At 45.1% G+C, this 60,777-nt stretch overlaps 1 protein-coding gene across 1 annotated transcript; it reads left to right on the forward strand.

The window, feature by feature from the left end:
* The first annotated feature begins 5,187 nt into the window (after window positions 1-5,187).
* On the forward strand, window positions 5,188-33,094 carry LOC115457522 (C-type lectin domain family 2 member B-like). Its single transcript, XM_030186984.1, has 6 exons — window positions 5,188-5,466; window positions 6,204-6,287; window positions 12,445-12,471; window positions 17,464-17,612; window positions 22,753-22,847; window positions 32,541-33,094. Exons 1-6 carry the CDS (start codon window positions 5,316-5,318, stop codon window positions 32,677-32,679), a joined length of 645 nt encoding a protein of 214 aa, XP_030042844.1. The 5' UTR covers window positions 5,188-5,315; the 3' UTR covers window positions 32,680-33,094.
* The last annotated feature ends 27,683 nt before the right edge of the window (window positions 33,095-60,777 follow it).

The following is a 60,777-nucleotide window of genomic DNA, read 5'->3' on the forward strand; positions in this document are numbered from 1 at the left end:
ACAACACATATACAAGTAGGACTCTTCGTTTTGCATTCATTACTTGGGTAAGCATGAGGTTTTGTTTTTAGTATATTGTCATTGCATGATACTAATATATAAAAGTGCACATGCATTTAATATTAATTACCCTATTTCATTTTTTCTAACAACCATTTATACATCATATTTTAGCTGCCATATAAGTCCAAAATTATATATATACCTGGAATACACATAATATTTATATTTTCATACGTGATCAGCAGCCAGACAACCACAAGTGTGTGTCCTTTATTTTTATCATTGGTGGCCCGAGAATGGATAAATATTATACAAATAAGTAAATATACACCCAAAGGGCCAGATTCGATATATGGGGCACAAAAATGAGTGTGGAAAGAAATTCCACCTTTTATAGAATCTTGCTCAGGATTGATTCACACACCTTAAGTTTGGGAATCAGATGCCTGCTGTAACCTGGTATAAATGCTGGCATCCACATTAGGTGCATTGACCCAGTATTCTACATACAGTGGGGGAAATAAGTATTTGATCCCTTGCTGATTTTGTAAGTTTGCCCACTGACAAAGACATGAGCAGCCCATAATTGAAGGGTAGGTTATTGGTAACAGTGAGAGATAGCACATCACAAATTAAATCCGGAAAATCACATTGTGGAAAGTATATGAATTTATTTGCATTCTGCAGGGGGAAATAAGTATTTGATCCCCCACCAACCAGTAAGAGATCTGGCCCCTACAGACCAGGTAGATGCTCCAAATCAACTCGTTACCTGCATGACAGACAGCTGTCGGCAATGGTCACCTGTATGAAAGACACCTGTCCACAGACTCAGTGAATCAGTCAGACTCTAACCTCTACAAAATGGCCAAGAGCAAGGAGCTGTCTAAGGATGTCAGGGACAAGATCATACACCTGCACAAGGCTGGAATGGGCTACAAAACCATCAGTAAGACGCTGGGCGAGAAGGAGACAACTGTTGGTGCCATAGTAAGAAAATGGAAGAAGTACAAAATGACTGTCAATCGACAAAGATCTGGGGCTCCACGCAAAATCTCACCTCGTGGGGTATCCTTGATCATGAGGAAGGTTAGAAATCAGCCTACAACTACAAGGGGGGAACTTGTCAATGATCTCAAGGCAGCTGGGACCACTGTCACCACGAAAACCATTGGTAACACATTACGACATAACGGATTGCAATCCTGCAGTGCCCGCAAGGTCCCCCTGCTCCGGAAGGCACATGTGACGGCCCGTCTGAAGTTTGCCAGTGAACACCTGGATGATGCCGAGAGTGATTGGGAGAAGGTGCTGTGGTCAGATGAGACAAAAATTGAGCTCTTTGGCATGAACTCAACTCGCCGTGTTTGGAGGAAGAGAAATGCTGCCTATGACCCAAAGAACACCGTCCCCACTGTCAAGCATGGAGGTGGAAATGTTATGTTTTGGGGGTGTTTCTCTGCTAAGGGCACAGGACTACTTCACCGCATCAATGGGAGAATGGATGGGGCCATGTACCGTACAATTCTGAGTGACAACCTCCTTCCCTCCGCCAGGGCCTTAAAAATGGGTCGTGGCTGGGTCTTCCAGCACGACAATGACCCAAAACATACAGCCAAGGCAACAAAGGAGTGGCTCAGGAAGAAGCACATTAGGGTCATGGAGTGGCCTAGCCAGTCACCAGACCTTAATCCCATTGAAAACTTATGGAGGGAGCTGAAGCTGCGAGTTGCCAAGCGACAGCCCAGAACTCTTAATGATTTAGAGATGATCTGCAAAGAGGAGTGGACCAAAATTCCTCCTGACATGTGTGCAAACCTCATCATCAACTACAGAAGACGTCTGACCGCTGTGCTTGCCAACAAGGGTTTTGCCACCAAGTATTAGGTCTTGTTTGCCAGAGGGATTAAATACTTATTTCCCTCTGCAGAATGCAAATAAATTCATATACTTTCCACAATGTGATTTTCCGGATTTAATTTGTGATGTGCTATCTCTCACTGTTACCAATAACCTACCCTTCAATTATGGGCTGCTCATGTCTTTGTCAGTGGGCAAACTTACAAAATCAGCAAGGGATCAAATACTTATTTCCCCCACTGTAAGTACATAAGTAATGCCATACTGGGAAAAGACCAAGGGTCCATCGAGCCCAGCATCCTGTCCATGACAGCGGCCAATCCAGGCCAAGGGCACCTGGCAAGCTTCCCAAACGTACAAACATTCTATACATGTTATTCCTGGAATTGTGGATTTTTCCCAAGTCCATTTAGTAGTGGTTTATGGACTTGTCCTTTAGGAAACCGTCTAACCACTTTTTAAACTCTGTCAAGCTAACCGCCTTCACCACATTCTCCGGCAACGAATTCCAGAGTTTAATTATGCGTTGGATGAAGAAAACGTTTCTCTGGTTTGTTTTAAATTTACTACACTGTAGTTTCATCGCATGCCCCCTAGTCCTAGTATTTTTGGAAAGCGTGAACAGACGCTTCACATCCACCTGTTCCACTCCACTTATTATTTTATATACCTCTATCATGTCTCCCCTCAGCCGTCTCTTCTCCAAGCTGAAAAGCCCTAGCCTCCTTAGTCTTTCTTCATAAGGAAGTCGTCCCATCCCCGCTATCATTTTAGTCGCCCTTCGCTGCACCTTTTCCCAATTCTGCTATATCTTTCTTGAGATGCGACGAACAGAATTGAATAACAAGATGTACAACTTTTCAGAACACCCCTGACACGCCTATGCTCCTCCTATGGTCACACCCCCTTTGGGGTTGTGCACTATGGGATGTAGGCACCCAACATTATAGAATATTGAGCATCCAGATGCACATGCAAATTCTAATGGGAGCCAATTAACATCTATAATTGGTTGATAGTGCCCAATTATAGATAGTTCTGAACTTGTCATTCAATTCATTTGGCAAATCAAAAGAAAAAAAGCAGATCAAAAAAGACAAAAAAATAGAACAGGAGAGTAACAGAAGAAGTGGTTTATTACAAGTTACCCGACGTGGCCACGTTTCGCCCTCAGGCTGTCAGGGGTAAAAAAAACTACAAAATAAAAATACATAATGAGTAAAACATAAACTTCACCATTGTATATTTGATAATAGACCATATCTAAAAACACTATCACATCATATAAAATAAAAACAGATCAAATCTAAAAACATAATACAATAAAATATAATATCAAATCAATATCAGTTAAAAACATTCAGATTAAATATGCATGCAATAAAATAATAATTTTAATACAAGACATGATATCAACACAGATTCTACGTAAGGCACCCTAATTTGGACATACTGCCGAGATGCACACATAAATTAATTGGTTAACAAGATGTTAAAATCAATAATTGAATACTAACGACCAATTATTGATATTAATTGACACCCATTAAAATGTGCATGCACATCTGACTGCACACTATTTTGTAAGGCAGAGCAGCTAACTCCCAAAAGGGGGCTCAGCCATAGGAGGGGTATGGGTGTGTCAAGAACATTCTGAAAAGTTCTGCACAAATTTATGAAATACTGGGTCAGCACACCCAACTTGGGCACCAGTATGTAAACCAGGTTTCAGGGGGAATCGTCTGTAAGCATGATTCTAAAAGAGAGTGAACCCTTTATAGAATTGCACTCGATTTTTTTTCTGGCACAGAATTTTGAGCACCATTTATATAGAATTCCCCTCTAACAGGTTGGTTCTGGGGTGTTTAGGGGGCAGAGCTAGCACTTAACAGATTTATGGTAGTATTCAAAACACTAATCAGTTATGTAAGTGGATAAAGTTAGGACAGTAAAAAGGTTGTGCACCAAGCTAACTAGGCACCAGTTTAAGTACATGGTTCACTTCCAGGTTGCCACTCTAACCCGGATATTCAATTGTGGAGGTTGGACATGTTTGGTTATTGCACATCCCAGCTTAGCTCAGCCTGCGGTTGTGAATGACTTACAAGCTTTTTACGGCTTTAGGCTGAATATCAACCCCTTTATGGAACATTTATCTATTCATGTTTAGAACCATGTGTTCAGTAATTCAACTTATATGAGTTTGCTGGCCAAAAATCTACATAAAGATATCCAGACAATTTATCTGAATTTCTTTATGTGGAAGTTATCCCAGTGAATATTGTTCCCAAAGGAACCTAAGTGGTTAAGGGAAGGGAAGACCACTGTAACAACTCAGACGGAAGGAACAAATGGACAGGTGTGGAAGAGTTACTTGATGCACCTTATGTATCAAAATCCAGGACCGGTGAAAATACATTAGTAGCCCTAGGAGGAACCTTCAGCCTATGCCACCTCCCCTCCCCCCCCCCAAATTAACTTTAAGGCCCTAGGCACCCCCTCTGAGATTTTGATAAACTCAATAATAATGATAATGTCAATTCCACACCTTCTGAAACAGTCCTGCAAATATGCATCGTTGGATATCATACATTCAAATATTAAACCTAATGAGAGCAATTTCCAAAAGCTGTTTACCTGGGCATTTGGAAATTCTCACACTCCTTGTGCATGAAAGGATAGGCTGATCTTTGAAGGTTGAGTGGTTGTCAGAACTGTTACATTACTTTGATCACAGCTGCTCTTTACTGTCCTCTCAAAGCTTCTGCTGCTGGTTGAGCCGGCTCTGCTAACATCAATTGTTTAGTGCTGACTAAAGCTGTTTTGAGGGCTTTGCAAGAAATTAAAGGAAGAAGTAAGGTAAGCAGTTGGAAACTAGGGTTTGTCCTTTTCTTTCCTCTACACATGTAGGCAGAGGTTACATAAGAACATAAGAGTAGTCGTATTTGTTCATACAATGGTCCATCTAGCCTAGTATCCTGTTTCCAACAGTGGCCAAGTAAGGTCAAAAATACCTGGCAGAAACCCAGGTTATGAAGAAAGATGTTTATGACCAAAGAAACAAATGCAATCACACATACACACACACATGCTACTTTTTCCTTTCAGTCTGTTTTAGTTTTCCTTTCTACTGCATTGATTAAAGTCCATGGGAGAAAGGGAAGGGTAAAGTGCAAAGTTGATGTTTAAAGATTAGTTTTCCTAAGCTCACAAAGAAATTAGAGGTGAATAAACAAAGACGCAGCACAGAGAAACTGGAAGTAGTCCGGTGTGAGGCAGATAGAGATCGGCAGCTGACATTTCCTCCATTCAGGTGACATCCAAACTAAAGGCGGTGAGCTTAGCCTGGAATAAAGTTTTTACTGCACACAAGAACCAGGATCTGGAGTCAGAACTGAAACAGGGATTTGATACAATACAGGAAAGGCTGTAAATAAAAACAGGGGCAGAGGATGAGGAGAAGTGCACCATATACAGAAGTGAGGAAAAGGGACACACTCCAGCAGCTGTCCCTACATTTGTCAGATACTTCAGGAGGAGCCAGGGAGGAAGGAAGCAGGACCAGAACTGGGACCAGACAGAAGTATGTCTTATGTGAAGAAGGTAAGAGCTGTTTATCCCCTAGGAATCCTCTATACAACTATGACACTTGACAGGTTGGAATCCTAGGTGCCAGCTCTGTGAGTGCTTATGACCCCCAATATAAAAAAAAGTATCTTCATTTTGTCCAGGGAAGGGTAATTTGTGTTCTGTTTAGTATAAGGAAAAGAGGATGGGACTTGATATTCTGCCTTTCTGAGCTTACAATCAAGTGGTTTACATTTTGTACCTGGGATAATGGAGGGTTAAGTAACTTGCCCAGAGTCACAGGGAAATGCAGTGGCAATCAAACCCAGTTCCCCTGGTTCTCAGGCTGCTGCATTAACCATTAGGCTAAGCCTACACTTCATACCCTGGTATCAATGTGCCAAATATGGGTGCAAGCATACTTCAGCTCTGTGGCGTGCGTGAATGTTAGTGCCTAAATACGGCATTTACACTTCTAACTTACAGTATTCTGTAAGTTGCCCATGTAAACATCAACCCTGTCCACACTTCTACCCTGTGAACACCCCACTAACAATTACACACTATTAATGGCGTAATTAGAGAAGAATTCTTAGGCTTGCCACTTACCCACATGGTTGACAGATTTCTATAAATTGTTGAAGTGTGAAGGACTGTGCATATTGTTCTAGCTTTCAGTGATATTATTAACTGGTACCAAAGCCTGATATACCTACATATTATCAGTGAGTTCACTTAACATATTCTCTGTTTTTTCATTGCAATTTTCACAGGAAGGGTGGAATTGCCCCAGTGGGTAGTGGCTCTTAGCCTGCTGCTCTTCTGGACCTTTACAGCAGTTGTGGCAGCCAGTTTAGGTGAGATAATTTTTCTCCTTTGTTAATATTAATTTGTTTGAATGTAAAGTCAAATGTCTACAGTTCTTTAGCAGGTGATAAATTCCTGGAGGGTGAATGAGCGTTGATTGCCCTATGGGAGAAGTGCCCTCCTGAACCTGTGCATTTTTAACTTTGTTCTGAGCAAGCACTTTGGGCGATGATTTTAGACTGGGGGGGGGGGGGGAATAATAGCATCTATCAGACATTTTTTCAAAAGTAATTAAGTACATCAGCATTGTGACAGGGAATGGGACTTGATATACTGCCTTTTTGTAACTACATTCAAATCGGTTTATGTGGAGGGGCATAATCGAACGGGGCGCTCAAGTTTTCCTGAGGGCGTCCTCGCGAAGGGGTGGGGACACCCGTATTATTGAAACAAGATGGGTGCCCATCATTTGTTTCGATAACATTTAGGTCGTCCTTAGAGATGGTCATCCCCGGTTTTCGGCTATAATGGAAACCGAGGACGCCCATCTCAAAAATGACCAAATCCAACTCATTTGGTTATGGGAGGAGCCAGCATTCGTAGTGCACTGGTCCCCCTGACATGTCAGGACACCAACCGGGCACCCTAGGGGGCCCTGGAGTGGACTAACTGATGCACTAACTGAACGGCAAAAGCCCTTCCCTTACCGATCCCTTAGTGATTTGGAAAGGAACAGGCATGCATGAAGGAAATCGCATGCAAATGAGCTGCTCACTGTTAGCTCATTTGCACATGATTTCCTTCCTAAGGAGGGGAAGCCAGTGCAGAGCAGCCAAGCATTATGAGTGGTTGCTCTGCACATGCCAAAGATGGCTTCATACATGCAGACAAGCTGCGTGTATAATAGCCGTCTACAACCTTAAATAAATTGCCATCTACAACCTCAGAAAAATAGAAGTCCAGGTGAAAATGTCCAAGTGCTCATCAGGTTTGGGTGAAGGACGTCCTTCGCTATGCCTCTGTCCCTAGTTGAGGATGTCCAAAATGTGGATATTTCTGTGAGAAGGATGTCCATGCCTGGATGATTCTGTAAGAAGGACATCCATGCCTTTGCTATGCCTCTGACACCCCCTTTATTTATTTGGATTTTGGATCACAAGTAGCAGTGGTGGGATTTGAACTGGCCACATCTGAATTGCAAGACCAGTGCTCTGACCACTAGGCCACTCCTCCTTGAAATTTGGCCGTCCCTGTGGGGGGGGGGGGGCAGTTCAGGACATCCAAAATGTTTGAAAGAAAGACATCCATGCCTTTGCTATGCCTCCGCTGACACACTGCGATGAACCTGAGTATGACATTTCAGGCTGGAAAAAACGTTTTTAAAGTTGTTTTTTTCAGGGTGGGAGGGGGTTAGTGACTACTGAGGGAGTCAGGGGAGGTCATCCCCGATTCCCTCCGGTGGTCATCTGGTCAGTTTGGGCACCTTTTTGAGGCTTGGACGTAAGAAAAAATGGACCAAGTAAAGTCACCCAAGTACTCGTCAGGGACGCCCTTCTTTTTTTCATTATCACTCGAGGACACCAATTTGTTAGGCACACCCCAGTCCCGCCTTCGCTATGCATCCGGGAACTTTGGTCGTCCCTGCGACGGGAGGTAGTTGGGGACGCCCAAAATCGGCTTTTGATTTTGCAGACTCTGAGAGAAGGACACCCATTTACCGATTTGTTTCAAAAGATGGGCACCTTTCTCTTTTGAAAATATGCCTGATAGTATATAGGGTAAGGGGACTTGATAAACTGCCTTTCTGTGGTTTTTGCAACTACATTCAAAGTGGTTTACATAATATATTCAGGTACTTATTTGTACCAGGGGCAATGGAGGGTTAAGTGACTTACCCAGAGTCAGAAGGAGCTGCAATGGGAATTGAACTCAGTTCCCCAGGATCAAAGTCTACTGCACTAACCACTAGGCTACTCCTCCACTCCACCAACATCCATCAAGCCCAGTATCCTGTTTCCAACAATGGCCAATCCAGGTCTCAAGTACCTGGCAAGATCCCAAAAGAATAAAACAGATTTTATTCTTATTATCCTAGAAATAAGCAGTGAATTTTTACAAGTCCATCTTAATAATAACTTGTGGACTTTTCTTTTAGGAAATTATCCAAAACATTTTTAAAACCCTGCTAAGCTAACTGCTTTTACCATATTCTCTGGCAGCAAATTCCAGAGTTTAATTGCACATGTTATTGAGTGAAGAAATATTTTCTCCATTTTGCTTTAAATTTACTACTTAGTAGCTTCATTGCATGCCCCATAGTCATAGTTTTGAAAGAGTAAACAAGCAATTCACATCTACCCATTCCAGTACACTCAGAATTTTATAGACCTCTATCATATCTTCTCTCAGACATTACTTCTCCAAGCTGAAGAGCTCTAGCTGCTTTAGCCTTTCCTTATAGGAAAGTTGTTCCATGCCCATTATCATTTCCATCACCCTGGAGGAAAGGAGAAACAGGGGTGATATGATACAGACGTTCAAATATTTGAAAGGTATTAATCCGCAAACGAACCTTTTCCGGAGATACGAAGGCGGTAGAACGAGAGCACATGAAATGAGATTGAAGGGGGGCAGAGTCAAGAAAAATGTCAGGAAGTATTTCTTCACGGAGAGAGTGGTGGATGCTTGGAATGCCCTCCCGCGGGAGGTGGTGGAGAGGAAAACGGTAACGGAATTCAAACATGCGTGGGATAAACATAAAGGAATCCTGTTCAGAAGGAAAGGATCCTCAGGAGCTTAACCGAGATTGGATAGCAGAGCCGGTAGTGGGAGGCGGGGCTGGAGGTTGAGAGGCGGGGATAGTGCGGGGCAGACTTATACGGTCTGTGCCAGAGCCAGTGGTGGGAGGCGGGACTGGAGGTTGGGAGGCAGGGATAGCGCTGGGCAGACTTATACGGTCTGTGCCAGAGCCGGTGGTTGGGAGGCGGGGCTGGTGGTTGGGAGGCGGGGCTAGTGCTGGGCAGACTTATACGGTCTGTGCCCTGAAGAGCACAGGTACAAATCAAAGTAGGGTATACACAAAAGTAGCACACATGAGTTGTCTTGTTGGGCAGACTGGATGGACCGTGCAGGTCTTTTTCTGCCGTCATCTACTATGTTACCCTTCTCTGTACCTTTTCTAATTCCACTATATCTTTTTTTTGAGATGTGGTGACCAGAATTCCACAAAGTATTTGAGGTGCGGTCACCAGGGGCGTAGCCAGACAACAGATTTTGGGTGGGCCTAGGCAAGAAATGGGTGGGCACCAAGTGTTCTTCCCAACCCCCAGCAGAAAAATATCTGAGCTTGCGGGGAAAACGCTTCTTTCCACCTTGGCAGCCTGCAGTAGGCATGCGCTGAAAATTGAGCATGCACAGGTGCCAGTATTGTGGAGAGCAGCATTTTAATTACTATCAAGGGGATGTCTTCAGCTGGCGGAGCTTGGGATCCCCACCAGCTACCACTAAACTTGTGCTACTGTTGGGTGGGCCTGAGCCCTAAGTGGGTGGGCCCTGGCCCACCCAGGCTCACCTGTGGCTACACCACTGGCAGTCACACCATGAAGCGATACAAAGGCATAATATTCTCAGTTCTGTTTTCCATTCCTATCCTAATAATTTCTAACATTCTATTTGCTTTCTTAGCTGGTGCTGTACACAGAGCAGAGGATTTCAAAGTATCATGTTTTCCTACTTGCTACATGACTAGACTATTGTAATATCAACTGTCTTGGTTGCAGTCGCTCTCTTTTAAAAAAAGTAACAGTCCATCCAAAACACTGCCTTGAGACTCCTCTGCCAAGCTCGCCATTTTGATCACATCTCCCCATTATTCAGATCTAATCACTAGCTTCTGATTGAACAATGCATTCGCTTTAAATTGCTCACGCTCACTTTTAAGGCACACAGTACAGATTTCCCACTCTACCTCACAGTTCCCTATTCACCCTGCCATGTCCTCTGTTCCATGAATGATCACAGACTTATCCTACCTGGTCTCTTGAATCTACTAGATATCAACCTTTTTTTTTTTTTCGCCTCTCCAGTCCTATGGAATTCCTTGCCTCTCACTATTCATTCTGAACTCTTTCAAAAACGTCAATTCTATGATGATAAACTGGCTTTTACAACAAGCATTCCCAACTTCATTAAATCAAGTACAGTTCTGTCTCTCGCTGTTGAGTGGCCCCTGTCCTCCCCTTAACCCTCTGCCCTCTCTCTACTCCCCTTCTTTCTCCTTCCCTTTGTTGTTGTGATAATGTCTTGCTACCTTGTAGCCTGTACGCATAGTTTCATCTACTATTTCGTATCCATTATTGTAGTTCCTTTCTTTATTCTGTTTTGGTTTTTTTTTTGTTATTGTTTTCATACTTCAGTTTACACTGCTTTGAACTGCTTGTTAGCAGAGGTAGTATATTGAGCCTAAATAAATAAATCATCAATGATGACACCTAGATCTTTTTTCTGGGCAGTGATTCCTAAAGTGGAACCTTGCAGCATGTAGCTAACATTAAGGGCTGAATTCAGTAAACAAAGCCCAAATTTGGAGGCCGTGAAAAAAAATCAGTGCCCACGCGTTTCCATAAAGAGCGTTCTGGAATCAGTGCTCTTTGTGGAATAGCATTGGGCGTCAACTTTACAAATGAGGACTTACACCATCTGAAACCCGGTGTAAATCCTATGGTTCAAGTTGCATGCATAGTATTATAGAAACCTGGGTGCAATTTTCTGGAAAGCCCCTGACCCTCCTGTATCTCTCCAATGGCCATGGTCCTTTTGCAGTTACCCACAAAAATCTTACTTCCCAATGTTCAAAACCATTTAACCATCCAGGAACAACACCTGGCCGGTTAAATGGCACTTAACCGACTATCCAGTGTTATTCAGTAGGGGTCAGCTGGTTATCCCCTGCTTAATATTCCCAGTTTGCACCTAGTAGATAACTGGCTATATCACATGATTTAACCGGCTATCCTGAAATATTCAATTTATATCCGGCTATTGTAAGTGCCCACATCGGGCCACTTAAATAGCTGGTATATCTGTAACCGGTTTAAAGTTACTCGTCTATCTTTGGATATCGACTTAACCAGTCAACTTTAAACTGGCTTAAAAATAAACTGGATATTCACTGGTGGAAGCTGGAAATGGACTGGCATTGAATATCCAGGCTGACTGCCAAATGTGGGAGTTAGCTGGGTTTCCTCCTTCCATCTGAACATCGGCCCCTATAACTAGGAGCACAAGTGTATTTCTGCAGCAATCTGTCGTTTCAGTCCCGTTTCGGGGCATTGCATTTGTTACAATGTGTTTCTGTGCCGAAAGATGGGCATCTAATTAGTGCCTAACTTTAAGCACCATTTGTAGAATTCCCTAGCAAATGTCTGCCATTTGGATACATGGTCTCCCGATCTCTTAAGGTCCTCTTGCAATTTTTCACAGTTTGATCACCTTATTCGTTATTCCAGTATCTATTTGCTCCCTTTGCCCTTCTCGGCCACCTGCAGAAATGAGCACACTTAAAACACTTAAATTAACCCTGGATTGATCAAATGCAAAAGGTTCACCATAAAAATGCAGCAAACCATACTCCATATGATGGACAATTCTTCATTCCTAATATCAATGTCCAGAATGTCCAAGAGAAACTCCCTAGCTAAAGTATACACACCAAAAGCAGCTCCGTGATTTGGTGAATTTGAAAATTGCTCACAGTGTAAATAACTGGCTTGATATTCAGTGGCACTTTTCTGGGTAACCTGTGTTTGTACCCAAATGAATGCTACTGACAAGGACCAGTAAAAAAAAGTTGATCTAAGCTAACTGGGTACCACTGTTGAATATCGGCAGTGCTCAGATAACTCTTGACTGTGCTCAGACTCTGCCTGGATAGTGCTGCAGAGGTAGTGCGTAAGTGGGTAAGTGGCACTGAAAATCTGGATTAGATCAGGTGATTGGGAGTTATCCAGGTAGTAGCTGCTCCTACCCAGATAACGCTTACTGAATATTGAACGGTATGCTTTTAATTCCAATTAACTATGATAATCCTGCTTAAGTGCATGAAACTGTAAAACACTAATGAGCTGGGGATAGCAGTTTTCCCCCAGATGAAACCTGGTTCATATTTTCAACTCTTGTTATTTCTTTCCTTTTTCTATTTCACTGCAGGTTCCCAGCAGTGTATAGACATCACTGGTAAGCAGAACGGGTAACTAGCATAAAAATCTAATGTTAAAACAAGAAAGGCAATGTGCACATCTCATAGTAATCTAGAATATGTATGCGTAGTTGCAAGACTTGCTCAGGTTGTGCCCAAGTGAACACCCGCCCTGCAAGTGTGCACTAAATAAAATATAGCGTAAGGGCCATATATATGTCAGCTATTGGTCGCATATATATAAAACCCTTATTCATAACTGCGTGTATCTCATGACTAAGCGTTGACACACACTATCCTGCTTATTTTCGAAGGAGAAGGCCGGCCATCTTCCGACACAAATCGGGAGATGGCCGGCCATCTCCTAAAGCCGGCCAAATCGGTATAATCGAAAGCCGATTTTGGCCGGCTTCAACTGCTTTCCGTCGCAGGGCTGGCCAAAGTTAAAGGGGGCATGTCAGCAGGCTACCGAAGGCAGGACGGGGGCGTGGTTAAGAGATGGCCGGCTTCGGCCGATAATGGAAAAAAGAAGGCCGGCTGTGACGAGCATTTGGCCGGCTTTACTTGGTCCATTTATTTTTAGGACCAAGCCTCAAAAAAGTGCCCCAACTGACTACTGGAGGGAATCAGGGATCACCTCCCCTTACTCCCCCAGTGGTCACCAACCCCCTCCCATCTCCCCCAAAATTTTTTAACATTTTTGTGCCAGCCTCTATGCCAGCCTGAAATTTTTTTTTTTTTGTTACATTTGTACCCCGCGCTTTCCCACTCATGGCAGGCTCAATGTGGCTTACATGGGGCAATGGAGGGTTAAGTGACTTGCCCAGAGTCACAAGGAGCTGCCTGTGCCTGAAGTGGGAATCGAACTCAGTTCCTCAGTTCCCCAGGACCAAAGTCCACCACCCTAACCACTAGGCCACTCCTCCACTCCAGCTCCATCACAGCACTATGCAGGTCCCTGGAGCAGTTTTTAGTGGGTACTGCAGTGCACTTCAGACAGGCGGACCCAGGCCCATCCCCCCTACCTGTTACACTTGTGGTGGTAAATGGGAGCCCTCCAAAACCCACCCGAAACCCACTGTACCCACATGTAGGTGCCCCCCTTCACCCATAAGGGCTATGGTAGTGTTGTACAGTTGTGGGTAGTGGGTTTTGGGGGGCTCAGCACCTAAGGTAAGGGAGCTAGGCACCTGGGAGCAATTTGTGAAGTCCACTGCATTGCCCCCTAGGGTGCCCAGTTGGTGTCCTGGCATGTGAGGGGGACCACTGCACTATAAATGCTGGCTCCTCCCACGACCAAAGGGCTTGGATATGGCCGGGTTTGAGATGGCCGCCATTAGTTTCCATTATTGGCGGAAACCAATGGCGGCAATCTCTAATGCCGGCCAAAATGTTGAGATTTAGCCAGCCCTGACCATATTATCAAAACAAAAAATGGCCCGCCATCTTGTTTTGATAATACGGTCGGGTATGCCACTTTACAGGGCCGGCCTTAGAGATGGCCGCCCATATAGATGGCCGGCCCTGTTCGATTATGCCACTCCACGTAGAATTGTCTTTTAAGCGACCAAGAGCTGACATACCTGCCGATATTTAGTGCTATTTAAACAGCGATGAACGGCTCCTGGCTGGCTGCATAGCACTTAGCCGACTAAACACTAATAGTCAGCGTGAGATAGCCGGTTATCTCTGCTGAATATTAATGCATAGCAGATAACTGGCTATATGTCATGCTATAGCCAGCTATCCGCAAATATTCAAGCGCTGGTCGGCTAAGTTTAGCAACCAAATCAGACCACCTAAATATTAACTTAGTTGGTTAAGTTTGAGCCTGCCCACCCCCGCAAAAAACCCCAGATATTCAATGTCAGTCACTGGAAATAGCCCAGTGCTGATAACAACACTTATGTGGGTGCCTCCCATGGTCTCAATATCGAACCCATAGTCATGTGGAAGCCTATTTTGAAAACCCTTATTCTCCTATTTACAAAGCCATGCTAGCAGCTGCTACACCGCAGTGCTGACACAGCCCGTTCACTTTGAATGGGCTGTGTTAGCATTATCGCACCAGCAGCCGCTATTACGGCATTGTAAACAGGAGGGTTAGAATTACAGTTTCTGTATCTCGAAGAATATTGCCTCCTCCCTCAAGACAACCAGGGAAAATCTGCTATAGTACAAGGAAAAGAAAGCCACGGACAGAATCCTCCTTGTAGTGACATACAACCCAGAGCTGGAAAAACTGAGGAAAATCATCAGAGATCTGCAGCCACTACTCCAGGAGGATGAATTACTGAAAGAGATATTCCTACCCCTACCAGTGCTGGCCTTCCGACAGCCGCCCAATTTAAAACACAAGCTAGTGAGAAGCAAGCTCTGAACAGAGACCCAAAAGAAGAGAATGGCACACATCCTTGTAATATATCCAGCTACAGTTCACCTTTAACTTACCTAACACTTCCCGTCTATCCTCCCTTACCCATTCTTTAAACAATAATAATTATACTTGTTATCATGAAATGACTATGCTTATCTTCTCTTACCAACATTCAAACTATAAGAATTGTACCTGTTATTACGAAATGATCATGTCATAACCACACTCTGCAAGCCACTTCGAGCCTACAAATAGGTGGGGAAAAGTGGGATACAAATGCAATAAATAAATAAAATAAACTTTGGAATGCTCTACCAAGACCTATCCGAGCAATTAATAACTATTTACCATTCAGAAAAATGCTAAAGTCCCACTTTTTCAAGCAAGCTTACCCTAACGGACCAACTTAATTCTACCAGCCCATCTACATTACTCCTGCTCTGACGATGACATTGACTCTGACCCCAATTATACCTCTGACCTTATTTTCAAATCCCCTTATACTCAATCTCCAATCTTTTCTTCTCCATCCTTTTTACCATATCCCTCCCAATTGTCTTCCCTTTTAACCACCCTATCCTATCCTTGTCTACCTTCCCTATTCAAATCCATATTCTTGTGTTTTTCACAGTTTATAATAATCTTCTTACATGCTCTCTGTAATGCTTTTTTTTTACTATGTAAGCCGCACTGAGCCTGCTGTATGAGGGAAAGCGCGGGGTACAAATGTAGTAAATAAATAAATAATATCAGAGTGGCCAGTTAAAATCGGACCAGCCAAAGTTAAACCGGTCACAGGAAACGGACAGGCATTGAATATCCGGGTTTAGCACCGACCGCAGGTGACAGCCAGGCTATCTCCCACAGTCTAAATATCGGGGCCTATGTGCTGTGAAAATGAGCCCCCAAATCTTTTTTATTTTATATTTTATTTTATTTTTATTGAGATTTCAAACTTAATCCATGCAAAATATACTTGTAACAGGAAATTGATCATCAATAATAATACAATGTTCAATGAAACAATATATTAAGGAAAAATAACCGATCCAGTCCACTACTAAAAGGAGACAAGAGAAAATTGATAAGAAGAAATTTAAATACACTAATTAAAAAGAATATTCCCTAGGGAGAAGAGAATACTTTCATTTTACGAGAGTAGCTCAACAATAACAGTTAAGGTTTCTCTATCCCAGTAGAAACACTTTGGCTGATGGCCACAATCTTATCACTCAGGAATAATGTTAATTGTGAGGAATCAAACAATATATATAATGAGAGTGATATTTCACTACACATTTACAAGGAAACTTGAGGAAAACAACCCCCTCAGGGCCAAAACCATGGGGTGCATCAAAAGAAACTGTTGTCTTTGCTTTTACATAATTTTAGCAACATCAGGGAAGATTTGGGCTTTCAAAGTGCAAAAAACAGACAAACGATATTTAAAGTATAACTAACAATCAATGCCTGTCATAGTCCAAAGTCAATGTGACCAACAGTGTAGAGGGTATTGCTACCCCTTCTTTAGAGGATTCAAGAAAAGCTGTTAAATCCAAACTATCCTGTGATATTGGAGAAAAAAAAAACACCTTCTCCAGCCTCCCTTTTCTTTAAAGAAGGCAAATAAAAGAAATTGGAGGTAATGATTGTAATGACACTTCCAATATTTCTAACATATATCTCTTAAGCATTTCTTCAGCAGAAATCCCAAAAATCTTAGGACAATTGATCAAACATAAGTTTCTCCTTGAAACTGTATTCTCTAAATTTTCTAGTTGTAAATCCACTGACATCATGCCTTTAACCAAGAAGGCTGTGAGAGCAGAAGTAGATTTTGTTTCAGTAACCATAGTTTGAATAGTATTCTGTAGCATTGATAGTTCTGTTTCCTGTGAATCCACCCTCTATTCCAAAGTTATTATTTTAGCATGGTCAGAAGACTGTTGAGCTTGTAGTGTTTTAACTAATGCCTCAATAGTATTCCAAATCTCCTCTAGCATAAACACAACAGGTCTTACCAGTGAGAACGACACTCCTGGACTAATTTTATCTCCAGGTGAATGGGGAGAAGATTCAACCTCCTCTGTGTTTGAAACAGCTTGTAGTTGTAATTCAAGGTCGATGGATAAGCTTCCTGATTTCCTCAAACCAACACGCTCCTGTGAGGTGGCATCCATAGGAGCCTCAGCTGCTGGTTGGCTAATCGATGAAGAGATTACTTCTGCGTTCATTGAGGATTCCTCGATGGCCCTCTCCCTCAGACCAGCTGGATACATCGGTGGCTGTCTATCATTGGGGGACAGCAATATGCTGCTATCCAGGAGTGGGGAAGCAGATGCTCCCCCAACCTGGCTGCAGATCCCCAGTAGTTGTTACTGCTGCAAAGCTCTCAAGAGTAGTTTGAACAAGTCTGGGTAAGGAAGATGAAGCCATGGAAGCCGCAGGGTAAGCTCTCTTGTGACGCTTCTTAGGCATTGTAGAGGCAAAACAAGGAAAATGGTTAAGCGTACTTCTCTCTAGGGCGCCTTATTTTATATTTTTTAATTGTTTATCAAACTCACCCGACTTTTATATTCTTGTGAAATTTAGCAAATATCAAGAGCCCTGAATAGCTTAAAGTTTAAAACCGACTTTCTTTGTTTTCCAATAGAAAAGTGTGATCCTTGTCCAGAGGGATGGGTGTGGTATGCAGAAAAATGTTATTACTTCTCTGACATACAAGGATATTGGAATTCCAGTCAGGAGTACTGTTCCAGATACAATGGGACATTGGCCATCCTAAAGAGTAAGCAGGAGATGGTAAGGAATGTGTCATGCTCTATTATTTAGTTTCTGCTTTTGTTAAGGGGTGACTTGCAAGCTCAAAAAAAAAAAAGCAAGCAGTATTATGGCTCCAGGATCAGAGGCGTAGCCAGATTTTGATCTCAGAGGGAGCAGACTTTTATAAAATAGGCGTCGGTTGGTGTAAGCTAGACACTGTTGTTGCTCAGGGGCTGTGGTGGGCAATAATTAATACAGGCTGTCTCTGTTGCATCCTGCCAACAAGGAAACAGTAAGTTATATCAGGAGGCAGGACGCAGAAGAGGTCCCTGGACTGGCCAGAGCAGGCAATCTGTCTTCTTAACTTCAAATAAAATTATTCAAATCGTGACCATCACCTCAGGAATAGCACACCCAGTCCTTCCACTGCTAGACACCTTGTTTAAATCAGATGGGCTTTTGTTTGTGTGGTGACTCTACAGGATATGAAGAACACTAGTCTTGAGCATTTTTATTTTGTGTGACAAGGGCCACCAAAGGTGGACTTACCACACCAAAACAGCCCTAATGAAAAGACAGTGCTATAAATATTAAATTGGGACCTAGAGAAGTGTTTCCCTAGGTGGTCCTGTAGTACCCCCTTGCCATTCAGGTTTTCAGACTATCCACAATGAATCTGCATGAAAAAGATTTGCATGTAATGGAGGCAGTATATGCAAATCAGTCATGCATATTTATTGTGGAAACCCTGAAAACCTGACTATGGTTAGGGCTGTGAACTCACATCCCTAATTCGTGTGGGATTTGCAGTCCCTGATTCTAACCATTAAATTCTGTGCTGCAGTACAACCAAAATGACTTAAGAAAATGCACTTGGACCCCTCTACTGTTGTTTGAACAATTTATTTTCTCATTTGCTTTGGCCCCACTCTCTCTTTTCTGATTTTCTCTGTTTCTTCTGCCTTTACAGAGTCTCTTGTCCATATGACATTTCTTCTGTCTCCAAGTGCACCATCTTTTTTTCCTCTGCACTATTTGTCCTGTCCAGCATCTGCCTTCTGTGTCCCTTGTCCCTATCCTACCCCCAAGTTCAGCATCTGCTCTGTCTCCTCATCTCCCCCTTTCTAGCATCTGTCGTCCTGGTGTCCCCACCTCTCCCTTTTTCTAACGTCCTGTGTCCCCATCTTCCCTCTTTTCCAGCATTACCTCTTTGTCCTCATCCCACCCCCTTTTCACCATTGTCCCCATATCCCCATTCCCCCTTCCAGTGGTGCCCCTCTGTGTCCCTATATTTTCAAACATGTTGATTTGTGCAGTATACAGATGTACACAGAAGAAGTATAAAAGCAGAATAACTTTTCTTAGGAAGAGTACTAATTTGTTATAAATCGTAATCAGTGTGTCATTTGGAGGGGCTGGTTATAGGGACAATCTAGCATGTGTTATATTCGTGCAGAGATTATTTTTTTCTCCTGGAAAAGGCCACTAAAACAGATGTCATGTTATGAGAATCAGGTGCTCAAAATTCAGTTTTTCTATCTATTTATTTATTTATTACATTTATACCCCACATTAATCAAGGTTGAAACCTGGTAGCATTTTAAATCTTTTTTTTTTTCCTGTGCGTACATCAAAGGAAAAAGATGGCATGTGGGAACTTGCTCCTTTTGTGGATTGCAGAGGTATATTAGAAAAATGCACTTGATATTTTTATTACTATTATTTAAAAAACAGATATTGAATAATGAAGGCAGAGCTATCTTCATGCAGAAGTCCAGAGTCAGTTTAAATGTGCCAACATTGTCCAGTTCAGCACACTATTAGCCACCAAGTTCATACAAAGTTAATTATGTTCAGTGGAAAATAAATCTGTTGGCTCAGTCTGACTGCTATGTGAATATTCCATCATTGTTTCATTATTACTACCACGTATTACATATGGGCATTTGCTTTAAACTTTGATTGTTTTGTTTATCTAGACCTTACATACAAATGGCTTGCTTTTTAAACCCAAAGGTGAATCCTAAGGGTGGTTGAACAACTAGGTATAAACTGTGTTGTTTCTGACATTACTTGTTTTGGACTGCTTTGGGTCCTGCTGATCTGTGCATCTGCTGTCTGGAATTTTGGAAGATGGAAATAAGGAAATAAAAATTAAATTTTGGATGTACTCTGTAGAAGTTGTTGTTTACTTTTGCAATGTGATGGATGCCTGTTCTGGTGTGTGCATGTGATAATCTTTGAATAACTGTCTATACTTATGGTTATGATTTCTGAACATGTGGTTATCAATAGAGGACAAACTTTTAAATGCCCAGTTGGGTATATATGCTAATCTCAATTTTGTTAAATGTTTCAGACATATCCATCTATTTATTCCCATGATATAACTAAATTCTATTATTCTGTCTCACTGTATTTTCAAATGTAAGCCGCACTGAATCCGACTTTGCTTGGGATAATGACATGTGTGATATAAATGTTTAAAAAAAAAAATCCTTTATCCTCCACCTTTCAAGACACTGCCTATCTTGCTGGATAGTGATGGCACAAGGAAAGCAAGTTTGGTCCAGTGAAGCCTAACTCAGAATAACTTGTTCCTTAACTGGGCCCTAGTATTACCATATTCTACCAGCTACAATAATTTTTGACTCTGTTTTAATGATATTCAACTGTTATTTCTTTACTCCTCCAGCTTTTAAGGCACTGCCTACCCAACTGAAACAGCTTTAGCATTGTCACAGATGGACCAACAATAATGAAAGACAACGTGTATGCAGCAGATCATAAGTTTGCTTGCTTTGAACTGAATGGCAATGACAGCTGCACCGGAGGGGGGGGGGGGGGGTTGGAAACAGATTACCCAAATTGGTTTTCTTGTTAAAGTGGACTAGATTGGCTCACTTCCACTCTGGTCAATTAAACCTCCATGGGCAGCGCTTTCTCCCTTCTCCAGCCCCCACCCCCGAGTTTTGCATCCTTCACCCTCTCTTCTGCCCGTCTCTCCCGTCCGCACGGTCACTTTTTACTTCCCTGAAGCTTTCTCCCTCCTGCACTGGTGATTCACAATCAGCCTTCTGCCAGCATCGGGGCCTCTCCTCAGGCGCATCCCACCTACTCTAATGCAACTTCCTGTTTTCCACAGAGGTGGGACGCGCCTGAGGAGAGGCCCCCAACGCTGGCAGAAGGCTGACTGTGAATTGCCGGTGCCGGAGGGAGAACGCTTCAGGGAAGTAAAAGTGACCACGCGGACGGGAGAGACGAGCAGAGGAGACAGGAAAAGATTAAAGACTTGGGAGGGAGCAGAAAAAAATATTTATTGGCACAAGGCGCATAGGTGCCATTTTTTCTAAACATCTGTTTGGGGGAGCGACCGCTCCCCTGCACCCCACCTAGCTTCACCACTGTCCAGGATACAAGATATAGGGTGAGAAATGAGAGGAACCAGGGTAATGGGTATGACTGCTGGTGTGGAAGATGTGAAATGAGGAGTGATTCAAAGGGATATTGTGGTTGGTGATTATGTTATTCTAAATAACATGTTTATCGCCAAAGTATGCAAACAAGACAATTACACTGGTAACTTTACATTTCAGGAAAGATCTAATCAGGTATGCTGAATCACAAAGAAGCCTCAGTTAAGTCCACCCTCGATCTCTATCTTACAAACTATGTTGTACTTGGGTGGTAAGCTACACCCCCCCCCCCCCCACACACACACACACACACACACACATCACCACCACCACCACTCCATCATGAGAGGCAGATATGATTCTTTTTGAAACGTATGGAACATTTCAAGATCTAAGCTATAGGGATGGGCTGTGATTTGCATCAACATGGAAAATGTTGACATATACGTGTCATTGCAAGTCATTAACAAATTAAAATGAACAATAAATCCACAACATTTTGTGGGTTTTTTTTTTCATTTACTCTTAATAATGTGCATTTTTTTCCAAAGAGTACAGTCTATTTACAAAAGAGGTCACACTCTTCCTAAAGCATGAATACCTTTTTTTTTTTTTCAAAGAATGCACCCGCTTTGCAAAGTATATGCACTAATATAGCTCCTGTAAGAAAAAATGAACATTCCTGGAAATGACACAATTTTTTTTCAGGCTGCCTATCCCCACTAAGCTCAAAACCCAGCACCCAATGCATAATTAAAGTGATCTATGGTATCTGTTGAATTCTATTGAGCAAGTAGAAGCTGGGGCAATTGCTAGAACCTAACTCTGATGCAGCATGCAAAAACATGGGCCATCATATTCTGAAAGAAAAGCTAAGTAGTTTTATATATTTATATCTATCTATCTATCTATCTATCTAGAAAATCGGAGAACATTTTTCTTCACCCAACGCGTGATTAAACTCTGGAATTTGTTGCCGGAGAACGTGGTGAAGGCGGTTAGCTTGACAGAGTTTAAAAAAGGGTTAGACGGTTTCCTAAAGGACAAGTGCATAAACCGCTACTGACTGGACTTGGAAAAAATCCACAATTCCAGGAATAACATGTATAGAATGTTTGTACATTTGGGAAGCTTGCCAGGTGCCCTTGGCCTGGATTGACCGCTGTCGTGGACAGGATGCTGGGCTCGATGGACCCTTGGTCTTTTCCCAGTGTGGCATTACTTATGTACTTATGTAGATAGATAGATAGCTACCTAGTTTTTCTTTCAGAATATGATGAACCATTAGGGGACCCATGTTATGGCATGCTGCATCAGGGTTAGGTTCTAGTGATTGCCTCAGCTTCTACTTGCTGAATAGAATTCATTAGATACCATTGATACTACCTTTCTCTAGAAAAACCAAAGTGGTTTACGTATTCTATGCAGGTACTTTATCAGTCCCTACTGGGCTCACAATCTGTTTTTGTTTCTGGGGCAATGGAGGGTTAAGTAACTTGCCCATAGTCATAAGTAGCTGCAATGGAAGTTGAACGCAGCTACCAAGGTTCTCAGCCCAATGCACTAACCATTAGGCTACTCCTAAAACAGTTCACGTTTTATGAGTCTTACAATAGCATTATCTTTTACACATGAGGACTTTGCTGATTTTGCATTGGCTAAATTTTGTTCTATTTATTTCATTTTACTTTTGACAGAATAACATGGTTTTCTCTTCCTGATATTTTAAATGTCACAATCTTCCTTTTTATTCCCAACTGCAGATCATGATTGAACATTTCAAGGACCACAAATATTGGGTTGGGATTATCAAAAGACCAGATGGGTGGTGGTGGTTGGATGGATCATTGTTCTCAAGGTGAGAAATTTTGTGTGTGTGTGTGTTATTGTTTTAAACAGAAATTGCAAGTATTACCCTCTGCTCTAGGCACAGGTTACTGATTAACCAGCCCAAACCTTTCTCCATTATTGGTATATACACCAGACCATTCCACCAGGCCTAGGCCCACCCAGTTTGGACTCAGGCCCACCGAGCAGCGGAGCACCCTTAACAACATTGGTGTCGGGGGAGCAAGCTGGGCTCCAATGATTCTGTATCTTCCTCCCTCCCTTTCTCTCTGGTAGTAGTAGTGGCAGCGATTCCTAGGCACTGCCTGCTGCTAACCCAGAAGCCTCCCCTCTGCTGTGTCCCACTCTCACGTCACAACTTCCTGTTTCTGCCAGGGCAGGACGCAGCACAGGGGATGCTTCCAGGTTAGCGGCAGGCAGCATCTGGGAATCGCTGCCGCTGCCCTGTTGGAGAGTTGTGGTGGGGATGTGGGGCTTTCTGAAAGAGAGATGCTGCAAGGGATGGGTGGGGCAAGAGAAGGAGAATTGTTGGACATAGGGGTGGTGGGGAGGGAGAGATGTTGAAATGTTGGACATGATGGTGGAGGGGAGGAAGGGAGAGATGCTGCATGGGGGGGGGGGGGTTGAAGAGAGAGTTCTTGGACCAGGGAACAATTGAGGGAGGGAACTAGAGACATGGTGGACAGTGGGAGAGAGGCAGCAATGTTGGACATTGCAAAGGAATGGAGAGATGCTGCATGGAGAGGGGAAAGGGATGAGCGAGGGAGAAATGTTGGATATAGCAGTGCTGGGGAGGGATAGTTGGTGAAATATTAGAACATGATGGTGGAGGGGAGGAAGGGAAAGATGCTGTATGGGGGGCAAGAGAGAGATGCTGGACATGGGGAACAAGGGAGGGAGAGAGAGACAGACATGGTGGACAGTGGAAGAGAGGCAGAAATATTGGACATTGCAAAGGAGGGAGAGAATGCTACATGGGGGAGGAGAAAGAGAGATGTTGGACCCATGGTGCAAGAGAGGGAGCGAGAGATGATGGACAGTGGGAGAGAGGGAGAGATGTTGGACATGGGGGTGGAAGAGACAGAGGGAGAGATACACAGGATGCAGAAAGGGGAGAAAGAAGAATATGTTGGATTCAAGAGCAGAAGGGAGTGATGGAGAGAGGCTGGACTATGGGAGTGAGGGAAGAAAAGGGGAGAAATGTTAGGTCATGGGGGAAAGGGCAGGAAAGAAGGGATAGGAAGATGTCAGGCAACAAGAGTCGGGAGGGGAGAAAGAGGGAACAGATGCTGGGCTAGAAGGGTGGATGGAGGAAGATGGAGGGAGGGAGGAATGGTGGAACCATGTAATCAGGAAGTGGAGGAAGAGGGTGGCAAGGAAATGAATGAGAGGATAGTGATTATTAAATATGGTAATGGGGAGTAGATTAAAGATGAAAGGGAATTGAGGGATGGGGAAGGAGTGAGATGGGGAATGGGAGAGTTAGTGGATTAGAGAAAAAGATGGAAATGTGATAGGTAGCTATAAAGCAAAAAGGAAGAGAAGGGTGAGAGAGAGAGAGTAAAATATGAGTTGACAGATGCAGAAAAGGAAAAAAAAAGAGAGGTAAGAGCTAAAACAGAATGATCAATATGTCAGAGGCAGGTGTTATGACTGTAAAAAAGACAGATGGACAGCAGCCACTTGAAGGAGAGTTATCAGATGACAGACAGGAAAGCAGATAAGACGTGCTGGGTCCAGAGTATCTTCCTATACTGGAGAGACTTCAAGTGCACTCAGACTTTCCCATAGTTTTATTAGTACATTTTTCCCTCCCCATCACTTGTTTCCTGGCAGTTTGTTAATAACTAACCTGCAGTGATATAATATCATATAATATAGTCATGTTATATATATAAAATAAAACTATTATTTAAAAAATTATTACTATTACTGCAAGATGCTGTAAAAACTGGATGACCCTTGTTTTCAAAATGTCATAATTCAGGAAGTGACCATTAACATCCTTTTTAGCAAAATGGTGTTTAGCAAAGAAGATAAAGTTGTGATTACATTTTTGCAACAAAATAAGGCATATGGGCACTGTTCCCACTAAGCTGAGCAGGTGTCCTCCAACTGCATTGCTACCACTAGGAGGTGGTGGTTCAATATTGTGTTTTCAATCACTAGGGAAATGCAGGTTCCCTGGAGTCCTACAGAACTTGCCTGCCCCTCACTATTGAAAATATGATGGTGAAACAGCACCACCCACTGGCAAAACTGTAGGTAGAGAACTCCTGCTCATCTTAGAGGGAACAGTGCATATGGGACTAAATTCAATAAATGAAACTTAAAAAATCAGAGCCCAAAAAAATAGCATTTAGTTCTATTCTATAATCAGAACTCAAAGTTAGGCTCCGTTTATAGACTAGCTCTTAGCACTGGGAACCACAACTACTTTTAGTCATTTTTATTTATTTATTTGTAGCATTTGTATCCCACATTTTCCCACCTATTTGCAGGCTCAATGTGGCTCACATTTGCCGTAATGGTGGTTGCCATTTCCGGGTAACAGAATTACAATTGGTATTGCATTAAGGAGCATACATACATGGTAACATTCATGGTGTATACATGCATGGTAACATATATGGGACATAGTGTATATGGAACAAATTGTGATATATGACCATTTATTCCAACAAAGCCCTTTAATAAATCCTTGGAGACGGGAGAGGTTCCATGGGATTGGAGAACGGCGGAGGTGGTCCCTCTTCACAAAAGTGGTGATAGGGAAGAAGCTGGAAACTACAGGCTAGTAAGCCTCACTTCGGTTATTGGAAAAGTAATGGAAGCGATGCTGAAGGAAAGGATAGTGAATTTCCTGGAAGCCAATAAGTTGCAAGATCCGAAACAACATGGTTTTACCAAAGGGAAATCGTGTCAAACGAATCTCATTGAATTCTTTGACTGGGTGATCGTAGAATAGACATAATCTACTTAGATTTCAGCAAAGCTTTTGATACGGTTCCCCACAGGAGGCTCTTGAATAAACTGGACGGGCTGAAGATAGGACCTGAAGTGGTTAACTGGATTAGGAACTGGTTGACGGACAGAAGCCAGAGGGTGGTGGTTAATGGAATTCGCTCGGAGGGAAAGGTGAGTAGTGGAGTGCCTCAGGGATCGGTGCTGGGGCCGATTCTGTTCAATATATTTGTGAGTGACATTGCCAAAGGGTTAGAAGGTAAAGTTTGCCTTTTTGCGGATGATACTAAGATTTGTAACAGAGTGGACACCAGGGAGGAAGTGGAAAACATGAAAAAAGATCTGTGGAAGCTAGAAGAATGGTCTAAGATTTGGCAATTAAAATTCAATGTGAAGAAATGCAAAGTGATGCACTTAGGGAGTAGAAATCCACAGGAGGCATATGTGTTAGGCGGGGAGAGTCTGATAGGTACGGACGGGGAGAGGGATCTTGGGGTGATAGTATCTGAGGATCTGAAGGTGACAAAACAGTGTGACAAGGCGGTGGCCATAGCAAGAAGGTTGCTAGGCTGTATAGAGAGAGGTGTGACCAGCAGAAGAAAAGAGGTTTTAATGCCCCTGTATAAGTCGTTGGTGAGGCCCCACCTGGAGTATTGTGTTCAGTTTTGGAGGCCGTATCTTGCTAAGGATGTAAAAAGAATTGAAGCAGTGCAAAGAAAAGCTATGAGAATGGTATGGGATTTTCGTTACAAGACTTATGAGGAGAGACTTGATTACCTGAACATGTATACCCTGGAGGAAAGGAGAAACAGGGGTGATATGATACAGACGTTCAAATATTTGAAAGGTATTAATCCGCAAATGAACCTTTTCCGTAGATGGGAAGGTGGTAGAACGAGAGGACATGAAATGAGATTGAAGGGGGGCAGACTCAAGAAAAATGATAGGAAGTATTTTTTCACGGAGAGAGTGGTGGATGCTTGGAATGCCCTCCCGCGGGTGGTGGAGATGAAAACGGTAATGGAATTCAAACATGCGTGGGATAAACATAAAGGAATCCTGTTCAGAAGGAATGGATCCTCAGAAGCTTAGCCGAGATTGAGAGGCAGGGCTGGTGTTTGGGAGGTGGGGCTAACGCTGGGCAAGACTTCTATGGTCTGTGCCCTGAAAATGGCAGATACAAATCAAGGTAAGGTATACACAAAAAGTAGCACATATGAGTTTATCTTGTTGGGCAGACTGGATGGACTGTGTAGGTCTTTTTCTGCTGTCATCTACTATGTTACTATCAGGCTTATTTTCGAAAGTGATCACCGGCGATCTTCCGACATAAATTGGTATAATCGAAAGCGGCTTTTTTGACACCATCGCCGCTTTCCCGTCGCCGCACCAGCAAAAGTTCAAGGGGACGTGTCGGTGGTGTAGCGAATGCGGGAAATGGGCGGGCATGGGCGTGGCTACCAGATGGCCGGCTTTCGCGGATAATGGAAAAAAATAAAAGCGGCATTAAGCAGTATTTTGCCGGGTTTACTTGGTCCTTTTATTTTCACGACCAAAGCCTCAAAAAGGTGCCCCAACTGACCAGATGACCACCAGAGGGAATGGGGAATGACCTCCCCGTAGTCCCCCAGTGGTCACCAGCCCCCTCCCACACTAAAAAAAATAAAAATAAAAACCTTTTTTTACCAGCCTATATGCCAGCCTCAAATGTCATACCCAGGTCCCTGACAGCAGTATGCAAGTCCCTGGAGCAGTTTGTAATGGGTGCAGTGCACTTCAGGCAGGCAGACCCAGGTCCATCCCCCCCCTACCTGTTACACTTGTGGTGCTAAGTGTTGAGCTCTCCAAACCCCCCCCCCCCCAAAACCCACTGTACCCACATGTAGGTGCCCCCCTTCATGCATAAGGGCTATGGTAATGGTGTAGAGTTGTGTATTTTAAACATTTTTAGAAGTGCCCCCTAGGGTGCCCGGTTGGTATCCTGGCATGTCAGGGGGACCAGTGCACTACAAATGCTGGCTCCTCCCATGACCAAATGCCTTGGATTTCACCGGGTTTGAGATGGCCGGCATTTTTTTCCATTATCGCTAAAAAACAAAAACGGCGATCTCAACCCCGGTGAACTCTGGCATTTGGCCGGGCTAAACCGTATTATAAAAAAAAAAGATGGCCAGCCATCTTTTTCGATAATACGGTTCCGGCCAGCTGTTGCGCCGCCACCAAAATAGATTGCCGACAACGTTCGATTATGCCCTTCCATGTGTCCCAAAATTCGACCAACATATAATGTAGAAAAACCACTTAGCTTGAAGCAGCCTCGGAAACGGGGTTCCCCGCCCAACGGTTCCGTTTTGCCAAAAGGGGCTTCTTCAGGGGAAACACGAACACCCAGTTCAACAAACGCTGCTCAAGTGGTCATCATCAAATTCTGGAAAACCAATACAAAAAGTGAGAACCCATTCTAAGTCTCCTTAGTCTTACTGACTGCTCAAGGAACTGAAAAATCGAATTTACATTTCAACAGCCTGACTTACGGCTAAAACAGCCGCAGTGCAAGCGCCGCAAAAAAATCAGCTGATTTTTGTACACGTAACAGCCAATTGTACCTCTAATGCGATATCAGCTGTGTGCACACCCCGCCCAAAGTGGGAGGAGTTGCCCGCTGAAAACTAAAAGACCCAAGAAAACCCGAAAAAAACCTTGTCCATAAAAAACTAAGGTATACAAAAAATATATATAAATATATAAACCAACAGTACAAAACTAAAGGCAAGAATAAACAAAGCCCAAAATAAAACATAAAAAGTGAGTGTTTTTGTCCCACATCATATGCATATGCAGACTCATATGCCCCAAAACATACGAATGTGGCGTGATCATGCACATCTAAAGGAGCAATGTCCTTTCTGCTCCTTGGACACCGAGCCAAGCCAACAAAAAAGTGGATCAAAAAGCTACCTAACGAGAGGTAAAAAAAATTACCTAACGGTAGGTCAAAAAAAATGTTTTAATCTGATGATAGGTCAAAAAAATACAATCAATTTTATTGTTAAGACCTGAAGGTTCAACTGACTGCAGGTGGAATATCCACCTCTTTTCCCGTTGTAAAAGGCATCTGTCAGGGTTGCCTCCTCTTTCTTAGGAAGCGCCCGATCTATTACCCTGATAAAGAAATCCTCAAATGTATGTGAAAAAGGTTGACAATGGGTAACAAGAGGTGCTCCTGCTCTTGAGTGTACAATGCTATGCCTGTGTTCATTCATCCTAATGTTAAGGGGTCTGATGGTCTTGCCCACATAGACCTTCGCACAAGGGCATTGTAACACATATATTACGTGTGTTGATCTGCAGTCAGTGTAGCAAGATGACTTATACACTCTTTGGTCGACTGGATTAATGAACGTGTCACCTTCCATAGGCACATCATATGTCTTACAGTGGCCACACTTGTAGTGGCCCACTCCAGTTGTTGGTAATGAACCCAAAGGTATTACCGGTAGTTCGGACGGACTTAAGATCTCTTTAATGTTCCTTCCTCTAGAAAAGGCTATCAGTAATTCACGGTCCTGGAATACTGGGTGGGACCGCAAAACGTTCCAATGCTGGTGCAGAATATGGGCCAATTGTTCTCCTCCTGCCGTGTGTCGCATGACACATACCATCTTCTCGGTCTCTTCTATAGTTCGTTTAGGCAGAAAAAGAAGATTGCGGTTGATATATCGTGCTCTCTTATAGGCTGATTTGAGGCTTTTATGTGGATAACCCCTAGCGAGCAACTCTTGAAAAAATAAATTGTTCCACGTAGAGGGAGGTGGTTGGGTCGAGATCAATGATTGATCTACGGTGATCTACGGTGACCCTCTAATCAGAGCATTATCAGCAGTTTGCTGGAATTTCACCAGTCTGAGGTCTCCTCCCTCCCTCCATTCTTTGTTCAAGACTCACTATCTGTGTGAGTAGACCCGCAGTATTGACTGTTATAGTAATTATTCTTGCAAATATATTTTTTTCTGTATATGTAATTTCACTAGATATAGCTAGTCCTCTTCATTGTAATCTATGCTGCATTCATTCCCCCTACTCTCAACATCAGACACTCGTTTATCCAAAAAATGTTAAGATGTAGAGTTAGACAATGAAGCAGTGGTAAAAGTTAAATAAACCTTATGTTTCATATTAAATCCATATTTACCTCATGGGGACTTATCAGTGATGGAATTACAATAGCTTCATTGGAGGATAGGGCTGCAGATATCATCTGATCACTCTCAGGCAGAATCTCTCAGTTTGATGCTGGACTACACACCACGTGTGTCCCTGGATTAGGCCCTTCCTTAGAGATAGGTTGAAAACCCAACTCTGGAATCAATCCCTCTACAGGAGAAAGAGCCAGCTCCTTGCACCAGTTACTCAATACCCCATGAGATAGGAGGAACCAGGGGACTCATCGGGCTGAGCAAAATGTCACTCTCCAGATCAAGGTTCTTTTCTGCCTTGGTCAATGCAGAAACATCTGAATCGGGTGTAGATAGAAACATAGAAACATGGTGGCAGATAAGGATTAAATGGCCCATCCAGTCTGCCTTCCTTAGTTACCACTAACTCTTCCTTTTCCTAAGGGATCCTACATGTCTTTCTCATGCTTCTTTAAATTCTGACACAGTCTTTGTCTCTACTACCTCCACTGGGAGGCCATTCCATGCATCCACCACCCTTTCCATTAAGAAGTATTTTCTTAGATTCCTCCTAAACATATTTCCTCTCAACTTCTTTCTATGCCCTCTCTTTCCAGGGTTTTCCTTCATTTGAAAGAGGCTCACCTCCTGTACATTAATGTCACTGAGCTACTTAAACGTCTCTATCATATCCCCTCTCTCCCGCCTCTCTTCCAGCGTATACATGTTGAGGTTCATAAGCCTATCCCCATATGTTTTAGGATGGAGACCACTTACTAATTTTGTAGCCGCCCTTTGGACAGACTCAATCCTGTTTATATCTTTCCATAGGTGCGGTGTCCAGAATTGCATGCAGTACTCTAAATGGGGCCTCATCAGAGACTTATACAGGGGCACTGTCACCTCTTTTTTCCTGCTGGTCATCCCTCTCCTTATGCACCAAAGCATCCTTCTGACTTTGACTGTCACCTTTTCTATCTGATTGGCCACCTTAAGGTCATCAGACACAATCACCCCCAAGTCCCGCTCTTCTTTCGTACACAGAAGCACTTCATCCCCGATATGGTACCGTGCCCTTGGATTCTTGTAAGCCATAACTCCCGAACACCCGCTCTAGAACTAGTGGGAAGGGTTGGAAGGGAATAAAAACTTCTGCTCCTCCCACCTGGTCTCACACAATTAAACTGAGCCCATGTGAATATCCCACACCATTGTCCATCACCATTCTAGCCCTCTGATTGGCTCCCATCTTACCTGTCCCCAACAATCACCTCCCCTTCCCCTGCTGTCTCTAACTTCCCAGACCTTATAGTCCCGGGCGGCTCAGCCATGTTATCCCTGGTGTGGATCTTTATATGTTCCACCTCGGTTTATACCCTATGTTATCTATTAAGATGTTTTAATCTGTATTGTGTGACATTACTGTTATTGAATATTTTTACTGCTATAATTGACTATTGCCTATGTCTTACATATGACTGACTTATTCTTGCTCTACACCTCCTTGGGTCAATTTCTTCAAAAAGAATGCTAATGAATAAATAATGTGAAAGCAATTAGTACCTCCTAAATAGGAGGCACTAAGTGCTCCCTTGGCAAATTTTTCCAGGTAATGCATGCTAATGTGAATGTTAGTGCATGAGCTGTAAATCAAAAAATAGAAAATGCCCTTAAAAAAAAGTGCTGAATTAATTCTGGGCTTAGTGCATACTAAAATCCGGGTTTAGTGCACATTAAGCCCAGATTTCAGTACACTTCAGTAAAAGAGCCACAAAATGTATTTGCCTTGTGAATGTATCCACTGAAATGTAGCCTGTTAAGGGGATGACATTTTAACTATTGATATTTAGCCTGCTGTCTTCCAAAGTTACCGAAATATATATATATACTAGTAAAAAAGGCCCGTTTCTGACACAAATGAAACGGGCGCTAGCAAGGTTTTCCTCATTTAGCAGTTGCCTGTGAGGTGCAATGCCCCCCCTCCTGGCGCCATCCCACCCACGGCGATTCATTAGCCGCAGCGATCCGACCCACCGTGCCCATCGCACCCACCTTCGCGTTGGTTTGGCGGCGGAGGACCCGGAACCCCACCACCACAGGTCCTGTGTGCTGACTACGGCGTCATCTTCGGCGTTGGTAGCTGTGCAGGGCGGAGTTCTGTGCGTCTGACGTCATGCACGTGCAGGACGTCAGACGCACAGAAGCCCTGACTCCACAGGCTAGGAACGCCGAAGATGACGCCGTAGTGAGCAGACAGGGCTTGTGCTCGCGGGGTTTCGGATGACGTTTGACGCGAGGGCGGGGCACGGGTCAGTGGGGTGGCTTCACCATCATGAATCCACGAACCGTTCTGGGAGACTGACTGACTTCAGTAACGTCAGTGTCCTCAGAACGTTGAGGTTGCTTTTTATTATAGTAGATATTATTTCAGAATCTCAGAGTGCAGGGGCTTTATTTTATTCTAGTATAAACAGGAGTGGCAGCTTGGCACAGAATACACAAAGGGTACGTTTTACCATACTGTTTACATTCAAAAATTAGTTTCTGTTTCTCTTCTCTCACAGGTTCCCATTTCTCAATAATGACTCATCTCTAGGCTGTCAATACCTTAACCGTGGATATTTCTATGAATTTAACTGTATGACAGCCCAACACTGGATGTGCACCAGGACTCCCTCTTCATGTTTTATGTTTGGACAGTAAAGAGCAGGAGGATGAGAGAAGCATCTGACATCTTCAGATGAGATAAAGCCAGGTGCCAGGGTCTTACTCTGGCAGTCTGGGTACCACTGAATATCACTTTGCACAGGCATGACAAATGGATCTATTCAGTGACACATCAGGCACATTCCTGCATGACTTCTCAGACATGTGACCACAGGAAAGGCCAGGCCAAGGATCCTCTCTATGCCCTTTTCGGAAATGGGTCTCTTTCCTGGTAATTATAAGCTGCACTATGATTTTTTTGCACACATTAGCATCAGCCTCTTCCTACAGAGTATTCTAAAACTTTTGAATCTATTGATTGTTTTACTGTTAATTGGGGTAATTTATAAACAATTTCTGCATATAACACATGATTAGCTTTGCACATTTTTGATTATGCCTAAGGTAATAAATAAAAATAAAACAAAATAGAAAAGAAAATAAGATGATGCCTTTTTATTGGACTAACTACATTGGGTGTCAAAATATTTAATCATTTTGACTTCAAAGTTCTTATGTTCCTAGATTGTCTTAAAGTTTCCTTTAGAGGTGACATCCTTGTTGGCATTGTCATGTTTCAAATGAGGTATTGCCTTTGAAATCTAATAAACATGTATTGTTTGTCCAATAAAACAGGTATCATCATTTTCTTTTCTATGTTTTATTTCTATTTACTACCTTTAAAAGTAGACTAACATAGCTTCCACACCACTTCGTTTATGACTGAAATTATGTATCCTACTATATAAATTAGCTGTGACCGACTCACCCGCAAATGCGCAGTAGAGAGCAGCTGTCATCAACATTCCGCGCATTTGCAGCAGGTCACAGTGATTCATGGCCGGCGTCGTTGTCCCGCCCCTTCCACCGACGGCGCACCAACGTCCATCCCCCCTCCCCGATGTCGCTGCTGCCACTTCCACCCCCCTCCGTGCCAGGCCCCCTAACTACGCCGCCGCTCCCACCCCTCCACCCCCACGAGGTTGCCACTGCTGCCACTACCCCCTCCACCACCCTCCCCGAGGTCGCCGAAGCACCAACCTCCACCCCCCTCCCCGACGTTGCCGCCACAGCTCCCTCCCCCTCCATGCCGGGCCCTCTACACTGACATGACAGTGCCTCTCACCTCCTCCTCGATCGATCTTCTGCTGCCTGCAGCGCTTTCAAATGGAGGTGAGAGGCGCTGTCATGTCAGTGCAGGAGGCCCGGCACGGAGGGGGGAGGGAGCGGCGTCGAGGAGGGTAGCTGGACATGGGGGGAGGGCAGGGGAGAGAGCAGGGTTGGTGGAAGGGGGAGGCCAAGGGAAAGAGGAGGGTTGCTGGACATGGGGGGAGGGCAGGGGAGAGAGAGGAGGGTTGCTGAACATGGGGGGAGGGCAGGGGAGAGATGAGTTTTGCTGGATATGGGGGGAGGGCAGGGGAGAGAGGAGGGTTGGTGGATGGGGGGGGAGGCCAGGGGAGAGAGGAGGGCTGCTGGACATGGGGGGAGGGCAGGGGAGAGAGCAGAGTTGCTGGACATGGATGGATGCAGGTGAGAATTATTAAATTTACAACAAACAACTCGCCCCTCAACTTTCATTTCTTCCTGTCACTCTTTCATTACATTTTTAAAAACAAAAAGCTCGCTCGTTTTAACGGGCTTAACGGCTAGTTATTTTATAAAGGAAAGTTATTATTATTATTACATCACACTTCCATACCACTAAAACCACAAGTTCTAAGAGGTTTACAAAATCAAGAGGCCAAGGTATAGTCCTCAGGAATTACGTATCATACATAATATTGATTATATTATAATTTGATTATGTTGATGTTATTGCTCTTCAGTATTTTGGATTTTTGAGTTTTCATATCATACATAATACCATAAGATCATCAATCTCAATAAAGCTAAACAAATCTAAAAAGTACAATTTTAAGACTTTTCCTAAAATAAAAATAATCAGTCTTCATGTCAATACCTATCAATACATTTTTACAAACTTTAGAGGTTTGAAAAGTCAGCAATTTTTCAAAGATTTTAAGGGGAGAATTAAGGTCTTAAGTCATGTTAATTATGCCTTAACCTGACTTAAAAGGCACTAATGCTGCCTGACCTAAAATACCATGGTGCTATTGACGGCGCCACGCATTACATAGTAATGAGATGCAAAATATGCAAATGCATGTTCTGCATCGTATTACTATGCAAATACCCTAACACGACACATTAGGGTAAAAAAAATCATGGTAAAATAACCCCAGCTAAAATCTGGGTTTATTTTATTGTTATGATATCAGTTTAATTGTCAGAATTATTGAAATATGTAGCAGAACTATTGATTGTGCTGAATCAGATATAAATATATACCAATATAAAAATACAGTTTTAAAATACTTATTGAAACTGCAGCAGAGAAATTGATCTAAGATCCCAAGTCCCTCTTTCCCCCTCCCTCTGGGAATACTTAACAAAGACAAAAAGGCACTGCTTCAAAGAGTTTTCAAACTTCCATCCCTCCTTCTCCCCCCTTTGGTAACTACTGATAACAAAAGCTTGGCTGGGCGGTTACCTAAAGCCATTAACACCTCTACTACTCTTAACAAAGGACTATCCTCAAACAAGCTCTGACTGAAAAAGCCCATCTATCTGACAAAAGAAACTCCACCTATCACAGTAGACTGAAACCTGTACAAAAGACCTCACTTACCAGCAAATGGCCATAGAACAGGTGACCAGGAAGCCTCTGCAAACTACAATGCCCAGGATCCTCTGCAAACTACAATACCCAGAACTCAGGGAACATTATAAAAAGCCTGGAAACAGGCCAGCTCACTCTCTTGGGAATCTGCTGCTCTTGGGACCTGCTTCTCTCTGCTGAACTCCACACACACATCCAGACAAGACTTCTCTCCAGGCTCCAGCAACCAACTTTAAAGGAAAAGACTTCTACAGCAGAGAGGATTTCCCCTGCATCACTTCAACTAGCTACCAACTTCTATCAAAGACTGTTGTAAGTTAACTTATAACTTTTGATTTAAACCTGTTACCTTGTTGTTTTAAAGCACAAATTCTCCTGCACCAAGATCTTTTTAAAAGGCTACCTCTCGTTTGCAACCTTATTTACATGATTGCATTAATTATATTGTAAATAAACCCTTTTGAAGTTAAATATATGGTCTTTCTTCTGTGTTCTGAGCACATGTTACCTTTTAAAGTTACACTGATAGCACATGGTCGCCTTTTAAACTTAGTGCCGGGCTCTGAGCACATGATTCTAATCCTTGCAGTGCAGGTCAAGGCAATTCAACAAATATAATATTTAATTCATTGCAATTGTAAATTTTATTACTTTAATAGGTAATTGGTGGAGAATTAACCAAAATATATCTTAAAACTTATAAATACAGCAAATGCTCTGAGCAATTCCCCCAAATTAAATATTAATTCTTGTAACATTATCAATTGGGAGCATCGGGCCACCAAGCTGCAGGCCGATGCTCCCAGGCTGGAGCTCTGGCTCTCCTTCTCCAATGTCCAACTCCCCACAGGCCCGAGAATCCCTACAAGTAATCTTCTAATTGGGGGTCCAGGGGGATCTGGGAGGAGGGTCTATTGGTCCAGGGGTCTTCAGGCAGGTGTGATGCCCAATCGCTGCTATCACTCTGGCCACCATTCTCCAATGGCACCCAAAACAATAGTCTCATGTGACTGTCACTAGTGGTCACGTTTCCCAAGTATTTCTTTATTAGAAAATATGAGTTCTAGTGGTAGTTGCACAAAACTACTGCTAGGCCACCATTGTAAGATAGCACCTGGAGTAGGCAGGAGTGATTGGGAATCGCTCCTGCCTGAAGACCCACAGATCAGCAAATACCCCCGAAGTTCCCTGGATCCCCCAAAACTTCCCATATGCATTCTGGACATCCACAGACCCGCCTGTAACCCCCTCTGTATCACCAATTAGAAGATTTCCAGTAGACACAAGGGGGTGGGTGGGCCTGGGGATGAGCTGGACATCGGGGCACCCAGAGCTGCAGCCCAGGAGCATCAAGCTGTGGCTTGGTGGTCCGATACTCCCAGTCACTGGGAATAACACTGCTTGTGAGGTACAGTAGCTTATAGGCAGCTTTATTTCCTAGTCCAGGATTCAGCAACTTGTGGAATGGGGATCCTACAGGTTGCTGAATCCCACAGAGGATCAAGGTGCAGTAAAGGGTCAACCTTTACCGCACCTTGATGAATCCTCCCTAAATCTATTCACTCTCTTAGGTGATGGTGATAATAAAGTTTGATAGTGATGCAATTTTCTGTGTCTAACAGAAGTAGTAAAAACCAAATGGTCTAAAATATTACACCCATTACTACTGGGTTAGTGCATGAGAACTTACCGCCTCCTAAATAGGAAGCAGTAAGGGCTCAGGCAGTAAATGTCTGTGCACAAATTTTTGTTTTAGTGCATGGCCTTTTACATCTACTTACCCAAAAATAGGATTTTTATGGCTGCAGTTGTAAGCAGCCTCGAGGTGTGCACATTCCATGCATCTACACTACTGCATGCCATTTACTACTACAGCTTAGTAAAAGGACTCCTTTACAAGCAATCACTTGCAATAGAAATTATGGATAACATTCCTGGCAATCAAATAGATCCAAAAGCAAAACGTATAAAGAAAATAATAAAATAAAGGAAATTTATCAATAGGGGGAGAGGAACTCACATTAACAGAAAATTATAGGAAAAAGAAGAGAGAAACAAAGGCCTAACAGTACATATATTAACTATTCTGGGTGATTACCCACAAGCTGAATCGGAAACTTATTACCAAGAAAACTTGTCAAATGTTCTGGGTCATAAAATATATATCTAACATTCTGAATTTTAAGAAAACATTTTAAAAGAAAAAACACACAAAATAAATCACCATTATTTTGTAAAACCTGTGGGTGGACAGCCAAGCAGGGCCGCCAAGAGGGGGGGACAGGGGGGACAAAAGTCCCTGGGCCCGGGCCTCCGGGGGGGCCTGGCGCCGCAGCCTGGCCCACCCTCCGTCGCTCCCAGAACTAACCTTAAGCCTCCTTTCACTTCGCAGCAAGCAGCAGCAGGGCAGGCCACTCCTTCCTTCCATGTCCCGTCCTCGCCTGACGTAACGTCCGCGAGGGCGGGGCACGGAAGGAAGGAGGAGAGGTCTGCCCTGTGCCGCTGCTTGCTGCGAAGGTGAAAGGCGGCTTAAGGTTAGTTCCGAGGGCTCGGCCCGGTAGCGGGTGGAGGGGGGGGGGGCCGGCGACCTCGGGTGGGTGGGTGGGTGAGCGGTGGGGGGGGGGTCGGCGATCTCGGGTGGGTGGTGACCTCGGGTGGGGGGGCCCGGGGGCAGCCTTGTCCTGGACCCGGCTCCGGCACTTGGCGGCCCTGCAGCCAAGAAAGTCCTACAATTCTCTTGTATCTCTACCCACGTCAGAAAAAAACCCCACACTTTTTGACCTATAAACTTATCTAAACAATGACTGAGCGGGGCTCAGATCAAGCTGGAGTTAAAAATCCCTGAAGCTGAATAAGTCTGAGAGGCCCCAATACAGAGGCCGAATGAGGAAGAAAGCTGCCCTGTAGTGTAAGGGTTCTCTTGCTGATTTGCAGTGAACGTGACCTGGCTGAGGTAAGCCACTTCTGCTATTTGACTGAGACTTGCAAGTTGTGTTTTGAGGTCTGAGCCAGACCTGGGACTTGGAGAAAAAACAAGAACTTATAGGCTATGTTTGGGGCATGACAGCCCCACCAGCCACAGACTATGTTTGGGCCTGTCTGCTAGAGGCCTGCTTGAGACTGTGTTTATTGAATAGAGGAAGGGCTTCCAACTTATGTTCCTTGCCCTGTGAAGTAACAGGCCTCAGGTCTCGTATAGTCTGTCTTTTTTTTTTAAGAGAAGTTAATAGATCTTATTAATTGGAGGCATTGAATCGTTTGGTAACTTTTGCACTTCCATTACATATTTCTTGAATAACTCCCTAGATGAAATTAAATCCACCTTAGAAAAGTTCAAAAACCTAAGGTTATATACTTTCAATTGTGTTTCCACCTGTTCTAACTTATAGTTGGTATACACAGAGGTCTTCATCACTTTAACCTGTAGCTCTTTACTCTCTTTCACCATTCCCCCCAACACATTGATCTTCCTCAAGTTCTCCTCCACCATATTCTCCACTCTCACCACCCAGGCAGACACAGACTTGGCAGAACTTTCCATTTGGTTCAATCGATTACTCACAGTTTGAATATGTGTGTTTATCGCATTTAAGGTTAGAGACCAGGGTGATCTCCGACCCAACCTCCAAATCAGTCACTGGCACAGCTTCCTCTGATGATCTATCAGAAAGTAGCCCAATATCCACCAAGGCCTACTGAAGCAGTGAACTCCCCACCAGACCTACTCCTCTGTGTCCTATGCAGTTTGAGATGCTACCTTCTCCCGCCTTCAGGGTGCCAGATGTTCCCTCCATTGCTCTCTTCAGACATCTCCCTTGCCTTGGTCACACTCAGGGGAGGAGGTGGGGACCTAGCAGCCAGTGGTTACAGAGATGTTCAGGCAGGTGAGCCGAGCTAAACACTCTCTTCAACACTCTCTGTCCCAACAGGGCAGCAAGGACACCTCCATCTTGTTCCCGATATGGAAAACCAAGTTGAATAATAGAAGCATGACCCAATGGAAGGGCAATAGGTAAGGTTACCTGAACCTTTGCTCTCCTTTTAGGCATCCCAGGACCATTTAGAGACAGGAATTCCGAACAGCCAGCTGCCACCCAGGCACCATAGGCCATCTTGAATCCTCATGCCATCTAATACCATGTTATTTTTTTATATGTTATACATGTTTTATACAGTTGTTTTGATGTAAATTGTTTTCCACATCTTTTTTTTTAATATTGTGTAATCAGCATATATTTGAAGTAAATAAAATTAATTTCCCCTAAAAGTTCAGTGAACATCAAGAACAGACTTCTGGAAATAACTGAAGGAATCAACATAGTTTCTGAACTGAAACACATGGGATAGACACAAAGAGACTGATATAAATAAACTAAGTTTATTGTAACATTAAAGTTTGCTTCTTTCAAAACTGACTGAATCCAACAAATTAGTTTTTTTTTCCTCCCATCTCTGGTACAGACCTGGGACGTGGTTAGTGAACTGTATCCTGACTCCCTCTGCTCCGAAGTCGGTGACCCTTCTCCTGGCTCGACTACAGGTAAAAGGAGAATTCTGTCACCTATGAGCTAAAGATGCAGCTCTTCAGAGCAGGGGGTCCGGATTACAGATATTCTAACACTCTTTTGTGGTCGCTTGTGGTTGTTTTTAACATTGGTCACCAGAGAACGAATACATATTGTCCAATTAAGTTAATGTACAGTCAAAATGTATCCATTTAAGTTGAGGAGAGATCTAGATTGTTCCAGGGGCTGGTTCAAAAATTATGCAGACAACAGCAATACTCACCTAATATTGGGATAAATTTGCATGGATTATTTATCTATCTGTTCAGTGATTCAATTTATCTCAGTTGGCTGGCTGAAAATCTACATAAAGATATCCAGATAAATTATCTGAATGACTTTACGTCAAAGTCATTCCATAATTATTGTTCCCAAAGCGATCCTAGTGCTTAAGAGAGGGGGAAAATCACTGTAACAGCTCAGAATGAAGGAACAAATGGACAGGTGTGGAAAAGTTACTTACTGCACCTTATCTATCAAAATCCAGGGCCAGTGCAAAGATATTAGCTGACCTAAGTGGAACCGTCAGCCTACGCCACTCTCTATCTCCCCCCCTCCTCCAATTATCAAAGCCCTAGGCTCCCCTCTGAGATTTTGATAAATGCAACAATAATGATCAGGTCAATGCCACACCTTCCAGAACAATCCTGTAAAAATGCATACTTGGATGTCATACATTTAAATAATAAACTTTATGTAGCATATGCCTAATGAGAGCAGTTTCCAAAACCTGTTTAGCTTGGTGAATTGGCATTTGGAAATTCCCACATTCCTTTTGTGTAAAATGATAGGCTGATCTTTTAATGCTGTGTGGTTGTCGGAACTCTTGCTTTACTTTGATCACAGCTACTCTTTGCTGCCCCCTCAAAGCTGCTGCCCTAGGCAACTGTCTAGTCTTGCATAGTGGTTGAGCTGGCCCTGCCAACATCCATTGCTTAATCATCTTTGGAGGGCTTTGCAAGAATGTTGAGGTAGATTGTGTGCAACACAGTGGCGTAGCCAAGGGTGGGCTTTGGGCCCGGGCCCACCTAGTACCAGCATAGCTATAATGTGGCTGTCAGGGATCCCCAAGCCTCACCAGCCGAAAACTCCCAACAACTGTCCCTCCTGCATACCTTGTAAATAGCTGATCTTCGCCTGCAGTGAGCAGTGACTGATGCATACTGCTCGCACCCGCCCCATAGCCTTCGCTCTGATGTATTCTTGCCTAGGCGGAAACAGGAAGTTGCATCAGAGGGAAGGGTATGGAGCCAACATCAGCTGTGTGTATTAGTTGCTGCCTGTTGCCGGTGTAAATCTGCTATTTAAAAGGTATGCAGGAGAGGGAGGATATTTGAGAGACCATATGGCATGCAGGTGAGAGGAGAGACCACATCATCTGTGGGATGAGGCGGGGTTCTTCTGCCCACCCATCTTGGGCCCAGGCCCACCCAAAATTGGGTGTCTGGCTACGCCCCTGGTGCAACAGAAGGATGAGGTGAGCCAGGGTACTGCAGAGGATCTGTTGGTAATGCATTCTCACCAGTTCCTGTTCACAAAAGCTGTGAAATTGGTGACCTTAACAAACAATGCATAATAAAGTGAGCATGTTAATACTTGCTGCTTAGCATATATAAAATCTTCAGGAAAAAAATGACTATAGCACCTCCAATCATTTTAAAAAGCTAGCTCCTATGCTTGTAAATGTTCAATGATTTGCAATTTGTCTCCCTTTTTGTGTCTATGTGAAAAACCTTGCTGATTTGAGTCCTTCATTTTCAGAGAAAATCTGACAAAGAAAATGATTTCCAAATTCAGGTGCAATAAAAGGAAACCAATGCATATGATTAAAATATCCTACCCTAGCTAAGATAATGTTCAAGCACCTTTCTGACCTCATTTGCAACTTTCTTTAAATTTGTCCTTTATTTTCTTAAGCCTGTTACTCTGTCTTTTCTATCTATATGGCCCATCTTCGCTTACACCCTACGCTGTGTAATAAAATGTTTTATTGTTTATTGTGTTGACATTGTAATGCAGCATGCTATCCAGCTCATTTTTGAAAGAGAAGGGCGCCCATATTCCGACCCAAATTGGGAGATGGCCGCCCTTCTCCCGTGGGCGCCCAAATCGGTATAATCGAAAGCCGATTTTTGTCGCCTCCGACTGCAGTCTGTCGTGGGAACAAACAAAGTTGATGGGGGCGTGTCGAAGGCATGGTGAAAGCGGGACTGGGGCGTGTTTATCAGCCAAGGAGAGATGGGCGCCCTCGGCCGATAATGGAAAAAAGAAGGGCGGCAGTAGCGAGAATTTGGGCTGCTTTTTTGGACCCTTTTTTTCCACGAACAAGTCCCCCAAAAGTGCCCGAACTGCCCAGATGACCACCGGAGGGAATCGGGGATGACCTCCCCGGACTGCCCCAGTGGACACTAACCCCCTCCCACCAAAAAAAAAGAACTTTAAAAACTTTTTTTTGCCAGCCTGTATGCTAGCCTCAAATGTCATACCCAGCTCCATGACAGTAGTATGCAGGTCCCTGGAGCAGTTGTTAGTGGGTGCAGTGCACTTCAGGCAGGTGGATCCAGGCCCATCCCCCCCCTACCTGTTACACTTGTGATGGTAAATGGGAGCCTTCCAAACTGCCCCCAAAACCCACTGTGCCCATATGTAGGTGCCCCCCTTCACACTTAAGCGCTATGGTAATGGTGTAGAGTGATGGGGAGTGGGTTTTGGGGGGGATTTGGAGGGATTTTTTAGGTATATTAAAAGCAGAAAGCCTGCTAAAGAATCAATAGGGCTGCTGGACGACTGTGGTGTTAAAGTGGCGATCAGGGAACACAAAGCTGTAGCGGAGAAATGAAATTAATTCTTTGCCTCGGTCTTCACCGAGGAGGATTTTGGAGGGATACTGGTGCCGGAGAAGGTATTTGAAGCGGACGAGTCAGAAAGACTAAATGATTTCTCTGTAAACTTGGAGGATGTAATGGAGCAGTTCTGCAAACTAAAAAGTAGTAAATCACTGGGACCGGATGGTATTCATCCCAGAGTATTAATAGAGCTGAAAAATGAACTTGTGGAGCTACTGTTAGTAATATGCAATTTATTCCTAAAATCAGGTGTGATACCGGAAGATTGGAGGGTGGCCAATGTAACGCTGATTTTTAAAAAGGGTTCCAGAGGAGATCCAGGAAATTATAGACCAGTGAGTCTGACGTCGGTGCCAGGAAAAATGGTGGAGGCTATTATTAAGAATAAAATTACGGAGCACATACAACTACTACTACTACTACATGACATTTCTAAAGTGCTACTAGGGTTACGCAGCACTGTACAATTTAACATAGAAGGACCGTCCCTGCTCAAGGAGCTTACAATCTAAAGGACAAATGTACAGTCAGTCAAATTGGGGCAGTCTAGATTTACTGAAAGGTATAAAGGTTAGGTGCCTAACCTTTATTCAAAAGCATGGGCTACTGAGACAAAGTCAGCACGGATTTAGTGAAGGGAAGTCTTGCCTCACAAATCTACTGCATTTTTTCAAGGGGGTGAACAAACATGTGGACAAAGGGGAGCCGGTGGATATTGTATATCTAGATTTTCAGAAGGCATTTGACAAAGTGCCTCATGAAAGACTCCAAAGGAAACTGGAGAGTCAAGGGATTGGATGCAGCATCATGTGCAACAGTCTTATTCACAGATATGATTCCATGTGAGCTATCATAGCTTCATAGGTCTCTTTCTTCAGGTTCACATATGTAATGAACTACTACTACTACTACTACTTAGCATTTCTATAGCACTGCCAGGGTTACGCAGCGCTGTACAAGTTTCACATGGGGAAGGACAGTCCCTGCTCAGGAGAGCTTACAATCTAGAACTAAGTGTATGAGACCTGCTAGCACGTGATCTGCTGCTGATAATGATTAACAGTACAAATGGACCATCTGGTAGAGTGATAGAAAACTTGTAAATACCCACATAACATAGGCCATAAGCTGCAGTCAATTTCGTGAGGCAGTGTCAAATGCAAATGAAAACATGGATTTTTCCCAGCAGTCAAAAAAAAGTGACAGCTGTGTACAACCGTTCAACCACAACTGTTTAGTCAAATGAAGCAGGTGCTGAATACAGAAAAGGTGGGGGGGGGGGGGGGGGGGGAGGTAGTATTAGAGGCTCTAGTAGTTATTCATTTATTGTCTGAATCGTCACAATATTCTTCACCCTTCTCAATCTGGTTTTCTGAAGCTCTTTAGCACAGAATTTTTTCTAGGTATTTTGGTAAGTGAACGTATACTTTTATTAAGTAAAGTAATTGAGCAATACTACTGCAATTTGATCTGTTGGTTTTATTTGATGTGGTTGACCATGAGATTTTGTTACATATGTTGAGTGAATGGGATAACTGGAAAAATATTTAGCTGGTTCTAAGTGTTTCTTTTAAGTTGAATATTTAGCGCTATTTAACCAGCTTTCTAGTCCTCTCTCATTGGAACTGTCTCCCTATGTTCGGTTTCGTAAACTTATGAAAACATATCTGTTCCAGAATACGTTTGAAAATAATCTGAGTTAAAAGTGGGAAAATATGCAGAATGAATATACAGTAACATAATATGTTTGTTTATGTAGTCTGTTATGAATTGGTTGTGCTTGCTCAATGATGTTATTATTTTTTGAAGGTTCTTTTAGTTTTGCTGTGCTTTTCTATTAAATTGATGAATTTCTTATATGTTTTTTAAAATGAGATTTTGTATTATGATGTAAACCGTTCTGTTTTGGGAATGCAATTTAAAACGGTATAGTAAATAAATAAACGATAAACGATACTGACCAGTTAAATAGTGCTTAACTGGCTGTCCACTGATATGGCTACACTTCGATGAATATCCACGGTTAGTGGCTGGCGTGATATATACGGCTATGTGCCAATTTTTAAACTGAGTTTAGCTGTCATATTTTGTCACGTCAAACCCTGATATATCTTTGGCCAGTTTAATGATAACTGGCTATGTCTTCAAACTGGCTGAAAAAAACCCGGAATTGAATAACCGTGTTAAGCGCAGACTGTGAGAGATAATCTGAATATCAGGACCATAGATTAAAACAACAGAGGACCCAATATATAGCCATGGTGATCAGTGTTTTGCTGTCTCCCGCTGGCGTCCATGTCCAGGGCCCTGCATTGAATTTCCAGGTATACAGAGCCTGCTTAAACAATGCCAGTTAAGTGTGACATTCAGTACATAATTGGATATGAAGAACTCCATAAAGATAGGACTACATTTTATCTAGTCTATAATTTCTGTGGTTAGTTTAGCTGGTTAAGTGCTGAATATCGACAAATAAAGTAGCTCCGTCCCTGGAACACTCATCGAATAGCCGGTTATGGCTTGGGTGGTAACTGGGCATTTTCAGTAGAATTATCTAGAAATACCAATGAAAATACCCAGTCAGCCCTGGACAGGTGATTTAAAAGGCCCAGATCCTATACTGGCAATTTAAATACTTTTGAATATTGGACCTATAATTCTGTGAAGTCTCTCAGGGCTCTCTGTTCTCTCCAGTTCTTTTTAATATTTTGATGAGTTCCCTTGGAAAAGCTCTAAAAAATGTACAGGCAAGCTTGTACTCTTATGCAGATGATATTGCTCATAAGCGCATAAGTATTGCCTTACTGGGACAGACAGAAGGTCCATCCAACAGTGGTCAATCCAAGTGACAAGTAACAGTACAATACATTTTATGCTGCTTATTCTAGAAATATACAAAAAAGAAGATAAATGGCTACGCTCCACCTTAAAGTTGTTGTAATCTACACAAATTAAATAGGAAGAGCTGATAGACTCAACAGCAGTGTATTGAAAGTATGTATCTATATATGAGTATAAGTATAAAGGGCGTCTCATCCAGTCACAACGCCACTTGTATGCGTCAGGCACAAAAAAATAGTGATGGTTATTGAAGCACACACTATAAGAATTTAATATAAGGAACCGCACAGCAAACAATTCTGGTGCATCACAGGTGGTTGGGGGCGGTCAATGATTATATTTTGTCACGAGTATAGAGGCTTAACAAAAGCCTGACGCATACAAGTGGCGTTGTGACTGGATGAGACGCCCTTTATACTTATACTCATATATAGATACATACTTTCAATACACTGCTGTTGAGTCTATCAGCTCTTCCTATTCTAGAAATAAGCAGTAGATTTTCCACTGGTCCATTTTAATAATGATCTACGGACTTTTCCTTTAGGAAGGCATCCAAACATTTTTTTAAACCCCGCTAAGCTAACCACTTTTATTACATTCTCTGGCAAAGAATTCCAGAGTTTAATTACACATTGAGTGAAGAAATATTTTCTACAATTCGTTTTAAACTTACTACTTTGTAGCTTCATTGCATGCCCCCTAGTCCTAATATTGCATGCCTACCCGTTCCACTCATTATTTTATAGACCTCTACCATATCTCCCCTCAGCCATCTTTTCTCCAAGCTGAAGAGCCCTAGCCACTTTAGCCTTTCCTCAAAGGGAAGTCATCCCATCCCCTTTATCATTTTCATCACCCTTCTCTGTACCTTTTTTAATTCCACTATATCTTTTTTTAAATGCAGTGACCAGAATTGAACACTATACGTAATGATATTGCGTCCAAAGCAGAACAATGTATAGACGCTATTGATAATTAGGTCTTAAAATATTGTTTGAAATTGTACATTCAAAATAAACTGCTGTGGTTAGGCCCCTCGCTGACACCAAGATAGTCCTCAGAGATAACATTCTTCCCATTGAATCTTCTTTAAGAATTCTAAGGGGGGGGGTCATCATTGCCTCAACATTGTCTTTTGATGTTTATATTCATTTACTAACTAGGAAAGTGTGGAAAATTTTGTCAGCTGAAGAGAATTAGGAAATATTTTTTATCTGATTATTTTAGGTTTATTATTCAAGTGTTTGACCTTTCACAGATTGATTAGTGCAATTTAGTATATGTTGGTAGGTATTTTATTTATTTATTTTATTTATTGCACTTGTATCCCACATTTTCCCACCTATTTGCAGGCTCAATGTGGCTTACAAAGATCTATTCTGGCATCACCATTACAGGGTAACATATTGTAACATAGTAGATGACGGCAGAAAAAGACCTGCACAGTCCATCCAGTCTGCCCAACAAGATAAACTCACATGTGCTACTTTTTATTTGTACCTGTCCTCTTCAGGGCACAGACCGTATAAGTCTGCCCCGCACCAGGGCCGCCGAGAGACTGGGCCAGGCCCGGGACAAGGCCACCCCCGGGGCCCCCCCCCGAGGTCGCCACCGCTCCCCCACCACCCGTCCCCCCTCTGCGCACCAGCGGGCCCCTGCATTGAAATCACAGTGCCTCTCACCTCCATGTGAAGGCACTGCAGGCAGCAGCAGATTGCCTCCCTCCTTCGGGCCTCCTTCCCTTCCTGTGTCCTGCCCTCATCTGACGTAACTTCCGTGAGGGCGGGACACAGAGAGGGAAGGAAGCCCGAAGGGAGGCGATCTGCTGCTGCCTGCAGCGCTTTCACACAGAGGTGAGAGGCACTGTGATTTCAATGCAGGGGGCCCGGCCTGGTGGCAGACGGTTGACGACGGACAGGGCCGGTCTTAGCAACTGCAGAGAGCTGTGCAGACCAGTTCAGAGCCCACCCACCCCTCCCCAGTATACCCAAAATGACAGAAACCAAATTAGCATACAGATTCTGCATGCAGCACAATACCAGAAAACCAGAACATTTCTATACATTGCAAAATAAGACAGCAGATGTAAATTCTCAAATTGGACATATTCCAAACACTAAAATGAAAATAAAATGATTTTTTTCTACCTTTGTTGTCTTGTGACTGTATTTCAGATCATGTTGGTCCCAGTCTCTGATTCTGTTGCTATCTGCTCCCTTAACTCCACTTCCAGGGTTTCCTTTCCATTTATTTCTTTACTTTCTTCCTTTCTTCTTCATTTCTTGCCCTACATCCATAGGTAAAAGCTGGGTCCTCCGCGGACGTGACTGGAAGAGGTAGGTATAGAGTGGATCCAGCTTTTGCCTATTTTCTCCAGCCATGTGCAGTTTTTCTCCTCTTTTCCCTTTCCCTCATTTCCGTCAGGATGCATCTCCTTCCTCTCTCTTCCTCTCCTCCATCCAAGTCCAGCATTTATCCTCTCTCTCCTCCCCTCCATCCATGTTCATCTCATGTCCTCTCTTCCCTCCCCTGCATCCATATCCAGTATTTCAACTCTCCCCTCTCCTCCATCCATATCCAGAATTTCTCCTCTCCCCTCCATCCATGTGCATCTCCTTCCTGTCTTCCCTCACTTCCATGTCCAGCATTTCTCCTCCCCTCCCCTCCATCCATCGCAACTCTCCTCGCTCCCCTGCCCTCCCTACTCATCCCCAGTGATTCTCCTTTGCTCCCTGTCCTCCCTCCCTTCCCCTCCATGTCCAGTGACTTGCCCCAACTTACCCCCCTTTTCACCCCCCTCCCCCGAGTTTCAGTTCCCAGCCCCAGCTATGCCCTCAGGTTTCCACCACATAAGTGTCATAAATAAGCAGATAAAAACTCTAAGTGTTGAGCACCTGATTCTCATAAATGATGTCTGTTTTAGTGACCCTTTACCAGGAGAAAAAAAAATGTCTGCACGAATACAACATGTGCTAGGGAGTCCCTATAAACAGCCCCTCCAAATGACAAATTACTACCAAAAGTTATTCCGTTATTATACTTCCCCTGTGTACATTCCTATGCTGCACAAGCCGGCACATTTGAAAATATAAGTGAGAATAAATAAAAAATGCTACCCACAAATGAAGAGAACAAGGGACAGCCCTTCCTTCCTTCCAGGCCAGCCGCCCTGCATTTAAAAAGTTGCAGCGGCGGCGAAAACGCAGGCTTGCCTCTTCTTTAAGCCCTTCCTCTTCTCTCTTAGCGTGCACTGTGCCGCCTTCTCGGAAACCGGAAATTGCATCAGTGCACGCTGAAAGAGAAGGGGAAGGGCTTAAAGAAGAGGCGAGCCTGCGTTTTCGCTGCCGTTGCAACTTTTTAAATGCAGGGCGGCTGGGAAAAATGAAGCTGAGAGCGTCGCAACGAGGAAGGGAGCGCCAGGAAGCGCCACAGGGCCCCAGGAGGTGCAAGGTCCTGATGACGGAGGGCGGGGTGGGACTCCGGTGCCGGGCCCCCCTGGTGGCCCGGGCCCGGGGAATTTTGTCCCCCCTGTCCCCCCCTCTCGGCGGCCCTGCCCCGCACTATCCCCGACTCCCAACCACCGGCTCTGGCACAGACCGTATAAGTCTGCCCAGCACTAGCCCTGCCTCCCCTCACCGGCTCTGCTACCCAATCTCGGCTAAGCTCCTGAGGATCTATTCTTTCTGAACAGGATTCTTTTATGTTTATCCCACGCATGTTTGAATTCCATTACCGGAATTCAAACATGCTATTCCTGAGGTGATGGTCACGATTTGAATATTTTTATTTGAAGTTAAGAAGACAGGTTGCCTGCTCTAGCCAGTCCAGGGACCTCTTCTGTGTCCTGCCTCCTGATGTAACTTACTGTTTCCTTGTAGGCAGGACGTAACAGAGACAGCCTGTATTAATGGTTACCCACCACAGCCCCTGAGCAGCAACACAGACACTGCTGTCTAGTTGACATTAACCGGCGCCTATAAGATACAATTGGTATTACAGAGAGATCAAGGATGACAGAGAAGAACTAGGCCAACCTTTAAAGAAAGACGTCGTTTAGGGTGGGGTGGTGAAGTGTCATAGTTAGGTTATGGATTTTCGTGGTAGGCCTTGTTGAAGAGGTAGGTTTTTAGAGATTTGCGAAAGTTAGTTATTTCGTTAATTGTTTTCAGTTTTGTTGGTAGTGCATTCCACAGTTGAGTGCTCATGTATGAAAAGCTGGTCACATGTGTTAGTTTGTATTTTAATCTTTTACAGCTGGGGAAATGTAGATTAAGAAACGTGCGGGCAGATCTTGAACGTGCTTCTTTCTTTGAGTGGGAGCCAGTGCAGTTTCTTTCTTAGGGGTTTTGCACTTTCATATTTTGTTTTTCTGAATATGAGTCTGGCTGCAGTGTTCTGGGCTGTTTGAAGTTTCTTGATAGTCTGTATGAAAAACTGGAGAAAAAAAATCTGCTATCTTTACAAAATATAGCAATTCTTTATTGGTTTATTATACCATCACAAATTTACAAATTTGTAAACACTCCCTTATCCTCACTGCTTCAATCATTCAAACCATACACCACACTACACTCTAATGTTAAATACACAGTGTGAGCAATTCAAACTGTATGCCACCCATTGAAATCAAGCCTGTGTGCTGACAATACTGTTATCACTAGGATCTCTTTGTTTTGTCCACTGAGCAAAGAGAACACAGTGTGACCTGAATAACCAGAGGTGATACTGTGAATCCAGGTGATACTGTGAATTGAGGAGCATCCCTCCTGTCTCCCCTGGCCTCACCCCTTCCACGGGACCCTCCTCTCTTCCCTGCCCTCCCCCCATATCCAGCAACCCTCCTCTTTCCCTTGGCCTCCCCCCCACCCTGCTCTCCCCCATGTCCAGCAACCCTCCTCTCTGCCCTGCTCTCTACTACTACTACTACTACTACTTGACATTTCTATAGCGCTACTAAGGTTACGCAGCGCTGTACAATTTAACAAAAAAGGGGCAGTCCTTGCTCAAAAGAGCTTACAATCTAAAGGACGAAATGACATGTTGGGGTAGTCTAGATAGCTATTGCATTACATAGCTATAATTTGGGTTCCTCTTTCCCACATGAATCACTTTGCACTTGCTCACATTAAAGGTCGTCTGCCATTTAGATGCCCAGTCTCCCAGTCTAATAAGGTCCTCTTGTAATTTTTCACAATCCTCTCGAAATCCTCAGCAAATTTAATTACCTCACTGGTTACTCCCATCTCTAGGCCATTTATAAATATGTTAAAAAATAGTGGTCCCAGCACAGACCCCTGGGGAACCCCACTAACTACACTTCTCCATTGAGAATGCTGACCATTTAACCCTACTCTCTGTTTTCTATCTTTTACCCAGTTTTTAATCCACAATAGAACACTACCTCCTATCCCATGACTCTCCAATTTCCTCTGGAGTCTTTCATGAGGTACTTTGTCAAACGCCTTCTGAAAATCCACATACACAATATCAACCGGCTCACCTTTATCCACATGTTTGTTCACCCCTTCAAAGAAATGTTAATAGATTGGTGGGGCAAGATTTCCCTTCACTAAATCCATGTTGGCTTTGTCTCATTAATCCATGCTTTTGAATAGGCTCAGTAATTTTGTTCTTTATAACAGTATCTACCATTTTGCCTGGCACCGACGTCAGGCTCACTGGTCTATAATTTCCTGGATCCTCTCTGGAACCTTTTTTAAAAATCAGTGTCACATTGGCCACCCTCCAATCTTCCGATACCATGCTCGATTTTAAAGATCAGAGCCAGTATGCATTTTTCGTTATTTTTGTTTTCTCTATAGATATGCGCTCTTTCCTGCCCCGACGTCACTAGACCACCAGGGAACACGGAATCCTGTAAGTACGGAACGGAGGTAAAAAAAACGCTACCTTCGGACTATAAGACGCACCCCCCATTTTCCTCCCAAATTTTGGGCGAAAAAAGTGCGTCTTATAGTCCGAAAAATACGGTATATATAGATTTACAATGCACACTCTCCCACCGTTTTAAATCTAGAATCCTGAAGCAGACTAACCTCCGAAACACCAAGAAATGTTTTATCATCCCTAGAAGTCTCCGCATCCGTTTCCAGTCAGCCCTGTCGACCTCTCACTTTCCATTACTGTCTGTCCGTTTCCGTGGGATTTTAGTGTTCCTCCCCATGTCCAGCAACCCTCCTCTCTCTGCCCTGCCCCCCCCCCCCCCCATGTCCAGCTACCCTCCTCGCCGCCGCTTCCTCCCCCCTCCATGCCGGGCCTCCTGCACTGACATGAGAGCATCTCTCACCTCCGTGTGAAAGTGCTGCAGGCAGCAGCAGATCGCTCTGCTGCTGCCTGCAGCGCTTCCACACGGAGGTGAGAGGCGCTGTCATGTCAGTGCAGGGGGCCCGATGCGGAGGGGAGCGGCGGAGATGACGCCGGGGATGGGGGGGTTGGAGGTTGGTGCACTGGCGATGTCCTTCCTTTGTCTCCAGGCTCCAGCGGCAGCATCCGTTTCCCTCTCTGTTCTGCCCTCTGACGTCATCACGTCTTGACGTGAGGGCGGGACAGAGAAGGAAGTCTCTACTACGCATTTGCAGGTGAGCCGGTCACTTGCCATTTATATGTTTGATATTTAGAATCGCATATGGATTAAGCCCCATTATAGATGTTTTCATTACTGACTTTCTCCCTGTCAAAGAAAACGTTATTCAGAACAACTCAGTTTTCACTCTTTCCAACATTAAGTAATATTAAATACTAGTAAAAGAAGCCTGTTTCAGAAAAAATGAAACAGGCGCTAGCAAGGTTTTCTTCGCCAACACCCCCCCTCCCTGGCCAACCCCTTCGTTGTTCTGGCATTGCTCCGCCCCCAACGTCATAACGTTTGATGTGAGGGCGGGGCCCGGAGCGATTTCCCACCCCCCTGCCTCCCTGCCTCCCTCCCTGCCAACCCCTTCGTTGTTCTGCCATTGCTCCACCCTCGAGGGCGGGGCCCGGAGCGATTTTGGTGGCTTCACCACCACGAACCTTCAAACCTTTTTGAAGGAAGTCAGAGCTTGGCAGGGTTGCCAGATGGGCAGTTTTCCCGCCCAATTGGGCGGTTTTCCGCAACCCGCCGTGGGAAACTTTTGCCCGCGGCGGGTTGCAGTTTTTTGGGCTCGTTTTCTTTTTTCTGTGCGGGTTTTGGGCGGTTTTTCAGCCGGCAGGGGGTGGGGTAATAGCGACAGAGGGGGGGGGGGGGTTTGTGGCGTTTTGGGCGGGGTTTGTTGATGTATTGGGCGGGGCGATGACGGTGGGGGCGGGGCTGATGACGGAAGGGGTGGGGCTGATGACAGCGGGGGCGGGGGTGATGACGGAAGGGGCGGGGGTGATGACATCGGGGGTGGGGTGTGTGCGGTTTTTGGGCGGGTTTTGAGCGGTTATGTGTGGGAATTTTTTTTTTTTTATATGGCAACCCTGGAGCTTGGCTTCACTGACGTCAGTGTCCTCAGAACGTTGAGGGTGAGTTTTATTATAGTAGATAAACATTTTCCCTTCTTTGTTCGTATATCAGACTGTTAAATTTTGGACTCTGCTCCCTAAGGCCATCAGATTTGAATCACAGTACAGCACAGTCTCGACTATCCAATCTTCACTAATCCGACCATCCAGCATATCCAACAGACCCCCGGTGAGATCTTCACGTTAAATTGTTTGCTGCACAAGAAGCACAATCATGCCCTATACAATTTTTTCTTTTTAATTTTTTGTTGTTGCTGATTAGTATTAATAAACAATATTTGAAATATAGATACCCAAAGCCTGTTCTTTATGCACAAAGTGTGTTTTCTGTGCATTTGTAAGGGGTTACCATTGTTTTCCGTATTATCTGAATTTTCACTTATCCAACAATGGCAGTCCTGTTTATATTAGATCATTGAGACTGTACTGTATATAACTTTTAGGAAGAAATTGAAAACTTTTTTTTTTGTTTTCTACACCCTTGGAAATGTAATTGCATTATTATTTCTTTTCCCTGTCAACATTTCCCAGAAATTGACTGGCTTCTTTGTGGTAATCAGTGATGAACCAGAACTCTGAAAATTGAAGCATATAAGAAATGCACTGTAGTATGTTCCACCAAATATGCATTTCAGGAAGATTGTAAATTTTTCCAGTTGTTAACTTTGAGCTTTATAGAACTATAACCCTAAAGTCAAATAATGATGCATCTTGGTCAGTTTCTGATAAGATTTTGAACTGATACATTTGGGTATTTGCATTTGAATGTAGGACTCCCCCTCATTTCTCATTCACACAATGGGGAAAACCATTTACAATGGTCCTGCTTCAATGACTGTTCTCACCCAGATAACCAAATTCCCCCTGCTGTGCAAATATCCTTTTCTCTAATTCATGTAAAATAGCTTAATTAGTGTTCCAATCATGAGGGCAGTGAAGGGAAGATTCACTTTTGACTGACTTGTTTGCAGTGTTGCCAGGTGGGTGGTTTTACCGCCCAATTGGGCGGTTTTCCGCGACCCGCCGCGGGAAATTTTTGCCCGCGGCGGGTCGCGGTTTTTTGGGCTTCTTTTTTTTCTTTTCCACGGTTTTTTCGGCCGCAGGGGGCGGGGTTAGTGATGTTTTGGGCGGAGTTAGTGACATTCTGGTCGGGGCCGGTGACGGGGAGGCGGGGCCGATGACGGTGGGGGCGGGGTTGATGACGGGGGAGGCGGGGCCGATGACGGGGAGGCGGGGCCGGTGGCGGGGAGGCGGGGCCGATGACGGCGGGGGCGGGGTTGATGATGGCGGGGGCGGGAGTGATGACGCGGGGGTGGGGGTGTCAGGGGCGGGGTTTGAGTTTGGGCGGGTTTTGGGCTGTTTTTAGGCTGGATTGGGTGGGAAAAAAATTTTCCACCTGGCAACCCTGCTTGTTTGTAAGTTTTGAAAGGTAAAATTATGTATAATCATACCTGATCATTTTCTTTCCATTAATCATAGCTGATCAATCCATAGACTGGTGGGTTGTGTCCATCTACCAGCAGGTGGAGATAGAGAGCAAACTTTTGCCTCCCTATATGTGGTCATGTGCTGCCGGAAACTCCTCAGTATGTCGATATCAAAGCTCCATCCGCAGGACTCAGCACTTAAGAGAATTACACCCACGAAGGGACACTGCCCAGCTCACCACCGCCGAAACGGGGGAGGGGAATTAACCCAGCTCATCCCCACACAAGTGGGGGAGGGGAATCCGTCCAGCTCATCCCCGCGGAGCGGGGGAGGGACACCACACCCGCCGATGCGGGGGGATCTGGCTTATCCTGCAACCGCAACCGCGGGAGGAGCTGACTGACCCTAACACCGCCGAAGCGGGAGGGGTACAAAGCTGCCCTACAGCCGCACGAAGCGGGAGGGAGTGCCGGCAGAATTTAAATCTCAATCCAGCCCCCTAAAACGGAGGGGAGAGGAATGCAGCAGCTCACTGTAACACAAACTCGTCTCAACTCTTGAAGAATCCAAGTGAAAGAAGAACTTGAACACGAAGTCCTCCTGAAGTAACTGAAGGCTAAACTTGAACCTAAAATTCAACCAGAATATAAACAGCACAGATATCGGGGAGGGGCTATGGATTGATCAGCTATGATTAATGGAAAGAAAATTATCAGGTATGATTATACATAATTTTACCTTCCATATCATCAAGCTGATCAATCCATAGACTGGTGGGATGTACCGAAGCAGTACTCACCCAGGGCGGGACATAGAAATCCCTGACCTCAACACTGAAGCTCCAAACCGGGCCTCCGCCCGTGCAGCCACAGTCAAACGGTAATGCTTGGAGAATGTATGAGCCGAAGCCCAAGTTGCCGCCTTGCATATCTCTTCCAAGGAGACGGATCCGGCCTCTGCCATCGAGGCCGCCTGAGCTCTCGTGGAGTGAGCCTTCAGCTGGATAGGCGGCACCTTCCCCGCGGCCACATAAGCCGCTGCAATGGCTTCCTTGACCCATCTTGCCACTGTAGGCTTAGCAGCCTGCAGACCCTTACGAGGACCTGCAAACAGGACAAACAGATGATCCGATTTCCGGAAATCATTGGTCACTTCCAAGTATCTGATGATGACTCGTCTCACATCCAGATATTTAAGAGCGGAGTACTCCTCTGGGTAGTCCTCCCTACGAAAGGAAGGGAGACAGAGCTGCTGATTCACATGGAAGCGAGAAACAATCTTGGGCAGGAAGGAAGGCACTGTGCGAATAGTCACTCCTGCCTCAGTGAACTGCAGAAAAGGCTCTCGACATGAGAGCGCCTGGAGCTCGGAAACTCTTCTGGCTGAAGTGATAGCCACCAAAAAGACTGCTTTCAACGTCAGGTCTTTCAGAGATGCCCTCGACAAGGGTTCCAAAGGCGGCTTCTGCAATGCTCTTAGCACCAGGTTGAGATTCCACGCAGGCACCACTGAGTGCAGAGGAGGGCGCAGGTGATTAACTCCTTTGAGAAAGCGCACCACATCTGGCTGCGAAGCCAGGGAAGCACCCTTCAGGCGGCCCCTGAAGCAAGCCAGAGCCGCTACCTGGACTTTAAGGGAACTGAGCGACAGGCCTTTCTCCAGACCTTCTTGCAGGAACGCCAACACTGAAGAAATTGGAGCAGTGAAGGGAGAAAGTGAGCCTGCTTCACACCATGCTGCAAAGATACGCCAAACCCTGGCGTAAGCAGTAGAAGTAGAGCGCTTCCTCGCTCTCAGCATAGTGGCGATGACCTTGTCTGAGAAGCCCTTCTTCCTCAGATGCTGCCGCTCAATAGCCAGGCCGTAAGACCAAAGGGAGAGGGATCCTCCATCACCACGGGACCCTGATGTAACAGGCCCTGCTCCACTGACAGCCGCAGAGGATCGTCGACTGAGAGCCTGATCAAGTCCGCATACCAGGGACGTCTGGGCCAATCCGGACCCACCAGGATTACCCTGCCGGGATGCTTTGCCACCCGGTCTAGCACCCTGCCCAACATGGGCCAGGGCGGGAACACATAGAGGAGCTCTTGTGTCGGCCACTGTTGGAGAAGAGCATCTACTCCCAGGGATCGAGGGTCCTGTCCTCTGCTGAAAAAGCGCGGCACTTGGCAATTGGCCGATGACGCCATCAGATCTAGGCTCGGCTGGCCCCAGCGCTTCGTGATGTCCAAGAACGCCTGAGCAGATAGTTGCCACTCTCCGGGCTCCAAGGTATGGCGACTGAGAAAGTCCGCCTTGACATTCATGACTCCGGCAATGTGGGCCGCTGAAAGCTGCTCCAGGTTCGCTTCCGCCCACTGGCAAAGACTCATAGCCTCCTTGGCTAGAGGGGCGCTCTTGGTACCTCCCTGGCGGTTGACATAGGCCACAGCCGTGGCATTGTCCGACAGGACCCGTACAGGCTTCAACACCAGTACCGGGATGAACTCCAAAAGCGCCAACCGAATGGCTCTGAGTTCCAGGAGGTTGATAGACCACTTTGCCTCTGCAGGAGACCAGAGCCCCTGCGCTGTCCTTCCCAAGCAGTGGGCTCCCCAGCCCGACAAAGAGGCGTCCGTCATGACGACAATCCACTCTGGGGTCACCAGAGGCATTCCCGCAGACAACTTGTCTGTCTGCATCCACCAGCTCAGCGCCTTGCGCACTGCTGGGTCCAAGGGAAGGCGCACAGCATAATCCTCCGACATCGGAGTCCAGCGCTGTAGCAAAGAGTGTTGAAGTGGTGTCATATGAGCCCTGGCCCAGGGCACTACTTCCATCGTGGCCGTCATAGAGCCCAACAGCTGCACATAGTCCCAAGCCCGATGAGGAGAGGCTACTAGGAACTGGTCCACCTGAGCCTGAAGTTTGACAATCCGATTGTCTGGCAGGAACACTCTGCCCACTTGGGTGTCGAATCGAACTCCCAGGTACTCCAGGGACTGAGTCGGGCGCAGCTGGCTCTTCTCCCAGTTGATGATCCATCCCAGGGAGCTCAAAAGAGCAACTACCCGGTCCACAGCTTTGCCGCACTCTGCATAAGAGGGGGCTCGGATCAACTAGTCGTCCAGATAAGGATGGACTTGTACCCCTTCCTTTCGTAGGAAGGCCGCGATGACCACCATTACTTTGGAAAAGGTCCGCGGAGCAGTAGCCAACCCGAATGGGAGGGCTCTGAACTGGAAGTGTCGTCCCAGGACTGCAAAACGCAGAAAGCGTTGATGAGGAGGCCAGATGGGAATATGCAGGTACGCTTCCTTGATGTCCAAGGAGGCCAAGAACTCTCCTGCCTTCACTGCCGCTATAACAGAGCGGAGAGTCTCCATGCGAAAGTGCCGCACTTTCAAGGCCCGATTGACCCCTTTGAGGTCGAGGATAGGCCGGACAGAACCTCCTTTCTTTGGTACCACAAAGTAAATGGAGTAACGTCCCTTGCCAAGCTGACTTTCTGGCACCGGAACGACCGCGCCCAGGCGGATCAGATTGTCCAAGGTCTGCTGCACTGCCACAGCTTTGACCGGAGACTTGCAGGGAGAGAGTACGAACCCGTCTCTTAAGGGTCGGCAGAACTCTAGCTTGTAGCCGTCTCTGATGACTTCCAGCACCCACGCGTCTGAAGTTATTGTGGTCCACTCGCCCAGAAACGAGGACAGCCGTCCTCCAATCTGCACTGGGGCGTGGACCAAGGCCCCGTCATTGGGTACGAGACCCTGGGGGAGGACCGGAGGGAGCACCTCCGGGACGGCGGTCTCTGCGAAAGGAATGCTGCTTGGGGGAGAAATTCCTCTTGAAGGAAGAGGGGGCAGAGGAACCCGACTTGCCCGGGCGGTACCGACGGGCTTCCTGCAACCGTCCTCTGGAGGTACCGGGACGAGTACTAGCCCGAGCCCTGACCTCTGGTAAATTCTTGCCCTTAGACGTGCCGAGATCGGTCACGATTTTGTCCAGCTCGACCCCAAAGAGCAGCTTGCCTTTAAAAGGCAATCTAGCCAGGCGGGATTTAGAGGCGTGGTCAGCAGACCAATGTTTCAGCCAAAGCCACCGCCGCGCAGAGACTGTCTGAGCCATGCCTTTAGCTGAGGCTCTCAAGACATCATACAGCAAGTCTGCCAAATAGGCTAAGCCCGATTCCCGGGCCGGCCAATCAGCCCTCAAGGAATGATCCGAGGGGGAAGCCCGCTGCACCATAGTCCGGCACGCCCTGGCCACATAGGAGCCGCAAACTGAGGCCTGCAAACTTAAAGCAGCTGCCTCAAAGGACGACCTTAAGGCCGCCTCCAATCTTCTGTCTTGGGCGTCCTTTAGGGCCGTGCCACCTTCCACCGGCAACGCCGTTTTCTTAGTCACCGCAGTGATTAAAGAATCCACGGTAGGCCACAGATAGGCCTCACGTTCACTCACAGCCAAAGGATAGAGGCGGGACATAGCCCTAGCCACTTTAAGGCTCGCTTCCGGGACATCCCATTGAGCCGAAATTAAGGTGTGCATGGCATCATGCACGTGGAAGGTTCTAGGCGGGCGCTTCGTCCCCAGCATAATGGCAGAGCCAACAGGGGCTGAGGGAGAGACGTCCTCCGGAGAGGAAATCTTCAAAGTGTCCATGGCCTGTAACAACAGGTTGGGCAAATCCTCTGGGCTAAAAAGCCGCGCTGCAGAGGGGTCATCCGCTCCATCCGAGCGGGGATCCGTCTCCTCCAAGGAATCCGCAAAGGACCGTTGGGAGACCTCAGACACGCTGCCCTCATCTACATCGGAGGAGACAAAGTCCTCCAAGGCCTGGAAATCAACCCGAGGGCGTTTACCTCTGGGAACCTCAACCTCTTTACCAGAAGAGGGAGCAGGGGCAGCGTTTTGCATGAGGAAAGCCTGATGCAGCAGCAAAACAAACTCGGGGGAGAAACCCCCCAGACTGTGCACTTCCGCAGCCTGAGCAACAGCCCTAGACGCACCCTCAACCGGCGCTCGCAAGAGCGGGGGAGAGACATGCTGCGCATCCAAAATGGCGTCCGGCGCGACACTCCGCGAAGGAGCCGCGCGGGAAGAACGGCGCTTAACTTTAGCCGCTTTTGTGCCGTCGCCCAAAATAAGGGCGTTCATGGCATTAATGTCTCCAACCTCAAGGGCGGCCCACGAAGAAGCCGTCCGAGCCGCGTGGCCGGCCAAGATGGCGGAGGCGAGGAGCGGGGGATGGGCGTTTATGGCGGGAAAAACCGCCACGCCGGAGGAAGGACCGGGACATTCATCGGTCACGAAACTGTCACCCAACAAGGGCAAATCAGGCTGTAAGACCCCCGCATCCCCTCTAGAAGCGCTCAAGCGATCCGGGGAGCGACCCTTTGCGCCCTCGCCCTCCGACGCCATATGCCACGAGGAGAAGAATCGGGGAACCCCCTGCCCGCTATAAAAAGGTAAAATTACCTGCTTGCCGCTCCGAGCTGTAACGAACTGGTGTCCCAGTGAGTAGCTGCAATGAACGTTTAAATAAACGTCGAAATAAACGCCTTTAAGGACGTTTAAAATTTTTTTTTTTTTTTTTTTTTTAACGGAGCCAGCGGGAGGGGGGGAGAAAAGGAGGGACCTGGCACCACCAGGCTTGCACTTGCTCAAAAGAGCCCTCAACCCCAGGCCTCAACAAAACCTAAGGATTAGGCTTGGAGGCCTAGCCAGAGCTGCTGCTGTGTGTGACCACCACCTGCTCAGGGTTGCCAGGTGGAAAATTTTTTTCTAGCCCAATCCAGCCCAAAAACCAGCCCAAAACCCGCCCAAACACAAACCCCGCCCCTGACACCCCCACCCCCGCGTCATCACCCCCGCCCCCGCCGTCATCGGCCCCGCCTCCCATGTCACCAGCCCGCCTCCCACGTCATCGGCCCCGCCTCCCACGTCATCGGCCCCGCCTTCCACGTCATCGGCCCGCCCAAAACGTCACTAACCCCGCCCAAAAAACGTCACTAACCCCGCCCCCCCCGCGGCCGAAAAAGGCAAAAAGCCGCCTGAAAAAGGCAAAAAGCCGCCTAAAAAACCGCACAGAAACCCAAAAAGCCGCCCAAAAAACCGCAACCCGCCGCGGGCAAAAATTTCCCGCGGCGGGTCGCGGAAAACCGCCCAATTGGGCGGTAAAACCGCCCACCTGGCAACACTGCACCTGCTGAGATAGAGAACATACTGAGGAGTTTCCGGCAGCACA

Source organism: Microcaecilia unicolor, chromosome 14, assembly GCF_901765095.1.
Source record: "Microcaecilia unicolor chromosome 14, aMicUni1.1, whole genome shotgun sequence".
In the NCBI taxonomy this organism is placed as follows: domain Eukaryota; kingdom Metazoa; phylum Chordata; class Amphibia; order Gymnophiona; family Siphonopidae; genus Microcaecilia; species Microcaecilia unicolor.

Bases quoted from the DNA above. Each gene is read 5' to 3' on its own strand.
- LOC115457522 (XM_030186984.1), top strand. From the start codon at position 5,316: ATGAGGAGAAGTGCACCATATACAGAAGTGAGGAAAAGGGACACACTC. The intron at 5,467-6,203 runs GTAAGAGCTGTT...CAATTTTCACAG, and splicing joins GTATGTCTTATGTGAAGAAG to GAAGGGTGGAATTGCCCCAG. The intron at 22,848-32,540 runs GTGAGAAATTTT...CTTCTCTCACAG, and splicing joins GATGGATCATTGTTCTCAAG to GTTCCCATTTCTCAATAATG.